This window comes from Eumetopias jubatus, unplaced genomic scaffold, assembly GCF_037043125.1.
Source record: "Eumetopias jubatus isolate StellerSeaLion01/CBP00866 unplaced genomic scaffold, mEumJub1_p1.0 scaffold_10, whole genome shotgun sequence".
NCBI lineage: Eukaryota > Metazoa > Chordata > Mammalia > Carnivora > Otariidae > Eumetopias > Eumetopias jubatus.
The window spans coordinates 49740298-49811914 of record NW_028274816.1 but is presented as its reverse complement, the minus strand read 5'-3'; the positions used below and the strand labels follow the sequence as shown (position 1 = coordinate 49811914).

Genomic DNA, 71617 nt, shown 5'->3' with positions numbered 1-71617 from the left:
TAAGTCTAGATGCTTGATCAGATTCAGTTGAGATTTTTTTTTTTGTCGTGAATATGTCACACATGGTGATATGTGATTCCATCAGGAGGCACATTATATCTGGTACTCTTTCTTTTTGTAATGTTATCCATCATTGGTGATTACTGTCTAGATTAGAGGTTGCAGAATGATATTTTAATTCTGTCATTCCTCCTTCATAGATTAGATGAAATACTCTTTGTTTGTTATTTTTATTTTTTTAAGATTTGATTTATTTGAGAGAGAGGGAGTGCTAGGGAGAGAGGCAGAGGGAGAGGGAGAAGCAGACTCCCCGCTGAGCAGGGAGCCCGATGTGGTGGGGCTCCATCCCAGGACCCTGGGATCATGACCTGAGTCAAAGGCAGACGCCTAATGGACAGCCACCCAGGCGCCCCTGAAATACTCTTTATAAAGTAAAACTTCTCATCAACTGTTTGGTTACCCTGAAAGATAGTCTGTCTAGGAAAGAATATTTGAATAATGAGTTGGTTTCTTAGAATCCTAAAAGGGTGACCAGTAGTATTTTATTCATTGCTGTTAGGAGCTCATGATTTAAACATTTTTTTGTCTATAGGTCCATTATACTGGATCCTCAAATTACACCATTTTTAGCCAATGAAAGGCTCTTCAAGTTGGTGCCTGGGTCCATGTAACATGATTCTAACAGTTTTTGATAGCTCCCTTGCTTTCTGATATAACAGAATGTTCAGTCTTATCCTGGCATTTCTGACTCAATCCTGAAATCATCTCTTTCCCCAAAAGATCTTGGTTCCTTTTATTTGAATATAATACTTAGGGACTACAATCTAGACACTAGGGGTGCTTATTTCTACTGGATGAATTATTATTTGTAGACCTTTTCAATAGGTAAAGTCAGGAACTTGTTTGTTTTCAATCTAAAATAAACTGATTAACCTTTTTGTTCTAGTTAACATACAATGTTATATTCGTTTCAGGTGTACAATATAGTGATTCAACAATTCCATATATTACTCAGTGCTCATCGAGATAAGTGTGCTCTTAATCCCCTTCATTTATTTCACCCATCCCCCCGACCACCTCCACTCTGGTAACCATCTGTTTCTCTATAGTTAAGAGTCTCTTTTTTTTTTTGGGTTTGTCTCTCTCTCTCTCTTTTTCCTTTGTTGGTTTGTTTTATTTTTTAAATTTGACATATGAGTGAAATTATATGGTATTTGTCTTTCTCTGACTTACTTATTTTGCTTAGCATTATACTCTCTAGATCCATCCATGTTGTTGCAGTGGCAAGATTTCATTCTTTTTATGGCTGAATAATATTCCATTGTCTGTATAAATACCACATCTTTATCCATTCACCTATCAGTGGACACTTAGGTTGCTTCTATAATTTGGGTATTGTAAATAATGCTGCTATATAAGCATAGGGGTACATGTATCCCTTTGAATTAGTATTCAGTAATGCAATTACTGGATCATAGGGTAGTTGTATTTTTAATTTTTTGAGGAACTTCCAAACTGTCTTCCACAGTGGCTGCACCGGTTTGCATTCCCACCAAGTGCAAGAACGTTCCTTGTTCTCCACATCCTCACCAACACCTGTTGTTTCTTGTGTTGTTCATTTTAGCCATTCTGACAGGTGTGAGGTGATATCTCATTGTGGTTTTGATTTGCATTTCCCTGATGATGAGTGATGTTGAACATCTTTTCTTGTGTCTGTTGGCCATCTGTATGTCTTCCTTGGAGGAATGTTCATGTTCATGTCTTTTGCCCATTTTTTAATTGGATTATTTGTTTTTGGGTGTTGAGTTGTATCAGTCCTTTATATATTTTGGAGACTAACCCTTTATCAGATATGTCATTTGTAAATATCTTCTCCCATTCAGTAGGTTGCCTTTTAATTTTGTTGATCGTTTCCTTTGCTGTGCAGAAACTTTTTATTTTGACATAGTCCCAATAGTTTATTTTTTCTTTTATTTCCCTGGTCTCAGGAGACATATCTAGAAAGATGATGTTATAGCCAATGTCAGAGAAGTTACTGCCTGTGATCTCTCCTAGGATTTTGATGGTTTTAGGTCTCACATTTAGGTCTTTAATTCATTTTGAATTTGTTTTTGTGTATCATGTAGGAAAGTGGTCCAGTTTCATTCTTCTGCAAGTAGCTGTTGAGTCTTCCCAACACCATTTATTGAAGAGACTATCTTTTCCCCATTGTATATTCTTTACTCTTTGTCAAAGATTAATTGGCCACATAATTGTGGGTTTATTTCTGGGCTTTCTGTTCTGTTCCGTTGATCTATGTGTCTATTTTTGTGTCCGTTCCATATTGTTTTATTACAGCTTTATAATTTAACTTGAAGTCTGGAATTGTGATACCTCCAGTTTTTTTTTCCTTTTCAAGATTGCTTTGGCTATTCTGAGCGTTTTGTGGTTCCATACAAACTTTAGGAATGTTTATTTTAGTTCTGTGAAAAATACTGTTGGTATTTTGATAGGGATTACATTAAATCTGTAGATTGCTTTGGATACTGTAGACATTTTTTTTAAAGATTTTATTTATGTATTTAACAGAGAGACAGCGAGAGAGGGAACACAAGCAGGGGGAATGGGAGAGGGAGAAGCAGGCCTCCCACTGAGCAGAGAGCCCGATGCAGGGCTTGATCCCAGGACCCTGGGATCATGACCTGAGCCGGAGGCAGCCACTTAACGACTGAGCCACCCAGGCGCCCCTGGATACTATAGACATTTTAACAGTATTTGTTCTTCCAGTCCATGAGCATGGAATGTCTCCATTTATTTATGTTGTCTGCAATTTCTTTCATCAGTGTTTTATAGTTTCCAGAGCATGGGTCTTTCACATCTTTGGTTAAGTTTATTCATAGATTTTAAGATTTTATTTTTGGGTGTAACCTCTATACCCAACATAGGGCTCAAACTTAAAACCCCGAGATCAAGGGTCCCCACATGCTCTACCAACTGAGCCAGCCAGGCGCCCTCTAGATATGTTATTATAAAATAAACTAATTACTCTTGCATCTATTTTTAAGATCCAAAGGTACTGATTCTGAGTGATACCAATAAGTCACTCATTTGCTTTACCCCATAATACAAGTGCCATAGTCTCTGAATTATTTCTTTTATTATACAAGTAATACATATGTTTATTGTTTCAGGGATCAATGGTGTTCAGTGATGTGTCTATAGACTTCTCACAGGAGGAGTGGGAGTGCCTGGACCCTGGTCAGAGGGACTTGTACAGAGATGTGATGTTGGAGAACTATAGCAATCTGCTGTCAATGGGTAAGGGCTTCTATACCAGTAATTTAGAGTTCTTCTCTGGAATGATTCTTCCACAGTGAATTTCCCAGCTGCTTTTCAAGTTACCGGCTGAATTTCTGCTCCCTATTCCCAAATAAGTGGTTTGAGCTGCAATGAAAAGGAAGAGTTGGAAATGGGCAACTCCAGTGACTGTGGCAGAAGCTTCGTCCTCTTTCTTTGGCTGTTCCTGTAGTGGCATCTCCTCTTTTGTCATCAAGGGACTGGATCTGATTTCTGGATCTGGTTTACCCACCGCATAACCATGTCCCATATCTTTTCTTGTGAGCAGGACTTTACATTCCTAAGCCTCAAGTTATCTCCTTATTGGAACAAGGAAAAGAGCCCTGGATGGTTGGCAGAGAGCTGACAAGAGGCCTGTGTTCAGGTGAGTGAGAAATGATTGGTCAGGAGCAAGGCACTACAGGTAAACTCAGCACCTTTGAGATGTTATCTAGGCTTGTTGGAAAAACCAAGTCCTCTTAGCATGAGTTTACAAATGACCTGTTTCATTCCTTCTCTCACTTACTACTCTTTCTGCTACTCTTCTCCAGCAACCCTCATAATTTCAAGTAGGGTGAGCCCTTCACTTCCCCTCCAATAAAACTCTTTTACCCGTATTTTAGATTCAGTTCCTAGTTGGCTTTTCTTCCTCTTCAATGTTTTCTGTGTGTGCATGCATGCGTGTGTATGCACAGCCCCTCCTCCAAGTACTGGTCTTCATCAATATTACTTGCCAGTGACTTGTTTAACCAGTTTGTTGTGCATTATTTCTTTACCCAGTGTTTTTCATTTACTGATTTGTGCAAGAGAGCCTGCCAGGTGCTGTCATTTGCTAATCATGTCACCTATTAAGAACTTGGGAGTCAGGGGTGCCTGGGTGGCTCAGTAATTAAGCGTCTACCTTCGGCTCAGGTCATGATCCCAAGGTCCTGGGATCGAGCCCAGCATCAGGCTCCCTGCTCCGTGGGGAGTCTGCTTCTCCCTCTCCCACTCCCCCTGCTTGTGTTCCTTCTCTCGCTTTGTCTCTCTCTGTCAAATGAATAAATAAAATCTTAAAAAAAACAAACAAACTTGGAAGTCAAAAAGTAGTGCTAAAATATATCCATGAATAATTTCTACAAAGTAGAATCTAGTAAAGAGAATCAGGGGGCTTAGCAGAAAGTCAGTGGCTAAATATGCAGAAGTGGAAAATCCATACTGAATAAATAGTTGGGAGTCTTGCAAGTGATTGCAGTCACCTCCTATGATGATAATGTTGGGGAAAATGAAAAGGCCTATAATGGAAAGGAAGAGGTGTCAGAGGAGGCGAGATTTAGGATAAAGTGTTTACCTTATCCTGAATGCTCCAGAAGAGCATTACTGTATAGTAAGTATTGGTCCCAGTGGGGCCAATGCTGGGAGTACAGCATTGAATAAAACATTCAGAGTTTTGCTCTTCTGGAGCCTGTGTTCTAGAAGGTGAGAGAGAAAAAAAGATATGTTTATAATGTCAGATGGTGGTAAGTGGTGTGAAGGGAGGTTAGAGAAGGCCTCTTTGATGAGGTGATAATTTAACCAAAACCTGAAGGAAGCGAGGGAACAAGTGTTGTAAATATCTGGTAGAAGAGATTCAGGCAGAAGGAAAAGGAAGAACAAAGTCCCTGAATTAGGGGCTTTTTGGCATCTACCACTGTGATTGGAACAGAAGAAGCAAAGAAGGACTTGTAGGAAAGGAGATCAGCAAAGTAGCAGGATGTATGTGTGTTTGTGTGTTTGTGTGCTAGGTGCACGTGAGAGGTGGGGTGTGCCTGCAGATGACTTGGGGTCTTGTGGGCCTTGGTATGGGCTTTGAATTCTATTCTGAATGAGATGATTTGAGCGGAAGAGTGACATCATGTTTTTAAGGAGGTTGCTAATTTTGGATTCTTTTGAATAAAATTTAGGGAGTCTTTGAGCTTGAAAGAGAAGAACAAAATACTTTATATTTAACTAACCTCGAATTGAAAATTGCATATCTTCCTACTGTAGTGTATGGAACAAACCATAGCAGTATTGTATAGTTCCTGTGACTTTGACATGGATGGAAATCACAGATATTTTCATATCATCTTACTGTTAATGTAGACATATTAAAAAATTATTTGTGCTCATCAATATTTCAGAATTGCTATAGTACTAGGTTCAGTATTAGGTCTTACTATTTAATGTATTAAGAAAACTCCAGGGTGCCTGGGTGGCTCAGTCAGTTGTGTCTGCCTTCAGCTCAGGTCATGAATCCAGGGTCCTGGGATCGAGGCCCACATCGGGCTCCCCACTCAGTGAAGGCTGCTTCTCCCTCTCCCTTTGCCCCCCCCCCACTTGTGCATGCTCTCTCTCTCTCTCAAATAAATAAATAAAATCTTAAAAAAAAAAAAAGAAAAGAAAACTCCAGGTGGAGGGAAGAACCCCTGCGAAAGCCCTTCTAGGAGGGGAAAGGTTGGTGTGTTTGAAGAACTGAAAGAAAGGGAGGGTTACTGGGCTGGTGAGCAAGCAAGCGTGGAGTGTGAGTCAGGATTGGAGATCAGTTGGTCTTTGCCAGTGAGTGTGAGGAGTTTCGTTTTGAGCAGTGGAAGGCCAGGCCACATTAATTTTGGCTGCTGAATAGATTAAAGAGTGTGAGAACTTGGTGGGGAGATGGGCCTGAGATGATTCTGGTTTGGAAGAGAGGCCATTGGCAGTGGACATAGAAGTGGATAGTTTTAAAAGTTACTTAGGAGCTTAACTCTATGGAAATTGCTGAAATATCCTATGGGGAGAGGAGAAAAAAGATTATGCTGGAAAGAATTTCTTGTTTCTGGCTTGAGTTGTTCCAGTAGGCTCCATTTTGATGTCTTCAAACCATTTAATTTGCCTAAAATCCCCATTTTTGGTAAGAAATTCTTTCGTAATAATAGCTATCAAATACTGAACACTTGACTCAAAGACATTTACAGGCATTATTCCTTTCCCTCCCAGGAATCATGAGGTAAAGATGATCTCCCTTTTGCAGATGAGGAAATGGGGACTTAGGTTAAATAATTGCCCAGGAACATATAGTGAGTAACTGTGAGTTGGAATTCCACTCTTATCAGCTTGCTTCCACTTGTCATTTTTCCATGACAGTACTTTCCACCGTGTCTTATTTTCTTCCTGTTTGCCTTAAACGTTAGCTGCCTCCTTTTCAGCCACTGCAGTGGTACATGAGTAAGTCTCTTCTCCCAAGATCAGCATCACAAAATTCCAAGGCAAACAGTATTTTTACTGAATCACCAGAACAGAACATATTCTGAGTCTTCCCTATCTACTGCTCACATCAATTTAGTTCAATACCTTAGACTGACTCCAGGCTCTGCCCCTTTGTGGCTAGCCCTCTGTAATCTCTTTCAAATTTTGGCCAATCTATCCTTACTTTGGAACCTCTTCAGTTTTCATCACAACTGGGAGTGCTGCAGTTCTGATCCTAACTGCCCAGAGTTAGCATAGACCCTACGGATTAATAGCAGAGCTGTACACAAGACTGCCCTCGCTTTATTTTATTTTACTTTTTTAAAGATTTTATGTATTTATTTGAGAGAGAGAGAGAGAGCAAGCACGAGTGGGGGAGAGGGAGAAGCAGACTCCCCACTGAGCTCGATCCCAGGACCCTGGGATCATGACCTGAGTCGAAGGCAGACGCTTCACCGACTGAGCCCCGCAGGCGCCCCTGCTCTCACTTTTAGATGCCAGCTGCAAGTCTCAGAGTTCTTAGACACTTAAACTTCTGAGCAACTGGCTATAAATTTGGGGATTTTCACAGCTCCTGCAAGGTTAATAATTTGCTAGAATGATTCACAGAACTCTAGAAAGCTTTATACTTATAATTGCAGTTTTACTCTGAAGGATACATTTTAGGGCAAGGTCTAGTAAGCTTCCCGATACAGAGGTTCCACGCCATCTCCCTGTGGAATCAAAGTGTGTCACCTACCTGGCACATCAAGTATGTTCACCAACCAGAAAGGTCCACTGAGCTTTGGTGTACAGAGTTTTTATTGGGATTTACTCACACTGGCATGATTGAGTGAGTCATTGGCCACTCAATCTCTGGCTCTTCTCTCCTCCCCAGAAGGCCAGTAGCTGAAGGTCCCAACCCTCTAATAACATGCTAGGTCTTTCTGGTGACCAGTCCCCCATCCTGCAGCTATCTAGGGATCTGCCGTGAGTCACCTCATTGGCCTAGCAAAAAACACTCCTATCACTCAGGAAGTTCCAAGGGTTTTTGAAGCTCTGTGTTAGAAACCAAGGACAAAGACCAAATTTATTCTTTATCATACTACAGAGCCCAGAAATCTTCCCCTATGTGCATTTGTTCCTCTCCAGAAACCTTTAATGGAGGTCAGCAAATTATCCACTTTTTGTGATACGTATAGTATGATGGTTTCTTACGTGTTCATACATGCATGCTTGTATAGATGTATATAGGACTTGTCATCTTTTCATATGCCCAGGTAGTGTATATTTATCTTCCTTTCCTTATGATTCTGAGCCACATCAATATTTGAGAATCATTGTGGTTTCCTTTTTCTGTAGTCTCCTCCCTCACATTTTGCATTATATCTCATTAATTTCAGTGCAGTTTTGGGGTCTATCTTCAGGTTAAACAGATATACTTGAGAACTATATGTCACTTACCACCAGATACTCTTTTCACTTTAATTTTTCCATTTCTATTATAAAAGTTTAAGTTTTCATAAATGGGTGGTGGGAGTGGGGTGGTAAGAATATTTAACATTTCATTTTCTTTCAGATCTGGAATCAATGTGTGAAACCAAGTTACTGTCTCTGAAGAAGGAAGTTTATGAAATAGAATCTTGCCAGAGGGAGATAATGGGGCTTACAAAGCATGGCCTTGAGTACTCCCGTTTTAGAGACATTGTGGAATATAGAAACCACTTTGAAAAACAACTGGGATATCAAAGTGGGCATTTCAGCCAAGAAATACTCACTCATGAATATATGCCCACATTTATTCAACAGACATTCTTTACTCTACAGCAAATAATTAATAATGAAGAGAAACCCTATGAATGTAAGAAATGTGGAAAGGTCTTTAGTCAGAATTCACAGTTTATTCAACATCAGAGAATTCATATTGGTGAAAAATCTTATGAATGTAAGGAGTGTGGGAAATTCTTTAGTTGTGGCTCCCATGTTACTCGACATCTGAAAATTCATACTGGTGAAAAACCATTTGAATGTAAGGAATGTGGCAAGGCTTTCAGTTGTAGCTCATACCTTTCTCAGCATCAGAGAATTCATACTGGTAAGAAGCCCTATGAATGTAAGGAATGTGGGAAGGCCTTTAGCTATTGCTCAAATCTTATTGACCATCAGAGAATTCACACTGGTGAGAAACCCTATGAATGTAAAGTATGTGGGAAAGCCTTTACTAAGAGCTCACAACTTTTTCAACATGTGAGAATTCATACTGGTGAGAAACCCTATGAATGTAAAGAATGTGGCAAAGCTTTTACTCAGAGCTCAAAGCTTGTTCAGCATCAGAGAATTCATACTGGTGAAAAACCGTATGAGTGCAAGGAATGTGGCAAAGCCTTTAGTAGTGGCTCAGCGCTTACTAATCATCAGAGAATTCACACTGGGGAGAAACCCTATGATTGTAAGGAATGTGGGAAAGCTTTTACTCAGAGCTCACAACTTCGTCAACATCAGAGAATTCATGCTGGTGAGAAACCCTTTGAATGTCTTGAATGTGGGAAGGCCTTTACTCAGAACTCACAACTTTTTCAACATCAGAGAATACATACAGATGAAAAACCGTATGAATGTAGTGAATGTGGAAAGGCCTTTAATAAATGTTCAAACCTTACACGACATCTGAGAATTCACACTGGTGAAAAGCCCTATAACTGTAAGGAATGCGGGAAGGCATTTAGTAGTGGCTCAGATCTCATTCGTCATCAGGGAATTCATACTGATGAGTAATAAAAGTTAAAGCACCTGTTACCTTCCTAATATTTTAAACAAAAAAAATTCACGTTTGATAGTTACACTTTCACTAGTTTTTGTTTTTAAATTTTATTTTATATTTCTTTTTAATTCAAATGTTTTTCACTCTAAGTTATGAATTAAGATTCTAAATTGACATTACCCATCCCTGTTCCCCAATCTTGTACTAAGGGCAGTTCAGTAATTCTTTTCTTGCCTATTATTTCATTCTACCTTCTTGGTGAGACATTATATTCTTGTTTATATTTGCTTGTATTTTTTTCTTCTCTGATCTATGTATTTGTGCTTACACCAATATCACACTGTTTAAAATTGTGAGATTTTGTAGTTTCTAATTGTAGAGTTATAACCTTGTTTTTGAAGTCAGTATTAATCTTGTGTTTCGTTTCACAAATTTGTATTTTCTTACACAAAACAGAAAATCAGAAAACCAGCAATTATGATTAACAGTAATCATAGCAACTATCAATGACTACTCGTAAGTTGATAGAGCAAACCTCCCAGACTTTATTTTTAAAGTCATGGTATGCATGCATGTTATCCCTTCACCTGTTTTGGTCATGCCAAAAAATATGGTTGCCATTTCAATAAATATAGATTTTTAAAATGAATTATATATACTTAATGACTTTTCAAAATGACTTTATTACTCATGTTCTGTTTGCATCTAAACATTTGCAGTTATGAAATATGCCCCGAATACTATGACCCCAAATTTATCTTTGAATGTTTGTTTCTTTCTTTTAAAACATCTATTTATTGCTGAAATTATACACATTTTCTCCCTTTAAACTGTTTTGTTCCTTTTTATCCACCCCCCTCTCATACTAGAGAGATAATGAACCACTATTATCAAAGTGTTGTTTATCCTTCTAGTTTTGTTTTGTTTTTACTTTTTACTTTTATATGTTAGTGGCAATTTATTTCTTACATATTATTAAGATAATCATGCTGTATGTATTTGTTTGTTGTGAGGATTCAATGAATTAATAAATGTAAAGTGCTTAGAACTATTCCTAGTAAATATTTACTATACCTAGTAAATGTTTAGTAAAAGTTGTCCACTATTATCATTGGTACTCATTTTCATAGTTATCTTCATTATTATTCATGGAAAGGATTTTTTTTTTAAGTTTATTTAAGTAATCTCTGTACCCAATGTGGGGCTTGAACTCATGACCCTGAAATCAAGAGACACACACTCTTCCGACTGAGCCAGCCAGGTGCTCCTATTTGTGGAAAGGATTTTAGCCATGTTGCTTACCTTTGTCTAAATCAAAGAATTCCTAATGAAAAAAAAGAGAGAAATGAACGTAATTAGTATAGGAAAGCTTTTTTTTTAAGATTTTTATTTTATTTGAGAGAGAGAGCACAAGCAGGGTGAGGGGCAGAGGGAGAAGCAGGCTCCCCGCTGAGCAGGGACCCCCCCCGATGTGGGGCTCAATCCTGGGACTCCAGGATCATGACCTGAGCCAAAGGCAACCTTTTTTAACCGACTGAGCCACCCAGGCGCCCCTAGGAAAGCTTTTCTCATCACTCATTATCCAGCATGGAATTTTAAAAGGAAGAAAAAGAATTTGTGAATAGTCTTTCTTCAGACTTCATCTTCTATGCTTGCACCAAAGATTAATGCCAGTCTGAAACCCTGTGCATATAATGATGAGTAGTTGAAATCACAGCTGTCAAAAAACAGGAAGAGATAAGGATATTTTTCCTAATAATTAGTTCCTCCTCCCCCCCCCAAAAAAAACAGAAAACATACAGGCCACAGTGTTTGACCAGAATGGAGAAAACAGTAACAATAGAATAGCCATCAAATATTTGAATTTTAACTCTGTGCTCCCTATTGATTAACATGGGTCAGGGAACTAAGTCCTTGATACACATATTATTTAAGTGTGAATGAAAATGAACACAATTGAAAAACCTGTGAATGGCAGGTTGTATTGGAAATTGTATAAACCAGTTTGCATGTATATATTAAAATACTAGACAGGTCATTAATAAACTCAATATGGAACTCAATGAGCTTAAATAAACAAAAATAAGCCTAAAATGTGGGTAGAGAAAGTCATTCTTATACAGAAATAAATGAAATAAGTAAACAAACTAAAATAGAAAATTTGATTATTTGACAGAAATAACAGTAGACACACCTTAGTCATTTGTGTGGGGAAGTAAGGATGATAGATGAATAGGATTGTGAAATTGAAACAACTACATATTTAATTAAAAGGACTTTGTCTTTTTGGTTAATGACAGTGTTCTGAGATTTGTGGTGTAGTTGGCACAACTTTGTGAATATGTACTAAAAACCACTGAAGAGTATACTTTAAAAGGGTGAATATAATAGTATATGAATTTTATCACAATTAAAAAACAAAAGTACTATAGGTATTTTTATCCATATCTGAAAGTCTGGACAAAGTATGAGATTTTTATTTTATTTTATTTACTTATTTATTTGACAGAGAGAGAGAGAGAGAGGGACACAGCGAGAGAGGGAACACAAGCGGGGGGAGTGGGAGAGGGAGAAGCAGGCTTCCCACGGAGCAGGGAGCCCGATGCGGGGCTCGATCCCAGGACTCTGGGATCATGACCTGAGCCGAAGGCAGACGCTTAACCATCTGAGCCACCCAGGCTCCCCAGAATTTCAACTTTGATTGCAATTAGAACAATATACTCTAGACGAATATGAAAAACATTCACTGCCATGACTGCAAGAAAAACCTTGACAATATAAAAATCCTACTTTTATATGGGACCATCTAAGAGTGGTGGAGACAAAGAAGCATTGAACTGAATTTCTGTTGGGAATAAGCCCCTTTTAAGTGAACAGATTGCTGTGTGACTTTCCATACCTAAGTGCAGTGCATGTTATAGGAATGAGGATGAAGGAATATAGATGAAGAGACCATGGAGATAAAGAGAAATGAGAGGGCGCCTGGGTGGCTCAGATGGTTAGGCGACTGCCTTCGGCTCGGGTCATGATCCTGGAGTCCCGGGATCGAGGCCCGCATCGGGCTCCCTGCTCAGCAGGGAGTCTGCTTCTCCTTCTGACCCTCCCCCCTCTCATGCTGTCTAGCTCTCATTCTCTCTCTCTCTCAAATAAATAAATAAAATCTTAAAAAAAAAAGAGAGCCTACAGTGATACTTAGGACTTTTCTGGATGGATTAAAACCTGAAAAGCCCTGAATGCAAAAGATTTAAACAATACTATCAACCAACTTTACCTACTTGATATTTATTTAGTGATAGTGTTTGTACAGTCTCTACCACAGAACATACTTGCTTTTCAATTATATAGGAAATACTACAATAGGAAATACTACAATGTTGAATCATAAAATAAGATTCAATTACTTTCAACAGACTTACATCATACAGATTATGTTCTTTAATGCAGAACTAAACGCAACTCAATGATTAAAGATTATATAGAAAATTCTGTTTTCTTCCAGATGCTTGATAGTCTTAGCTTTTAACTTAGGTATGTGATTCACCTAGAATTAATATTTGTGTATGGGATAAAGTTCAAGTGGGGTTTCTGTTTTGTTTCTTTGATTTTGTGTGTGTGTGTGTGTGTGTTTCCCCTCACATACTCAGTTGTTCCAGTACTTTTTGTTAAAGACTTTCTTCTCCGTTGAGGTGCTTTGGCACTTTTATAAAAAAAAAAAATCAATTGACCATGGGGTGCCTGGGTGGCTCAGTCGGTTAAGCATCTGCCTCTGGGTCAGGTCATGATCCCGGGGTCCTGGGTTCGAGGTCTGCATCTTTCTTCCTGTTTAGTGGGGAGTCTGCTTCTCCCTTTCCCTCTGCTGCTCTCTCTCCCTGTCAAATTAGTAAAATCTTTCAAAAAAAATCAATTGACCATAAAGAAAGCAACACTTTATATGAGCAATGTACAATTGTAAAATGAAACAAAAATACAGTTTATAATAATATCAAAGAATACAAAATACTTAGGAGTAGTGTAATAAAAGATATGAAAGACTTTTATATGGAAAACTACAAAACATTGCTGAGAGAAGTTAGACAAGATTTAAATAAATGGAGATACCATGGCTGTGGGTTGGAAACTCAGTATCTTTAATCAATTTTCCCCAAAGTATCTATAGATTCAGTGCCACCCCAGTCCAAATACCAGCATTTTTTTTTAATTGGTAAAATTGTTCTAAAATTTGTACTGTAGTCCTCCCCCGGCCCCACTGCCTTATCTGCAAGGGATATGGTTCCAAGACGCTCAGTGAATGCCTGAAACTGCAGCTAGTACAGAACTGGATTTTTCCAGCTTCTCCCTCTCCCACTCCCCCTGCTTGTGTTCCTGCTCTCGCACTCTCTCTGTCAAATAAATAAATAAAATCTTAAAACCAAACAAAAAAAAAGAACTGAATTTTTTTTCTTTTTTCTCCTTATTAAGTCAAGAACTTGCACCTTTTCACTTAAAGGAAGTACTTTACAGCTTCTCGTTGACATATCCAAATATTCAGCACCACTACTCTTGTGCTTTGGGGCTATTAGGTAAAATAAGGCCTACTTGACCACAGGTGCTGTGATACCATAACAGCTGATCCGAGAACCTAGACAGCTAAGTGACTAACAGGTGGGTGGCATAGACAGTGTGGATACACTAGACAAAGGGACACATCCTGGGTGGGACTTCATCACACTACCCAGAACGGCTCATGGGTTGAAACTTACGAAGTGTTTACTTCTGGAATTTTACATTTGCTATTTCTGGACTGTGGTTTGACCGTGGGTAACTGAAACCCAGAAAGGGAAGCCATGGATAAGGGGGGAGCTACTGTCTAGAAACCCAAAGACCTAGAATAGTTAATCAGTATTGAAAAGGAACAAATGGGAGGCCTTGTGGCATCTGAGGCAGGCCTCGGTATAAAGCTATGGTAGGCCGATAAGGACTGTAGTGTTTGTCTAAGGATAGACAAACAGGGCAATGCAGTAGAATAGTCCAGAAATAGAAAACAGTAAGGCTCAGAGTTCAACTTGTATATTCCAGTGTGTCACAAATTAATTTGACCGTGAAAACCGTTTTCCTCCTCATGGTCATTAACATTTGTGAGAAATAAACACATCTGGGACACAGTTACTTGACCAAAGTACATGAATAGAAGGATAAAGTTTAGGAGATTACTATAGATAGTTAGTCAAGTATCTGGGGTTAGGGCTTTTCCATGTCTCTAGTATTAGACCCTAGTTTGTCAGGGAAAGTTGTCCCACTCTGCAGAAGGAAATGTCCTTCACCAAAGATCTCATAAATCTTTCCTTCTTCTATAATTTCCTCTTCAGTCAGATCCTGTGAGAGAGATTTTCTCGAACACTGATTTATGGTAATTTTTACAGGAAAGAGTGATTCCAAACCTTTCTTTTCCACATATGCATACATTTTTAATGTATCTTTTATTATATTCCTCTACCAAAATTACAGCAGTAATATATTTTCACAACTAGGAAACAATGAGGTCATATAAATATCATGCCCCATCTCAATTCTTTCAGACATATCTATAATTTCAACAAAGCTTATTTATCTTTTCATAGCTTTCTCCCTGCTCATATCAACATCACACACGTCAATCTGATTTGTCCTTATTCAAGTTTTTAAATGGCACCAAGCTTGGGGCAACTGTCTGGCTCAGTTGGTGGAGCATCTGACTCTTGATCTCGGAGATCATGAGTTCGAGCCCCACATTAGGTGCAGAGATCACTTAAAAAATAAATGGCGGGTGCCTGCGTGGCTCAGTTGGTTAAGTGACTGCCTTCGGCTCAGGTCATGATCCTGGAGTCCCTGGATCGTGTCCCCCATTGGGCTCCCTGCCCACCAGGGAGTCTGCTTCTCCCTCTGACCCTCCCCCCTTCATGTGCTCTCTCTCTCTCTCTCTCTCGTTCTCGCTCTCTCAAATAAATAAATAAAATCTTTAAAAAATAAATAAATAAATGGCACCACGCTATGCATTGTTTTCTCTTTCTTTGCTCAAGCAACAGTCTATCTTGTACATCCCTTCAGATCAGTGGGTGTAATCTTATTCTTTCTAAAATCTGCATTATATTGTACATTATATTCCTGCTCCTGGTTATTTGTGCTTTTTCTTTTTCACTTAATTAGTTTTTGTAGTGGTTTATTGATCTTTTGAAAGAATGACTTCTCGCTTTCTTGGTAGTCTGTTGTGTGGCTCTTTTCTATTTTATGTATTTATTTTTCTGTTTTTATTACTTTCTTACTCAACTTTTGGTTTAATTTAATGCAATTTTTAAAATTTAGGTGAATTTTTGTTTCATTGATTTTTACCATTTCTTTTCTAATATGTATTTATGGCTATAAATTTCCCTGTAAGATTTACCTCATCCTGTTTCTTATGTTTTGTTTTGATTATCACTTAATTTAAATAATTTTCTAAGCTCAAGGTAATCATTTTCTTCAATCTATATTCATAGAGGGAGATCCCATGTACTCTGCACTCAGTTACCCTCAATGGTAATATTTTGCATAACTATAGTCCAATATCAAGATTTTACCAGTTTTATATGCACTTATTTCTGTATGTAACAATTCTGTAGAATTTTATCATGTGTCTAAGTTTCTTGTAGCCACCACAATATACAAAACTGTTTAATCACCACAAGGCTACCTTGATGCTACCCCTTTATAGCCATGCCCACCCCTTCCCACATCCTTAAGCCCTGCAACTATTAATCTGTTCACCATTTCACTAATTTTTTAAATTTCAAGAATGCTATATAAATGGAGTCATACAATATGTAGATCTTGTGACTGGCTTTTTTTTCTTTTCTTTTCTTTTTTTTTTTAGCATAATTGCCTTGAAATCCATCCAAGTTGTTGCATGTACCAATGGTTGAATAGTATTCCATGGTGTGAATATACCACAATTTTTTTGTTTATTTTGTTGTTGTTGTTTTTAATGTGCCACAATTTAAAAAACTATTCCTCCATTTAAGGATATCTGAATTATTTCCCAATTTGGGCTATAATGAATACAATTAATATGAACATTCGTGTAGAGATTTTGTGTGAACACAGTTTCCAGTTCTCTGGGATAAATGCATATGCATAAGAGTTCTATTGCTGAGTCATATGGTAAGTGCATTTGGGATTTTATAAGAAACTGTCCAACTATTTTCAAGAGTGGATGTACTATATATACTGCAATGTATGGGTGATCTAGTTCTCTACATCCTCACCCACATTTGCTGTTGTCACAATATTTTAGCCATTTTGATAGGTGTGTAGCTCTCCCAGAAATGGAATCTTAAACCAGTCATTCAGGAATTGCCTGATCAGCATTAATTAGGTAATCTGCTTAATGGACTCCTGCTAGCCCCTAAAGGAAAGTACCCTTGCAATAACAAATCTGATATTTATTTATTTATTTATTTATTTATTTATTTATGTATTGCCTAGTACAATTTCCTTGTTCCTGTTCCCTTCTGACTATAAAATCTCTTGCTTTGTATGGCTCTTTGGAACTCCTTTTTATCTGCTATATTGAATGCTACCCAATTAAGGAATGTTGAATAAAGCCAGGGAGATCTTTAAATTTTACCCAGTTGAATTTTAATAAAGCAGTGGTCTCTAGTTGCCTGGTATCTGGCTCTGAGATGATTTAGGGCAGAGGAAGTATTGACTTGAGGTAGATAAGGAGACGGTTGGGATATATAGACTCTGGTGGGGTTGATTTATATGTAAAAGACATGCTTCTTGCTAAGCCCCTTGCTATTTCTAAGAATTGGCTAGCCCTCGGAGGGAATCTCTCTCCAGATCTGTAAGGCTCCCACATGCCAGATCAAGAATACAGAAAATCAGAAAATAAGAAAATATACTTAATGCAATTGGCCCCGTGGTGAATAGATGCCAAACAAGACAAACACAGAATCTAAGAAAACACAGAACACATACACACAATAGAATAATACTCATCAATAAAATGGAGTTAGCTATTGATACATGCAACAACTTGGATGGAACTTAAGGGCATTATGCTTAATGAATAAAAGCCAATATCAAAAGGTACATTTTGTGTGATTCTATTCAACAGCTTCAAAATGACAAAACTATAGTAACAGTGAACAGATATTGGACAAGGAGAGTAAACAGAAAACAGCTTCATTTTTGTCTCTCATTGTCACTTTAAATATGTTTGGTGGAGCTAGATCTTCCCTGACCCTGCTGAAAATTTATTTAGAGATCATAATTTTTTTTATCACTCCTACCTACTACAAATGGTTTCAGCTCTGTAATAACAATGTCCAGTCTTCATGGCTGAGCAAAAATTAAGACTTTTTCCTCTGCTTCGATCTGTTTACAGTTTATGGCAAATTGTATTTTCCAAAAATGAGTGCAACTATATTTTTGGTCCCACATGGTCTTCCAGAACCTTGCCACTTTCCCATCAGGAAGTGGAGACAATTTCCCCTTTCCACTGAATCTGGATGGGCCTTTTAAATTGTGAGTACAGTGGAAATGATGCTATGTGATTCTGAGGCTAGATGTAAAACGTGATAGAGCTTCCATCTGGATCTTTCTTGGGACTCTTGCCTTTAGAACCCTGAACTGCAGTGTAAGATGTCTGAGGCTACCATGATGCTAAGAAGCCCAAATTAGCCCACACAAGGAGACCACATGGAGAAACCCTAAGATCACATGAAATAAGAGAGATGTCCCACCAGCTCGCGGTGGCTTGGGAACTCTGCACTCTTCCAGGTTCAGCTATCATGAAAAATTTGAGCCAAAACTGTCCATCCAGATTGTTCCAGAATTCCTGACCCAGAGAAACCATGAAAGATAGTTGTTTGAAACCATTAAACTTGACAGACTGGATATACAAACAGACAACAACAGATCATATATGACAACAGAATTCTGACCTACAAACTCTGCAGCAACCAACTAGTTTCCAATCAGGAAACCAAACTAAAACCTTGGCAGTGATCAGCCCACAACATTCAGGCTTTGGACAATGACTGCTAGCTCCCCCCACACTTTTTTTTTTTTCCTTCCCTCTGCTTCCAGTTCAGGACCAACCAGAGAAAGCCAAATTCGATCCCAAACCAGTCATATAATATGCACTGCTTCTCTTTAGCTCACCTCCAGCTTTTCTATGCCAATAATCTCCAATCACTGTATTCCTGAAGGCTTCCCTTTTTCACTATAAAGTTTTCCTACTCCCCTTCCTGCCTTTGAGCTCTGCCAAACACAGGTGATGGCAGTTGTAATTCCAGTAATTTGAAACAACCTAATGATAACAAGATAAGACAATTACATAAGTGGCATGTAGAATTTACAAAATATTATGGAAGAACACTTCGTGTTCAATATATATTTGATTTAAAAAGCAGGTTAGGGGCGGGTATGTGCTATGGTGAGCACTGTGAATTGTATAGGACTGTTGAATCACAGACCTGTAACTCTGAAACAAATAATACATTATATGTTTAAAAAAAAAAAAGCAGGAAGGGAAAAATGAAGGGGAAGAAGTTAGAGGGGGAGACGAACCATGAGAGACTACGGACTCTGAGAAACAAACTGAGGGTTCTAGAAGGGAGGGGGTGGGGGGATGGGTTAGCCTGGTGATGGGTATTAGGGCACATACTGCATGGAGCACTGGGTGTTATACGCAACAATGAATCATGGAACACTACATCAAAAACTAATGATGTAATGTAGAGTGATTAACATAATTTAAAAAAAAAAGCAGGTTAAGTTGACATAAATAGGGGCGCCTGGGTGGCTCAGTTGGTTAAGCGGCTGCCTTCAGCTCAGGTCATGATCCTGGAGTCCAAGAATTGAGTCCCACATCGGGCTCCCTGCTCAGCAGGGAGTCTGCTTCTCCCTCTGACTCTGCCTGCTCTGGGGCTCTCTCTCTCATTCTCGCTCTCTCTCAAATAAATAAATAAAAATCTTTTTAAAAAATGACGTAAATATTCACATAAAGGATATAAGCTTAAACACAGCTGCGTCTGAACAGACTAATTACAGGCACTTTTTACAACTGATTGTAGACCGCGGAGGCACGTGTCTGTTCTTGGGCGGGTGGGTCCAGCCCCCACGAGCGGGACCACCACGGCTTAGACTTTGGGTTCACCTACGCGGGCCTCGCCTCAGGGAGGGGTACCGAGCGCGCCCCCGGCCTGCGCGGGGGCTTCTGGGAGTTGTGGTCCAGCCGCCAGGCCCCCGCGCCGGGGCACCAGCTGCAGGGCCTTCTCGGTCTGCCGCGCGGGTGGGCTGGGCCGTTGCCGGGCACGCGGCCCATGAACGTCTCGTACTGGCCTCCCTGCCCAAGACCTCCCAGGCGGTCGCCCGGAGAGGTGAGTCCCCCAGTCTTACGGGCTGAGGGCGGCGGCAATAGGGAGAGTACGGGGTCGTGCGAAGGGGGACCAGGGAAAACCGAACGTCCGGGACTCGCGGGGTCTGGGGGGCGACATAAGGGGGTTCTTGGTTCTATTGAGATGCGACGGTTGGCTGCGACTGCGTGTTCCCAGGTTGGTGAGCTGTGATGCATCCTTGGGCTGGGGGGCGGGTGGGCAGAAGCTAGGGGCCCTTGGATAAATCTCGCCCGGGCATTTTGGTTTGGGGTGGCAGCTGGGCCATGGCAACCCCAGGTTGGTGGAGAGAGGACAGTGAGGTAGGGTACAGGGGTTTGGGGGGACCGTCTAGGGCTGCGTGTTCTTAGGTGTTGGTGGGAGTGGCTAGATCTGTGCATTCTCGGGTTTGGGCGATGAGGGAGGAGTTAGTAAGTGGATGCCCCGGCACAGATCTCTTCAACAGAGAATTCTCCATACTCTTGGCCAGAAAGGCTAGAGAGGTGTTGTTTTCACTTTGTTGTCCCAGTGGAAGTTATAGCCCCAGATGTTAAAAGTGGAGGTGCCCCAGTTGTGAATTTGGTATCCCAGGCCACCCCTGAATCACAGCCTGGCTGTATCTCTGCAAAGCCCCTCTGAGTGCAGAGATTGAAGGATTTGCGTGTTCTGCATTCTTCACGGTCTTGCAGGTGGACTTTGGTTCTTGACGCTTTTCAAGTTTTTAATTCCAGTTAGTTAACATACAGTGTTATATTAGTTTCAGGTGTACAATATAGTGATTAATACTTCCATATATCACCTTGTGCTCATTACAGGTGCGCTCGTTAATGCCCATCACCGATTTAATCCTTCCCCCATCCCCCTTCCCTCAGGTAACCATCAGTTTCTTCTCTATAATTGAGTTGGTTTCTTGATTTCTCTCTCTTATTGTTTCCCCTTTGCTTGTTTGTTTTCTTATTTCTACATGAGTGAAAGCATATGGTATTTCTTTTTCTCTGATTTATTTTGCTTAGCATTGTACTCTGTAGTTCCATCTATGTCGTTGCAAATGGCAAGATTTCATTCTTTTTATGGCTGAATAATATTCCATTGTGTGTGTATATATATACACTGCCTCTTCTTCATCCATTCATCAATTGATGGACACTTGGGCTGCTTCCATATCTTGCCTATTGTAAACAGTGCTACTATAAACATCAGGGTACCGGTGTGTCTTTGAATGAGTGTTCTTGTAGTCTTTGCATAAATACCCAGTAGTGTAACTGCTGGATCACAAGGTAGTTCTATTTTTAACTTTTTGAGGAACGTCCATACTGTTTTCCGCAGTGGCTACACCAGTTTGCATTCCCACCAACAGTGCAAAAGGGTTCCTTTTTCTCCACATCCTCACCAACGCTTGTTGTTTGTTGTGTTGTTGATTTTAGCCATTCTGACAAGTGTGAGGTGAGATCTCATTTTACTGTTGATTTGCATTTCCCTGATAATGAGTGATATTGAGCATCTTTTCATGTGTCTGTTGGCCATCTGTATGTCGTCTTTGGAAAAATATCTGTTCATGTCTTCTGCCCATTTGTTAATTGGATTATTTGTGTTTTGCTGTTGAATTTTATAAGTTCTTTATATATTTTGGATGCTAACCCTTTATTGGATATGTTATTTACAAATATCTTCTCCCACTCCATAAGTGTCTTTTGGTTTTGTTGATTGTTTCCTTTGCTGTGCAAAAGCTTTTTATTTTGATATAATCCCAATAGTTTATTTTTGCTTTTGTTTCCTTGCCTAAGGAGACATATCTAGATAGAACTTGCTATGGTCGATGCTAAAGAAGTTACTGCCTATGTTCTCTTCTAGGATTTTTATGGTTTCAGGTCTCCATTTAGATCTTTAATCCATTTTGAATTTATTTTTGTGTATGGTGTAAGAAAGTGGTCCAGTTTCATTCTTTTGTATGTTGCTGTCCAGTTTTCCCAGCACCATTTGTTGAAAAGACTGTCTTTTTCCCATTGGATAGTCTTTCCTGCTTCATTGAAGATTAATTGGCCATATAATTGTGGGTTTATTTCTGGATTTTGTATTGATGCTTTTATTTTCCTTTTAGGTGAGGGTGGATCTGCACAGACTGGGTATGAGGATTTCTGGCATGTGACTCAATCCTCATTTCTCCCAGCTCCCTATTCTGCTCTCTTTGGAATCTGCTGGCCCTGAGTGATCTGTGAAGAGAGGAGAAAATGGCCCCCAGGTTCCTGGCAGCAAGACCCTCAGTGAGTGGGATTTAACCTCTTTCGTGCAGTAATCCCTGTCCCCAGTTAGGTGACATGTTTGTTCACTTCCTTGCGGAGCCCACCAGGACTCTAAGAGAAACATGAAACATGGCACAGCTTTAGGATACTCCAGAGGAGAGCCCACTCTCCCTCCTCAATGCACTCCCCCTACGCCACCACCCTATCAGAGCCCTGGCACACCTTAACTTTTGCCCCTACTTTCCATTAATTTAGGTCACAAATGGTCCAGTATCTCTTCCACAAGCCCCAGTGTCTACCATGTACATTGAGAAGTACTGTCCTTTCTTTTTTTTTTTTAAAAGATTTTATTTATTTATTTGACAGAGAGAGACACAGCGAGAGAGGGAACACAAGCAAGGGGAGTGGGAGAGGGAGAAGCAGGCTTCCCGCTGAGCAGGGAGCCCGATGCGGGGCTCGATCCTAGGACCCCAGGATCATGACCTGAGCCGAAGGCAGATGCCTAAAGACTGAGCCACCCAGGTGCCCCGAGAAGTACTGTCCTTTCTTGAGGGCTTTGTAGGCCTTGTTAAGGTTTTTGTTTGGTTTTGTTTTTTGCTGCAATGGATTTTAAAATTTAAATGAGATCAAATTTACAGAATTGCAATAATAGTACAAAGAACACCAATATTGCCTTAACTCATATTCATCAATTGCCAGCTTTTTGTCACAGTTACTTTATCATTGCATCTCTGTGTATTTATCATTTTCTGAATCATTTGAGCCTAAGTTGTGGACATTATCTGTCTTTTACCTCTAATTACTTTGGCACGCATCTTCTATAAGCAAGAACAGCCCCTTAAATGACCATAGTATAATTTAGAAAATTTAACCTTGATACAATACTATTGTCTGATCTCCAACCCATAATTAAAATTTGCCAGTTGTCTTAATTACTTTCTTTATGGCCTTTTTCCCTTTGTTACCTCTCTTTAGTCTTCTTCAATCTGGAACACTTTCCTTTTATTTTTTTAAAGATTTTATTAATTTATTTGACAGAGAGACAGCGAGAGAGGGAACACAAGCAGAGGGAGTGGGGGAGGGAGAAGCAGGCTTCCCGCGGAGCAGGGAACCCGATGCAGGACTTGATCCCAGGACCCTGGGACCATGACCTGAGCTGAAGGCAGACGCTTAACAACTGAGCCACCCAGGCGCCCCAATCTGGAACACTTTCCTTAATGTTTCTCTGTCTTTCTTGATCATGACTTTTGATGAGTGCCGGCTAAGCTGTTTTGTAGAATGTTCCTCAGTTAAGATTTTTTTGACAGTTCTTCATGATTAGATTTAGGTTTTACACTTTTGGCAAGAAGTGATGCAGAAGTGATGTGTCCTCAGTGTGTCATATCAAATAGCACATAATATTGATTTGTTTCATTACTAGTGATATTAACTTTGGTGACTTAAATTAATGTAGGGTTGGGGTGCTTGGGTGGCAGTCAGTTAAGTGTTCAACTCTTGATTTTGGCTCAGGTCATGGTCTCAAGGTCCTGGGATCGAGCCCGTGTCAGGCTCCATGCTCAGTGCAGAGTCTCCTTGGGATTCTCTCTCTCCCTCTCTCTCTGCCCCTCTTCCTGCTTGCACTCTCTCTCTCTCTAAATAAAATAAAATCTTTAAAAAAATTAGTGTAGGGTCTCCCAGTTTTCTCCACTGTAAAGTTTCTATCTGGGGGTTGGAAAGGAAGAGGCAGACCTCTTAAGCCAGCTTGTCACTGTGATGTGGAAGGTATGTCAAAGCCTATGAGGACAGTGAAAAGCTCAGTGGTTACCAGGGTTGACAGGAAGTGGTGAGCAGGAAGAGTGCAGAGGATTTTTAGGGCAGTGAAAATACTCTGTATGATACCATAATAATGGATACATATCATTATACATTTGTCCAATCCCAAAGAATGTACAAAATCAAGAGTGTACTCTAATGTAAACTATGGACTTTGAATCTCAAGCTTATTCTCCTGATTCATACAATGTGGTGTGGGCAGCACCTCTGGAACTGTGTAGCTTTGGGTGTACTATGGTTGAAGTTTGAGTCTTCCCATCAAAGAAACTTTAAGGGCTGGAGAGCTTTAAATGTGTCTCATATGTCTTTTCCATCTTCTACAAAATATAATGTAAGCAGGGGCATGGATGTTTGCCAAAATCAGGACCCTAGAAACCATCAAGATTCACTGGTACTTGTCAACTGCATTCCTCTGTGGGAATGGGTATGTCTGTGTGTGACTATGTCTGTCATTTTAGCAGCTGGTGACATTCAAGGATGTGGCTGCAGACTTTGCCCAAGAGGAGTGGCTTCTCAGAGTCACCTGTACAGAGAAGTGATGTTGGAACTATGAGAAAATCTCATCTCCTTGGGTGAGCACAGCATCTTCCCGAACCCATTTGCTACTCTCACAGTGGGTTCAACCAAATGGATTAAATCCCCAGGGGATTAGCATTTGGGCACCCACATATTCCAGATCCCTTATGACAGAGGGTATCAGATTTGAGAGAGCAGAAAAATACCTGATCATTAGAAATGCCAGTTCCTGTCCAACTTAAAGAAGATTAAAGACACATTACAACTAAATTCAATGCTAAAAAATGTCCAGGAAGAGTGCCAAAAGGGACATATTGGCGTCGTTTGCAAATTAGCTGGATTACGTAAAATACTGTGTCAATGTTAAGTCCCCTGATTTTGATGACTGTGCTGTTGTTATGGGAGAGAATGTCCTTGTTCTTAGGAAATACCTACTAAGAATTGGGTCCTAGAGAGCCATGGGCCTGTAACTTTCTCTCACGTGGTTTTAGAAAAGAACTGTGTATGTGGAGAGAGAGAGAAAGTAATAAAGTAAACGGGCCAAACAATAACAACTGGTGAATATGGTTCAGGGTTCTGTGGGCGTTCTTCGTGTTACTCTTGCTACTTTTCTATAAAATACAAGGTTATGCAAAAAACCTACAATGCTACTTTTCTATAAAATACAAGGTTATGCAAAAAACCTACAACCCTGGCTTCCATCACCAGCACTACTGAATCAGTGGATTTGGGATGGAGTCTGCATTTTTGACAAGTTTCTTCAAATCATACTTGGGGCTGCACTTCCCTGGCCTCATCACTGCCTATTCAACCCATTGAGCATTATTACTGTTTTATATTGCAAATGGGTCTTTTCACTGAAGTTCCCAAGAATTCCTGGAACTTTTCTTGTTTAGGGAATATATATACATATTTGTAAGTGTATAAGTAAATGCAAAATGTGATATTAATATATAATAGGTTTATTCTCAGTCTTCAGAGGATCTTCACGGATACCAAGGCCTAGATTTGACTTGTGTGAGGGTCCTTAGTCACACTGCAGGGCCCTAATCCACATATCTTTCCCCTCAAGCAGGGCATCTGCTGTCCAAACTGGAAATGATTTTCCATTTTGAACAAGAAGATGGTGTATGGATGGAGGAAGAAATGCCAAGAAGCTCCTATTCAGGTGAGAACCAGTCAGCCAGGAGTAAATACCATCAGTAACCCATGAATCCATGAAGGGATGGGTAACAATTTTAAAAATGTATCTTGTTTGACTTTTTATGCCTTTCATTTAATTGAAAATATTCAAAGATTTTTTGATTGGAGACAAATACCTGCTCAGGCTCCGTACATGCTTAAGAACCAGCCTTACCATCTTATTGGTTCTTCATTAAAATTTTCGACAGATGTTCACTCCATATTTGGGGTGTGTGTGTGTGGGTGTGTGTGTGTGTGTGTGTGTGTGTGTGTGTGTGTGTGTGTGTGTGTGTGTGTGTGTGAAGTAAGCTCTACCCCCAACACACGGCTTGAATTCACAACCCTGAGATCAAGAGTTGCATGCCCTCCCAACTAAGCCAGCTAGGTGCCCCTGTTCACTTCATATTTGGGAAAGTTATCTTTTTAACTTTTGATAATTATACTTTAACAACACTAACACCTTTGTAGTTCACAGTTTAATCAAGTGTTTTAGTAACACTTCATTTCCTCACTAAGGAAACGGTTCTCCGTATGTTCCCTTTACCCCTGAAGCAAAAATGAAAAACCCAAGGTCAAAAGGACAAAGACCAGCAGCCCAACACTTCTCTACTTTGTGAAGCTTCTCGGCCTTACCAGCACTGCCTGAGAGTGTGTCCAGATGTGCTGTGCAGCCTTGGACAAAACCCCTGCTCACTTCATCATCTAATTTTTTTTGTCCCAGGTGTCAGGGATGAGAATGATGGGATTCTCCCTTGGCAGGCATCTCCAAGAGAAAAACCCTACAGCGGTCCCCAGTGTGGCCAAGACTTCAGGCAGCTCAGAAACCTTCTACTTCACCAGCAAACCCATACAGGAGAGAAGCCCTCTCCATACGATGGGCGTGGAAGAGCCTTCAGGGTAAGGACAGCAGACCTTAACTTTCCCAGGCTCCTTCCCAGAGAAAAGGCCTACCAAAGCATGGAGCGTTCCAGAGTATCCAACTCAGGATCCACTCTGAGAAGGCACAGGAAGGACCACATGGGAAAGAAACCTCACACGCGTGAGGAATGTGGGAAGGGCTTCAGCTGCAGTTCCAACCTGTCCATCCACTGGCGCGTCCACACGGGTGAGAGCCCTTCAGGTGCCAAGACTGCGACAAGGACTTCAGCTGCAGGGCAGCCCTGCAGACCCACCAGAACGTCCACATAGGAAGCCCCAGGCTTGTGAGGTATGTGGCCGGGGCTTCACTTTGCGCTCTGCGCTGGCACAACACTGGCAGACCATGCAGGAGACAAGGCCTATGTGTGTGACACATGTGGCTGGGGTTTCAGCCAGAGAGCCAACCTCTACCTGCACCAGCATGTCCATACTGGGGAGAGACCATTCCGGCGTGAGGCCTGTGGGAAGCAGTTCGGCCGGAGCAAGGATCTGGGCATCCACCAGAGGGTCCACACGGGAGAGCAGCCCTAGAGGTGTGGGGCTTGTGAGAGGAACTTCAGGCACCATTCAGCCCTTGGGAGACACCAGAGGGTGCACACAGGGGAGAAGCCCTGTCTCTGTGCCGTGTGTGAGAAGGGGGTTCAGTCAGAGTCCACCTGCAGACGCACCAGAAGGTGCACTGTAGGGAGAGGCTTTTGGGACTGGGCATCGCCCAGGCCGGTGCCTTCCAGAGCCCGGGGGAATGCCAGGGCGTGGGTGCTGAGATGCACTACATGGATCAGGCTTAACGGTATAGGGCATTTATTCCTGTTTAGATGGGAAAGATGTCATAAGTATGCAGGCTGGTAGATTTTCACAAAGTGAACACACCCATGTCCAGCACTTGAACTGGAGAAACCAAACATTTCCAGCTCTTTCTAGAGACGTCTGCTGCTCCCTTCTTCTTGCCCCCCTACAAAGGAAATCACTCTCTGGACTTCTAAAACCATATATTTTGCAAGTTCTAGAATATCATGTAAGTGGAATTATACAGCATGTAGTCTTTTATGTAGGACTTAATTCACTCAGTGTTTGCAGGAATCACCCATGTTGTTGCAGGTACTCCTAAGTTCATCTATTTTATTACTTAGTAGTATTCCATACAACACAACTGCAGTTTGTCCGTTCGCTTGTTGATGGACATTTACATTTGGGTTGTTTCCAGTTTTTGGCTTTATAAAATTGACATTATAAATAAAGCTGCTGTGAACATCTGGGTACACATATACTCTGTGTGGACATATACTTTAATTTCTTTTTTTTAAAGATTTTATTTATTTATTTGACAGAGCGAGACACAGCAAGAGAGGGAACACAAGCAGGGGGAGTGGGAGAGGGAGAAGCAGGCTTCCCGCTGAGCAGGGAGCCCAATGCGGGGCTCGATCCCAGGACCCCAGGATCATGACCTGAATCGAAGGCAGATGCTTAACGACTGAGCCACCCAGGCGCCCCTACTCTACTTTCTTTGGGGTATTTATAGGAGTAGAATTGATGAGTATTCTAAAACTTTTTAAAAAACTGAATTTATTGAAGTCTTTTTTTAAACATTTTTAAAAAATATTTTATTATTTATTTGAGAGAGTGAGAATGAGAAAGAGAGAGAGAGAGAGCACCTGAGAGGGGGTAGGGTCAGAGGGAGAAGCAGACTCCCCACCGAGCAGGGAACCCAATGCGGGACTCGATCCAGGGACTCCAGGATCATGACCTGAGCCGAAGGCAGTCGCTCAACCAACTGAGCCACCCAGGCGCCCATGAATTTATTGAAGTCTTAAAACACATGATTAACTTTTACTATATGTCAATAGACGGGAAATAATTATGCAATTTAACGATGTTATCTTGCACATTAGATTTTTACATGTACCTGGAAATTTTCAATCAAATATAGAAAAAGAACAGTGTAACAAACTCATGTCCCCATCATCTAGCTACTCATGATGAATTGTCTCCCTTATTCCATCCTCCTCCCTCACACACACAATCCTGGAGTATTTTAAAGCAAATCCTAGACTATGATATTGTTTCATCTTTAAATACTTTTGTATATATCTTCAAAAAATAAATATTTATTTAAAATTTTTTTCAAAGAATTATCCTTTGCTTTAAAGTTTTTTTTATTTTTATTTTTTTGAAGATTTTATTTATTTGACAGAGAGAGACACAGCGAGAGAGGGAACACAAGCAGGGGGAGTGGGAGAGGGAGAAGCAGGCTTCCCGCGGAGCAGGGAGCCCCATGCAGGGCTCGATCCCAGGACCCCGGGATCATGACCTGAGCCGAAGGCAGACGCTTAACGACTGAGCCACCCAGGAGCCCTAAAATTTTTTTATTGAGGTAAAATTCAGGTAACATAAAATTTACTATTTTAACCTTTCAAAGAGCACAGCTGAGTAGTTTTAGTACATTTACAAAGTTGTCTAACCATCACCACTGTCTACTTCCAGGGCATTTTCATCAGGCCGAAAAGAAAACCCTTTACTGTTAAGCAGTCCCTCCCCATTCTTCCCTCCCACCTACCTCTGGCAACCACTAACTTACTTTCTGTCCCTATAGATTTACCTATTCTGGGCATTCGATATAAATGGAATCACAAACTATGTGGCCTTTTATGGCTGCTTTCACTTTGCATAATATTTTCATGGTTCATCCATGTTGTAGCAGGTGTCAGTACTACATTCCTTCTTAGGGCTGAACAATATTCTGTTGTATGGATATAGCACATATTTTATCCATTCTTCAGTTGATGGACATTTGAGTTGTTTCCAGTTTGGAGCTATTATGAAAAATGTTATGATGAACATACATGTACAAGATTTTCACTGAGTATAGGCATTTAATTCTCTTGGATATATGTGGAAGAGTGGAATTCGTGGATCATATGATCATTCTATCTTTCGCTTTTTGAGGAGCTGCCAAATTGTTTCCCGTAGTGGTTACACCATCTTACTTTGTTGCCACTGGCAATGTATGAGGGTTCTGGTTCCTCCACATTTTCACCAATAATTGTCATTCCCTGTACCCCGCCCCCCTTTTTTTTAAATCCTAATCCCATTGGTAGCTGTGAAGTGGTATCTTATTGTGGTTTTGATTTACATTTCTGTAATTACTAATGATGTTGAGTTTCTTCTCATGTGTTTATTGGCCATTTGTATATCTTCTTTAGGGAAATGTCTATTCAAGTCCTTTGCCCATTTTAAAACTGGATTATCTTTGTTGTTGAACTATAAAAATTATTTGTATGTTACTATCATTTGCAAATATGGTCTCCAATTCTGTGCGTTGTATTTTCACTTTCTTGGTGGTTTCCTTTGATGCACAAGTTTTTAATTTTGATGAAGTCTAATTTATTTGCTTTTTTCTTGATATTTGTGCTTTTGATGTTCTATTTAAGAAATGGTTACCTAGAGGGGCGCCTGGGTGGCTCAGTTGGTTAAGCGACTGCCTTCGGCTCAGGTCATGATCCTGGAGTCCCGGGATCGAGTCCCATGTCGGGCTCCCTGCTCAGCGGGGAGTCTGCTTCTCCCTCTGACCCTCTTCCCTCTCATGCTCTCTGTCTCTCATTCTCTCTCTCTCAAATAAATAAAATCTTTAAAAATAAAAAAAAGAAATGTTTACCTAGGGACGTCTGGGTGGCTCAGTCAGTCAAGCATCTGCCTTCGGCTCGGGTCATGATCCCAGGGACCTGGGATCAAGTCCCGCATCAGGCTCCTTGCTCAGCGAGGACTCTGCTTCTCCCTCTGCCTGCCGCTCTCCCTGCTTGTGCTCTCTCTCTGATGAATAAATAAATAAAATATTTTAAAAAAAGAAAAGTAATGGTTACCTAATACAAAGTCACAAAATTTTATACCTATATTTCCTTTTAAGAGTTTCGTAGTTTTAGCTCTTACATTTATGTCCTTGATCATTTATAGTTTTTATATGGTGTAAGGTAGGGGTCCAAATTCCTCCTTTTACATGTTGATACCCAATTGTCCCAGCACCATTTGTTGAAAAGACTGTTCTTTCCCCACTGAATAGTCTTGCACATTTGTTGGAAATCAGTTGACCTTAGATGTATGGGTTTATCTCTAGCTTCCCAATTCACTTTCATTGATATATGTCTAGCCTTTGGTGTTTGATTCTGTAACATTGTAATAAGTTTTGAAAACAAGAAATGTGAGTCTTCCAATTTTCTTATTTTTCAAGATAATTTTGGCCATTCTGAGTCCTTTGCAATACCATATAAATTTTAGGATCAGCTTGTCCATTTCTGCAAGAGAAGGCCATTGGGATTTTGATAGGGATTGCATTGGATCTGCAGTAACTTTGGGGAATATTGCCATCTTAACAACATTAAGGCTTACAATCCATGAACACAGGATATCTTCTCATTTATTTAAGTCTTTAATTTCTTTCAACAGTGTTTTATATTTTTCGGTATACAAATCTTTCACCTTGTTAGGTAAAGTTAAGAATTTATTCTTGTTTTAAATTTCATTTTGGGATTGTTCATTACTAGTATATAGAAATACAACTGATTTTTGAACATTGATTTTTGTATCCTGCAGCTTTGCTGAACTCATTTATTAGTTCTAATAATTTTTAGTGGATTCTTTAGAGTTTTCTATATACAAGATCATATTATCTGTGAACAGAGATAGTTTTTGCTTTTTTCCTTTCCAATTTGGATGACTTTTACATCTTTTTCTTGCCCAGTTGCCTTGGCTAGAACTTCCAGTATGACGTTTAAGAGAAGTGGCAAGAGCAGACCTCCTTGTCTTGTTCCTTGTCTTAGAGGAGAAAGCTTTCACTATTAATTTTCATAGATGCCCTTTTCTCTTTGTTCTATTAATATGATATATTTCATTCATGGATTTTCCTATGTTGAACCAGCCTTACATTCCTGGGATACATCCCACTTGTTCATGGTGCATAATTTTTTTATATGCAACTTAATTCAATTTGCTAGTATTTTATTGAGGATTCTTACATTTCTATTCATAAAGAATATTGGTCTGTAGTTTTCTGTGATATATTTATCTGGCTTTGATATTAGGGTAATACTGGTCTCATAGAATGAATTTGGAAGTATTCCCTTCTTTCCTATTTTTTTGGAAGAGTTTCAGAAGTATTGGTGCTAATTCTTTAAATGTTCGGTAGAATTCACCAGTGAAACCACATGATTCTTTTATTTGTTAGAAGTTTTCTTAGTCATTTTGGGGTGCTATAATAAAATAACCATAGATTATGTAGCCTAAACAACAAACATTTATTTCTCACAGTTCTGGAACCTGGGGAGTCCAAGGTCAAGGTCCCACCAGATTCATCATCTGGTGAGGACCTTCTTTCTGATTTGCAGACAGCTGCCTGCTTGCTGTATCCTCATATGGCAGAGGGAGAGAGAGAGAGCACACCCTCTGGTTTCTTCTTATAAGGGCACTAGTCCCATCGTGGCAACCCTGCCCTCATGACTTCATCTAAGCCTAATTATCTCTCAAAGGCTCCAACTTGAAATATCTTCATGTGGGAGGTTAGGACTTCAACATATGAATTTTGAGAGGAACACAAACATTCATTCCATTAACAGTATTTACTTGCTTTCAGATTCAATCTCCTTATTGTCATAGAAAGACTGTTACATACTCCTCTTGAATAGGTTATGGTAGTTTGTGTGTTTCCAGGAACTTGTCCATTTCATCTGAGTCATCTGATTTGTTTATAAAATTGTTCATAATATTCTCTTATATTTTTTTATGTCTGTAAGGTCAGTAGTAATGTCCCAACTTTCATTCCAGATATTAGTAACTAGAATCTTCTATTTTTCTTAGTCTATCTATTGGTGCATCAATTTTGTCAATCTTTTCAAGGAACCAATTTTTTATTTTGTTGATTATCTGTTGTTTTTCTATTTCCTATTTTATTTATATCCTTTCTAATCTTTACCATTTCCTTCCTTCTGCTTACTTTGTGTTTATTTGCTCTTCTTTTTCTAGTTCCTTAAGGTGGAAAGTCAGGTTATTGATTTGAGATCTTTCTTGTTTTTTTTTTTAAGATTTTATTTATTTATTTGAGAAAGAGAGAATGAGAGAGAGCACGAGAGGGAAGAGGGTCAGAGGGAGAAGCAGACTCCCTGCTGAGCAGGGAGCCCGATGTGGGACTGGATCCTGGGACCCTGGGATCATGACCTGAGCCAAAGGCAGTCGCTTAACCAACTGAGCCACCCAGGCGCCCGAGATCTTTCTTGTTTTTAATGTAGCCATTTATAGCTATGAATTTCCCTCTCAGTACTGTGTTAGCTGCAGCCTTGAAGTTTTGATATGTTTGTTTTCATTCATCTCAAAGTATTGTCTAAATTCTGTTGTGATTTTTTTCATTGATCCACTGGTTGTTTGAAACTGTGTTTAATTTTCATGTAGTTGTGAATAGTCGATTTCCTTCTCTATTGATTTCTAATTTCATTCCATTTGGTCAGGGAAGATACATTATATGGTTTTGATGCTTATAAATTTACTGAGTTGTGTGGTGTGTGTGTGTGGCTTAATGTATGGTCTGGAACCATACACTAAAGAGTGTTCCATGTACACTTGAGAATAATGTTTATTCTGGTGTTTTATTATATGTCTGTTAGTTCTAGTTGGTTTACAGTGTTGTTCAAGTCCTCTATTTCCTTGTTGATCTATCTAGTTGTGTGTCTATTATGAATATGGGGTCTTGAAGTCTTCAGCTATTATTGTTGAATTGTCTATTTCTTCATTCAATCCTATCAGGTTTTGCTTTATATATTATAGGGCTCTGTTTATGACTGTTATATCTTCTGAAGACTGACACTTTAATTAATATATAATTCATTGTCTCTTGTAACCTTTTCTCATTTAAAGTCTACTTTTTTATGCTATTATAGCCATCTCAGGTCTCTTTGAGTTACCAATTGCCTAAATGTAATTTTCTATTACTTCACTTTGAAGCTATATGTGTCTTTGGGTCTAAAGTGAGTCTTTATTATTTATTATTTATTTTATTTCTTTGCCACCCAGGCGCACTTATTTAATTAATTAATTTATTTATTAAAGATTTTATTTATTTGACAGAGAGAGACACAGTGAGAGAGGAAACACAAACAGGGGGAGTGGGAGAGAGAGAAGCAGGCTTCCCGCTGAGCAGGGAGCCCGATGTGGGGCTCGATCCCATGACCCTGGAATCATGACCTGAGCCGAAGGCAGACGCTTAATAACTGAGCCGCCCAGGCGCCCCATTATTTATTTTTTTTAAAGTGAGTCTTTAAAGTGAGTCTTCTTAAATTCCACATGTGAATGGAATCATATGGTATTTTTTTTTCTTTGACTGACTTATTTCACAGCATTATACTCTGCAGCTCCATCCATGTGGTTGCATATGGCAATATTTCATTCTTTTTTATGGCTGAATAATATTCTATTGTATATATACACCACAACTTCTTTTTTTTTAAAGATTTATTTATTTATTTGACAGAGACACAGCGAGAGAGGGAACACAAGCAGGGAGAGTGGGAGAGGGAGAAGCAGGCTTCCCATGGAGCAGGGAATCCGATGCGGGGCTCGATCCCAGGACCCCGGGATCATGACCTGAGCCGAAGGCAGTTACTGAACGACTGAGTCACCCAGGCGCACCTGTACACCACAACTTCTTTATCCATTCATCAGTGAATGGACACTTGGGCTGCTTCCATATCTTGGCTATTGTAAATAATGTTGCTATAAACAAAGGGATGCAAGTATCCCTTTGAATTAGTGTTTTCATATTCTTCAGGAAAATACCCAATAGTGTGTTTGCTGAATCATCATCCCACTCAGCAGGAAGCCTGCTTCTCCCTCTCCCACTCGCCTTGCTTGTGTTCCTTCTCTCGCTTTGTCTCTCTCTCTGTCAAACAAATAAAATCTTTTAAAAATAATAATAAAAAGAAGGGACTAATTCCAATTCAGGCCAAGGGAGCAGAGACTGGGGACTAACATCCCCTCCCCCCCCCCAGGGGAGAGAGGCGCCTGGTAGAGACAGAGAAACGTGATTAGGCAAAGGTATGGTGTAAAATAAAGAGAAAAATCATAGGGTAGTTCTATTTTTTTAAAAAAGATTTTATTTATTCATTTGAGAGAGAGAGCACATGTTTAGGGGCAAGGGACATAGGAAAAAGCAGACTCCCCACCGAGCAAGGGAGCCCTGATGAGGGGCTCATTCCCAGAACCCCAGGATCATGACCTGAGCTGAAGGCAGCTGCTTAACTGACTGAACCACCCAGGTGCCCAGGTAGTTCCATTTTTAATTTTTTGAGGAACCTCCATACTGTTTTCCACAGTAGCTGCACCAGTTTGCATTCCCACCAACAGTGCAAGAGGGTTCCTTTTTCTCCACATCCTTGCCAACACTATTTCTTATGTTGTTGATTTTAGCCATTCCGACAGGTATGAGGTGATCTCTTATTGTAGTTTTGATTGCATTTTCCTGATGATGAGTGATGATGAGCATCTTTTCCTGTGTCTTTTGGTGATCTGTATGTCTTCTTTGGAGAAATATCCATCCGGGGGAAAAAATGGTTACATCTCTACCTCACACCTTGCTCCCTTCAGCAGCACATATACTAAAATTGGAATGATACAGAGAAGATTAGCATGGCCGCTACACAAGGATGACATGCAAATTCATCTCTACCTCCCACCGTACCCCCAAAATCAACTCCAAAGAAAATGTAAAAATCAGAAACTATTACTGAATTAGAAGAAAATAAAGAAGGGTTTTTTTTTAATTGCAGGATAAGAATACTTTTGCATGTAAGAAACAAAATTCAGTATACATAAAGGAAGAGAGCGATAAATATAACTTAGCGAAAATTGAATATTTTAAAAGTCCAACGACGCCATCCCTTCCAGCCAAGATATGTACACTGAAACTGAAAGCTCTGGGACTGGGGCGCCTGGGTGGCTCAGTCGTTAAGCGTTTGCCTTCGGCTCAGGTCATGATCCCAGACCAGAGTCCTGGGATGGAGCGCGGCATGGAGCCCCGCATCGGGCTCCCTGCTCAGCGGGAAGCCTGCTTCTCCCTCTCCCACTCCCCCTGCTTGTGTTCCTTCTCTCACTTTGTCTCTGTCAAATAAATAAATATAATCTTTTTAAATAATAATAAAAAAGAAGGGACTAATTCCAATTCAGGCCAAGGGAGAAGAGACTGGGGACTAACATCCTCTCAACCGCCCCCCCCCACCCCAGGGGAGAGGGGTGCCTGGTAGAGACAGAGAAACGTGATTAGGCAAAGGTATGGTGTAAAATAAAGATTAAAATACTGGAATAAAGTAATAAAGATACCGCCTTAGTTGATGCATCTCCCACCTTTCCCATCTCCTCCTTCCCCCAGCTTGTATCATGCTGCAATTCTGCCCTCTTCCCAAGTGTCTCAATTTAAAACCTTGCGGAAAAGGTAAGGATTCTCCTGTCAGAGCCTTGGGGAACCTGAGTGGAGGAGCCCGTCTCCCCTTCTCTCCCACCCCGCCACGGGTACCCTGCACCTGCTCCCTCTTCCAAAATCCCAACTGCCCTCTCAGTAGCCGGCGAGAGAGCAGGTCTAGCAGGGACAAGAGCCAGCACGCGACAAATGTTTGGGGTAATCAGGAGCAGAGGAGTGAGATTAGCGCAGTGATTTAGGAAACAGCCCCGAGACTAGAGAAAACTCTGCCGCGAGAGACGGCACACTGAGGCCTCATAGGGTTATAAGAACCAGTTAGAAAAAGAAAAAATTGTGGGAGAAAGGAGTTAATCAAGACCTGGAAGACCCTAAGTTCCCATAGTAACGCCTCAGCGTCCCTTGGTATGCAGGATTCTTTCCTAGGGGCCTTTTGTTGTTAGAGGAGGGCTGGCCCCCGCCAGTCACAGCGGGATTGGCCCAGCCTCGCAGGCCTCCCACTAGCTCCTTTGTTGTTGGAAGGTCCCGCCCCCGCCAGTCATTTACAGCCGTGCTGTACCTCCCACTAGGCCGCCATTTGGCCCCTGGGGCGTTAGGGAGGCTCTTCTTCCATCTGTGACCAATCCAGCCTTAGGAACGCACTTCTGTTAGTCACGGTCTGTTTCTTACCCTCCCTTCACTGAAAACCACGGTCAACACGCACAGCACTGTCTGGACGTCAACGCGACAGCCTAGATCAGAACCAGAGAGCCAGTCTGCAATAATACTGTTTCCTCTATTTGGAAGACACTCGCGCAGTACAAGAATGTGGCTCTGAATTCCGTGGGTGGAGATTGGAGTCGAGGGGCCCGCGGACCCCAGGGGATGCCAAGAAACACACACACACACACACACACAAACACACGAGAGCCGTGGATCCCTTCGAAATAGAAATTTTAAAATGTTACCCCACAGACAGTTCCAGATACGCACATAAAGAGGAATTTGCTGAAATTAAAGCCGTTGGTCGCGGTTGCTTGTAAGAGAAGCGCTGCTCCCAGAACTGAGGTAAACTGTAGAACATTGAAATGGCTGCAAACTCTGGGACTTTACTGACAAATTATATGAATCAAATGCAAAGCTCTGCTGCCTGCCCCCTCTGTACTCTGATTGCTGGTTAGAAACGTATTGGATTTGGTTTTGCCCCTGGATTTGGTTTTGCAAAGAAGAGGCCCTGCACCGCAAGTGTCTGCTTGATTTTATTCATTAATGTCTTCACTGTCCATTTCCTTTATTTTATTATTTATTAGCCCATTGATAATGAGACCTGCTGTGTGCAAAGTCAGGTCTCGGAGTTCAGGGGTCGTAACACCTGGACGAGGACAGGGGGTCTCCAGCGCCGAGTGCAAATCTCCTAGACGATTCAGCCAACAGCGCGAAAGATGATTGCAAAGTCAGGGTGAAGCGCCCAGAGGAAGCGTTCTTGCCTGGACTTCCGCAAGAAACCTTTGTTATTCTTTGTAGGCGGGTCGGCCGTAAACACTTTTTATTGGTCAACGAGAGGCGAGCCCTTTTTTGCACATCCATTGGCTAAGGGCTCTGACTATATTTGAGATACCTGCATTCTTCCTTTCTTCCTCGGTGTTGCTTTGAGTCCAGTGTATTTAATCGTGTTTCCCATTGGCCACTGTTTCCGGAAGCCCGCCCCCACGCGAAGGCACAGGCAAGCGCGAGGCCGGAAGAAGCTGTGAAGGCAGATGGGGCTGAACATGGTTCCAGATCCTTAGCTGGGCTGGGAGGAGACCGCTGGACGTGGGACGTTCGGGTCCGCCCTGCGTGCCTGGGAATTCGGCTGTCGCGACGGCGCGAGTCGGGACTCGGGCTGGAAACCCAAGCGGTTAAACCTCCAGCTCTTTCTGGTTTCCAGCCGGACTGGGGGGGCGCCCGCGCAGAGGCTGATCCACAGGGTTTCTGACGTCCGACTGGCAGGGTCTTGGTATTAAAGGTAAAAAGCAGGCATTTTCCACCCCCCCTGGGTAAAACTCCCTTTTATTTTTTGGTAGGGTTTTTTTTTTTTTTTTTTTTAAGGTTTTACTTATTTATTTGACAGAGAGCCCGCACAAAGAGGGGGAGCGGCAGGCACAGGGAGAAAGAGAAGCAGCCCCCCGACTGAGCGGAGAGCCCGTTGTGGGGCTCAATCCCAGGACCCAGAGATCATGACCTGAGCCAAAGGCAGATGCTTAACCGATTGAGCCACCCAGGCGCCCGTTGGCAGGTGTTTTTTGCAGCACCTTCCGCGGGGAGGGTTGGCCAATGGATTCAGGTTTAGTAAATGAGTAAATTCCTGGTTAAGAGTGTATTTATACTATAGGGCCCCAGCCTTTTAAAAATCCCATTCTTGTTAGCTGTATTATTTAGTGGAATGTCTGTGATAAGGACAATCAGTTACAGTGGCTTTGGGGATTTTATGTTGTTAATAAAACCAACTTTTGTTTTGATTGTCCTAGGCTTCATAAAAATTTATTTTGAGAAATTGCTGTGAAAGGCATAGCAAGTTACTTTGGTTTTTTTTTTTTTAAGATTTTATTTATTTATTTGACAGAGACACCGCGAGAGAGGAAACACAAGCAGGGGGAGTGGGAGAGGGAGAAAGCAGGCTTCCCGCAGAGCAGGGAGCCGGATACCGGGCTCAATCCCAGGACCCTGGGATCATGACCTGAGCTGAAGGCAGCTGCTTAAGGACTGAGCCACCCAGGCGCCCCGGGATTTTTTTTCTCTTAAGGGAAAATGTGTTCCTAACTTTGGTACCTTACTATTAGTAATAATTCCCCAATTTCTTTATTTTTTTGACAGACGTACGTGGTTCTTGTAAAAGGAACAGCCAGTTAAGGAGGTTTAGGAATTTTTGTTTTGTTTAAAAACTATAACCCTGGTTTGACTCTTTTAGTCATAGATAATAGCGCTACCTTCCCAGATCCTTTAAAATGTTACTCAGTGAGTGGATCTCTTATTTTTGTAAGATTTATTTCATAGCTTTGGATGAGAGGCTTCATACAGGCTTAGGTCCCTATGCCAAATGCAATTTTATCCTTGGGTATGTTGCATTTTCTTCTTTGACCATGCATCAGTTTAGAAGTGTGTTTACTTTCCTGAGTTTTCATTTTCTCCCTTTTCTTCTGCCTTGTCTAGCTCACAGAACAAATACTAACAGAAAAGAATAACTTGAGGGATTTGGAGAGATACTTTGTACTTTAAAAAAAAAAAGTTTTTATTTATATGACAGAGAGCCAGAGAGGAACACAAGCAGGGGGAGTGGCAGAGGGAGAAGCAGGCTTCCTGCAGAGCAGGGAGCCTGATGCAGGACTCAATCCCAGGACCTTGGGGTCATGACCTGAGCCAAAGGCAGCCGCTTAACGATTGAGCCACCCAGGCGCCCCACTTGTACTTATCACTAAGTGAGATTGATTTTTAGTCATTGAGCATCAGGAACAGGCCTGGGAGGCCAACAGCCTCATTCAGATCCCAGATGGCAGCCTTTATTAGCTCTCTGACCTTGAACCCACCAATGAGACTCACTGTGGCTTTGATTCGTCATGGGGAAAATGGTAGTATCCAGAGTGGCTTGCTGCCAGGTTCACATTGATGATCCAGAGGAAGTGCCTGGCCTCCATCTCTCCTTGCTGCTCCAAACTTTGCCTTGTTAATTGAAGAAATACTACTATAAACACATGCTGGAGGTGTGTCTGGCATTTACCCTCCTAACGGTTTATGGAGAAACCTTCACATTTTCAATTGTTTCCTTTGCTTTCTGTCATTCCTAACCCACCTGACTCTATCTGATGTGATCTTAATTGTGTGTGTTTGCATAGATAGAATTTTGGCTTACCTTTCTCTTCAGAGTCTGATTGCCTGCACCCTACCTCTACCAGGATGTAGAGTTTATCAGGACTCACTCCCAGCCCATCCCTAGAGTCCTGTACTATTTCCCGTCCCTCCCCGTCACTGCAGCTTTATTGCTTAAACATTTCATGATGGGCATCCCTTCCTGACTTTGTATTATGTTAAATTATATTGAGTTATTGATCTCTGTGTGTCGGTCCTGTGTTACAGTTCGTGGAGGCAGGTGGGCCTAGGTAAGAATTTGCCTTCTGCTCCTGAAGGAGAGGTCACAAGGAGTTGTTGAGCAGAGATGGAGAGACACTGGGCTGATGTTTCTTTAAGGGTTCCCCTAAGAAGGGGGAGGCTGAACTTTCTCAAGCAAACTTGTTTTTATTCTTTTAAGTCTGAATTTTGGGCAAATCTTGTAGAGATTAAAGAGGTAAGTCTAAACTCTCAACATTCACGCTGAGGAGATGAGTTGGGCTACAGTTTGGGGTGGCAAAATGGTAGACAGGCGGACAGCAAGAAAATACAACCCAGAGGGAGAAGAGAAAATACCCCTCAGAAATCAGGGCAAAATCCCAAAGTGTCTCTTTCCCCATGGTATCACCGGATGTGGATTCCCCTCCTAGTTCCACCCCTGCAGTGCCAGTGAAGGACAGCGGAGCTGTGCGGATGAGAGTTTGAGCACTCCATTCAAATGCACACCCAGATACATGTGTGGCACCTCCTGGCATGCTGCCCCCTGGATAAGTTCAGTGCTTCTCCATGCACAGCATATATCTATTTCAGATGAGACATCCAGTCTATATGGCATGTGCTGATTTGATTTTTTGATCTCATGTCATGGTGATAATCAAGACAGTGACGCTTAACAGTTTAAAATTCTTCAGCTTGCGGGTCTGTGATTGGGATAGTTTTTTTTAAGATTTTATTTATTTATTTGACAGAGAGAGACAGCGAGAAAGGGAACACAAGCAGAGAGAGTGGGAGAGGGAGAAGCAGGCTCCCTGCGGAGCAGGGAGCCCGATGCGGGGCTCGATCCCAGGACCCTGGGATCACGACCTGAGCGGAAAGCAGATGCTTAACCGACTGAGCCACCAGGCGCCGCTGGAGTGTATTTTCTATCTACACCATTTCTCAGTTCAAACTAGCCATGTTTCTAGTGCTCAGTAGCCACATGTGATGAGTGGCTGCGTCATTGGACAGCACAGCTCTAGGGAATGATTTTATGTACACACTCCACCTCTCTTCCTGCCTCCTTCATTCTCATGGACCTCCCCACCCCTGGAGTCGGTGACTTTTGCCTCTTGTCTTTCCTCTTGCTGTTTGTTGTGTTCCTTTTCCGATATGGAGACTCATTTCCAATTCCTTAATATTCTGGCCTGATCTCTTCTGTCTTATTTTCCTTTGAGGGTCACAGTATTTTCCTCTATCCCCCATTTCAGCCTTTCCCCAGAAGAGGTGCCATGGTTTTTTGTCTTGGTTAGGTATTTATTTGCAGTTACTTACCAATGATTATTTTCTTTGTCCCATCAGTTGAGTTAGACACTTTCCCCATTTTTTTCATGACAGATCTTGATTAATTTTAGAGTTAAACTGGAAAATTGGAATGCATAAATTTAGAGGTATGTAGCACCCCTTTTGTTTCTGCCTTGATTTTTAAAATAGCATAGATAGCTATATATGTATTTTAGGATATAAGATCTCTTAAGTATTGCTTTGCCTCGTTGACTATTTTTATCATTATTTTTATATCTTTTCTATGTATTTTAGGGTTTCCATTAAACTGATGTAAAATTTTGTGCTCTTTTATATGAAAAATAAACATTTATTTTAAAAAAATTTCTACTCGAGTGGTTATTTTTATCTAGGAAAGTCCATAAAAGTGGGCATATCAGTGACATTCCTTCCTGTGCTATAATGGAATGTTATCAGGAAACAGGGTGTCAGATCTCAGTGAGGGAGGGTAGAAAGTAGGGGTTCTCAGAGTGCCGGGGTCCCAGGTTTTCTGGAAGGTTTACATGGGTCCAGTGGTTGGGCCTGTCACTACCTGGCCAAGCACTTCCTGAGTGGTACCTTTTATTTGGAGACATGATGCTGTCGATGTTCTTGCAACATCTTGGAGGTTTTTATGTTTGAGGAGTTTCCAGAGAAGCCTCTACAGGCAGGTTTCAAGTCCCTTCTGCTGCTGCTTTGCTCTTTAGTACCTGCCCCTGACCTGGTGTTAGAGTAGAGCCTAGTGTGCTCCTTGGATGAGCAGCATCACTGTTACCTGGAAACATATTAGAAATGCACATACCCAGGCGCCACACAGGCACTGAATTAGAAACTCAGGGTGAGGCCCAGCAATCTGTGTTTACTAAGCCCCCCAGGTGGGTCTGTTGCAGCAGCTTTTGAGAAGCATTGTATCAGACGATGTTTGAGTTCATGCTAACTTAGTCACAGACACCTGGGTCTGCTCACTGCCTGGCCTTTGTGCAGGCATCTGGATCCTCTCTGGAATCCCTCTCCTGGACTTTCTAATCCCTCCTACTTGAAGTCCGTTTTCCACAGCCTCTGCACTTCCTGGCTTTTGTTTCTAGTGAGTTTTGTGGTATGTACTTCCATGTCTCTGACACTGTGAGAGAAGTGGCCAGGGCTAGAATTGCCACCTGCTGCAGGCAGTAGCGGTGTTCAGAAGGGAGGCGAGGAGCTGTGTTTGTGTGTGTCTCACAAGACAGACTGATACTCGGGGCGCCTGGGTGGCTCAGTCGTTGGGCGTCTGCCTTCAGCTCAGGTCATGATCTCCGGGTCCTGGGATCGAGCCCTGCATCGGCTCCCTGCTCGGCGGGGAGCCTGCTTCTCCCTCTCCCACTCCCCCTGCTGGTGTTCTCTCTCTCGCTATGTCTCTCTCTCTCAAATAAATAAATAACATCTTAAAAAAAACAGACTGATACTCGATAACTGCTTTGTTTTTACTTCATCTCCTCTTGACTTCACAACGTGAGTGCAGTCTGTGTAAACATCTCTACTGAATGATGCACAAATACAAGTATTTACGTGAACATATGAAGTCTGCATATGTGGATAAACTCCCTTACATATCATTTATCTGTTATTACATCTCTGTGGTGTCTATCTGATTCCTCTACCTTATTATCTGTCACTGTACCCATCTCTACTTGAATGTATATGAAATATTTTATTATAAAAATATACAGATACTATGTTTACTTTGTGTTTTTCTCTCACTGTGGAACCTCCTCCCTTCTGGAGCTTCAGTGTGGGACCTTGTGGGACACAGAACACCACGGCGACCACTGGTGCATGTTCATTCAGACTCCGAAATCTCTGAGAAAACTCGAGATTATGAGGTTAAATAGCCTGGAAGGATCAGAGCGAATTTGCCCTAAGGACGTGCGTGGTTTGTTCCAATGTACACAGTAAAAGTTATTTTGCTAAAAGGAAGCCAGCTGTGAAAAGCCCGCTGTGCACTCCCCTTCCTGTTTTTGCATTTTATACGCTGTTCACATATCCTGCTTCAGAAATCATACATAGTACATTGAGCACCCTGTCCTCACATCTTGCCTTAGAGATCATACGTAATAACACTGCGCATTGTGTGCTGGTATCTTGCCTGAAAGATTCTCAATAACCTAAGTCATTGCTGTAAATCATTATTGATCTGTACTGTTGTATTGTTAAAAATCATTATAGATCTGTATCGCTGTAGAAGGTATATAAGATGATGGAAAATAAACCTCGGCACCTCGGGCTGATTGCTCGGGGTCCCCTGTACCTCGCTTTACTGTCGTGTCTTTTCTCCGTTCCTTCGCCGCCCCAGGTCCACGACTATCAGAGGTCGACAGGACCTGCTCTGCCTTCTGTGGCCAACTCTTGGAGCAAGAAGGCGTTGCCCACCACCCTGTGGCTGCAGGTGACATAGCAGAGGTGTGGGCAGCCATCTCTTACCCTTGAACCTGAGTTTCCACATGAGATTTAACTGCTGTGTGTCTTTCTGAGGATAGGATTGTGCTTATTTTCCTCATCTCCCTCTTGAGGGGCTATTTGCTGTGCTTATTTACTCCACATTTGTCTACTCCCCATTTGCACATCACCTACTGATGTTATCCATGCTCTCCTCCCATCTGTGCACAGGATGGGAAAGTCTCTACACTTGACTCTCGTTTTTTATTCAGTGTCAACCCCTGAATATACCTTTCGGGATATCTGTCATCTTCCAATCTAGCCACGATCCTTGTGCACACACCTCTCCAAAGACTGTCTCTCTGTAATGATTTTATGCACAAACTGCACTTCTTCCTGCCTCCTGCATCCCCATAAGTGCCCCAACCCCACCCTCATGATTATTTCTTCCCTTTCTCATATCCTACTTTTATGTTAGTTTTCTTACCTGAAATGTGATTAATAGGTCCTTTGTTTTCTGCCTTAATTTCTAATTCATAGATTACTTTCAGGCTAAATTGTCACAGAATTTAGAGAAATATTTTACTTACCAGATTACCATTTTATTATAGAAGGATAATATAGGAACAGCCACATGGAAGAGATGCATAGGGCAAGGTATGGGGAAGGGTCACAGAGCTTTCATGCTGAGCGCACCACTCTCCCCGAGTCTTCATCAACCTGGAAGCTCTCCAAACTCCCATCTTTTTGTTTTTTTATGGAGGCTTCGTTACACAGGCATGAACAAGTGATTGATTGATTCAATCTCCAGCCCCTTTTCCTTCCCTGAAGGAAAAAAAGGGGAGTAAGTTCGCTGAGTCACATCATCACCTGACCTGTTGTTATATTATGTTTCACTTATTACAGGTAATCTATCAGCTTGGGTCTCTCTTCACTGACTGTGTCAACATGTCTACACATAGGGATCTGGATTATCTCAGGATCCCACCTCCCACCCCCTGCACCCCAATCCCTTCTCTAAAGCTTTCAGTCCTTCCATTTCATGTGTGCTCTTCATAGCCCCAAAGGCCTCTTTCTGGCTACTTAATAAGCCCAGAAGCCGAGCCCTCACTTCCTATCAAGACTACAGGCCAATAGGTGCCAATGAAGTTCATATAGTGTAAGATCTCTTCATGCCTTTCCCTATAGCCGGCACTCTGGGGGCAAAATATAAGGGGGCACCATAAAAACTCAGTAATCAAGATAAATATTTTAAGGTGGTATCTTTGAAAATCAAAATTAATGCAAAAAAATTCATTATGAACAAAACTGTCAAGTTCTGCTTCCTCTTCACACCCCATACCCCCACCTCCCAACCACAACTCCGGTAAATTTCCCCTAAGTGGCACCTAGCTTCCAATAAAAAACCCAGGGATTTCTAGATCAAGCCACGGTTCCTCACCACACGACTACTTCTACCACCAGGGGGCCTTTTGCTCTTGGTCTCAAGTCCCGCCTCCCCACCCACCAATATCCCAGGGACACAGGACTAGAGCCATCCACCAATACCCCGGGAGTTAGCCCAAGCCAATCCCGCTCTCCTAGAAAATAGCCTTGGCGTTCCCTGTGCGGATTGGCGCACCAAGGCCGGTGTCGCTCCTATCCCGGAGTCCCAACAGAGCGTCACTCCACTGCTTCGTTCCGCAAGATCTTTGCCCTGAGCTGCGCCCACTCGCCCCATTCCGGACCCTGGTTTCTGCTCCTGGAAGGGCACACAGTGCGGAGCCTTGGCGTGGGTTACCCCAACTCACCCGTGCCGCTGAAGGTCAGCGCGCACCGTCTGTCCACCTGCCTCCGTAACACCGGCGGGGCGCCAGGACCACATTTTCTAGAATCTTCGGGCATTTCTGCGACTCTCTCGTGGTCCGCGGGATCTCACTGGCCCTCGGAGAAGAAACATGTGCACCTTGCGGTCTGGGCATCTTAACGTGAGCTCCTAAACTTCGTTGCATGAGAGGTGCAGATGTCAGAGTCACCCGGCGGTTGGCGAAGCCTGCTCGCCCACCACCTCTCCATCCCAAAGACTACACTCTCCAGAGGCCCGCGCTGCCACTTCCGCTGTCCCTGGCGTTCTCCTTGCTGAGGAGTTTACGTAGCCGGAGCACTTCCGGTTGGTGGGTCCCGCCCACTCGCTGGTAGGCGGCGGGGTAGGCCTCCCTATTCGGTCGTTCCCAGACTTCTGTGCTTGGTTCCCGAGCCTCAGCCTCAGGATTGGCAACGTGCACTCCGCGTCACGTGAGTGCCCTGTAGTCATTGCCTCGTCCAGTCAGCACGTCCCTCTGCTTGTCCCTGTTTTACTCGTCGGGACACAGGCTACCTCTGAACTCGGGCGCTCTTCCATAGGCATTCCAGGCCGTTATCTTTTCATTCCAGCCCAGAGAGTTAGAGGGAGACACTTACTCCTTTGCAGGGGGACATGGGCTCCACTCCGTGGCCAGAGCTTAGGGCTGAATTTGAGGGTGCTCGGTCACTTTGAACCCTTTTCCCAGGGCTCTGGATGGGAATTGGGTTGTGCTGGTGATTTCTGTAACACTGAACCCCCAGGTGTGGGGCTCCGGAGCCGACCCCGCCTTGACTGGTGGAGAGGGGCTTTTCCATCTAGGCACGCTCTCGTTTCTTTTCACAACCCCAGGTCTATCTTCTGAGACCTTCCCCTTCTCCAAGGACAGCATTCAGGAGACCAGGAAAATGGCCACGGGGCTCCTGAAAGCCAAAAAAGAGGTGAGAATTTTCATCAAATTACATGTTGGCTGCCAACAGGATGGATCTGTTCCTTTTTCTTGCGCTGCAGGCTGCCTTGTTGGTATTGGGCAAAGTTCACGCCTGTTCCTGGAGGAGTGGTATATAATTACATATATATTAACATAATGAGTAGTGAAGAAAATACACACAAAATATTAATTAACTACATATTTCAGGGGGTCTGGGTAGACTATCCAGGTACTCTGATATGCATGACATCTGAATTATACAAACCAATTTAAACAAATACACAGTTCTATATTAGGTCACTGGCAGGGACCTTTGCCTGAGAGAATAGAGTAAAATTTGTAACAAATGAGATGGGCTGGCAGGCACATGATGTTACTAATCCTTAGCATTTTTTCACTGACTCCATTGAACAAATTTGCTGTCTGCTGTATAAAGAATACTTGATGGATGACAGTCAGTAATGTGTAAAGGCACAGCCTGCACACTTACAGGTCTTCCATTTTATTTTGGGATTCTGTTACCATTGGGATTTTGTTTCATTTTACACTCACGCACACACACACACACACTCACACACATTTTGACAGAGCTTAATGATAAAATCAGTATTTTTTTTTTTTGAAAAGCACTTGTTAGCATTTAATGAACGCCCTCAAATGTGGCTTCAAGCTACTAGAACGCAGGCGCCCCCGACACCCTTAATCTTCTCCTCTGCTCTTCTACTGAAGAATTTGGCCTTCACGATGACAGGCTGTTTTGGGAGTTTTCCCTTTCCCAAAACTTTGTAGTAGCCCGATCGCACCACATCAATGATAGGAGCAGCTCCAGTCTTGTTTTTGGCAGCATTTACCCGTGTCTGCTCACTGACCAAGGTCCACAGTTTATCAAGGTTGACAGTTGGGCAGAAGCTCTGGTTCCTCTTTAAGTGGTAATGTCTCATACCAACTTTTCCAAAGTATCCTGGGTGATATTTGTCGAAGTTGATCCTGTGGTAATGCATGCCACCAGCATTACCCCGGCCTCCTGGGTGCTTCCGGTGCTTGCCGATGCGGCCGTGGCTCACGTGGCCCCGAAGTTTCCGGGTCTTCCTCAGTCTGGATGGCATGTCGGCAGCTCAGACGGAAAAGGCGATAAAATCAGTATATTAAAGATCGTGCCAGTGTATCTACCCAGACCCATATTTTATAGGTGGAGAAATAGCCAACACTTAACCCACTGGAAGTGATTTCTACAATATTGCATGAAATGGATGAACCCATCCACTACTTTCCACTTTGGAGGGGATCATTTTTATTATTTTTTTAATTGCAGTGTAGTTAACATACGGTGTTGTATTAATTTCAGGTGTGCAATATAGAGATTCAACACTTCCATACATCACCCAGTGCTCATCACAAGCGCACTCCTTAATCTCTTCAATCCCCATCACCTATTTCACCCATTCCCTGCCCCCACACCTCCCCTCTGGTAATCATCAGTTTGTTCTCTATAATTAAGAGTCTGTTTCTTGGTTTGTCTCTCTCTCTTTTTTCTTTTGCTCATTTGTTTTGTTTCTTAATTTCCAAACTTGAGTGAAATCATATAGTATTTATCTTTCTCTGATTGACTTATTTTGCTTAGCATTATACTCCCTAGTTCTATTCGTGTTGTTGCAAATGGCAGCATTTCATTCTTTTTTATGGCTGAATAATATTTCATTATATATATATATCACATCTTCTTTATCCATTCATCTGTTGATGGACACTTGGGCTGCTTCCGTAATTTGGCTATTGTAAATAATGCTGCTATAAACATAGTATCCCTTTGAATTGGTATTTTTGTATTGTTGGCTAAATACCCAGTAGTGTGATTGCTGGATCATAGGGTAGTTCTATTTTTAACTTTTTTTTTTTTTTAATTTGAGAGAGAGCAGGAGTGGGGGGAGAGGCAGAGGGAGAAGCAAACCCCCCACCGAGCAGGGAGCCCAGTGTGGGGCTCAGTCCCAGGACCCTGGGATCATGACCTGAGCTGAAGGCAGACTCTTAACAGACTGAGCCACCCAGGCACCCCTATTTTTAACTTTTTGAGGAACCTCCATAGTGTCTTCCACAGTGGTTGCACCAGCTTGCATTCCCACCAACAGTACAAGAGGGTCCCTTCCAATTTGGGGGAGCATTTAACTTAGTCCCAGTATTTTAATTATTGTAAATTTTGCTTCTGTGATCAGTTTTGTGCATGAAATTCTTTTATAGGTTTGTATTTATTCTCACAACAAAAATATGGTAAGGTGAGTTGAAATGACCATTTCAAAGCAGTGGGGACTCACACCAGTTGGAGCTTTGGAACTCTGCCTGTTCTAAAACATTTGATCGCTTTGATTATTTCTTCTGTTTTTGAGGCCCCCTTCTTCCATCATGATGTCTGCTTTATGTTTTTCAGTTTTCTTGTTTTGTTTTTATTGTTATACTGTGCAGTTTTACATCCCCAGGGTAGACCTGCCAGTGCAGATCTTTTTCTTTTCTCACATGAATGTTTACAATAGTGTCCTGGTTGGTTTCTACGTGTTGATATGGTCCTTTGCTACGCAGCATGTTTCTGTCATCCTCATTTTCCCCAAATATTACAGTAACATCACTCTTCTGTTCAGAAGTCCTCCTTCAGTGGCTCACAACAGTGTCTTAGGTATTCAGAACACTCCTCATTTCAGATTTATTTATTAGAGAGAGAGAGAGAGAGCATGCGAAGGGGGAGGAGCAGAGAGAGAGAATCTTCAAGCAGACTCCCTGCTGAGTGTGGAGCTGAACTAGGGGCTCGATCTCATGACCCTGAGATCATACCTGAGCCGAAACCAAGAGTTGGATGCTTAACCGACTGACCCACCCAGGCACCCCAGGACACTCCTCATTTCAAATGTGTTGTCCTGTTTCTGACATGTTCTGACTATTAATTCTGAACGTGTGTTTATTACCAACACAGTGGAGTCATCTCATATACACCTTTAACTTACATTAATTCATTTTTTAGGAGGTTGGCTGGAGGAAGGAAGAAAAATAAGTGTTTTATTAGTCATTCAGAGGAATCTATCCTTTTTTCAGGCTCAGGAGTGAGAGAAAGATGGGAGGACTGACTCTAATGCTTGCCAAATCTAAGGAGTTTCTTTTTTTTTTTTTTAAACTGAGCCACCCAGGTGCCCCCAAACCTAAGGAGTTTCTGTCAGCATGAGCATCCTAGCAAGTCAAGGATGATATTAGCTGTAAAGTAATTTTCATCTAACATGACATTCCTTTATCAGTATATCAGTTAGCCCTTGCTGCATAACAAACCATCCCAAAGCTTATTGACTTAAAACAAAGTAATTTATTAGCACACAGTTTGAGAGGTCAGGATTTTGAGCCAGGCATAGATGGGTGTTTGGGAGGCTTCACCTGGGCTTGCTCATGTCGCTGTAGTCTGCTGGCAGTTTGACTGGGACGGGATGACCATCCGTGCATGACAATAACAAGCTAGTTGGTTAAGGTTTTTTTTTCCCCATGTGTCTCTATTTCCCCTAAATGATGCTTACAAACTGCTCAGTTGCTTCTTTAGCTCTTCTCTTTTTTAAAAAAATATTTTAGGGCGCCTGAGTGGCTCAGTTGGTTGGGCGACTGCCTTCGGCTCAGGTCATGATCCTGGAGTCCTGGGATCGAGTCCCGCATCGGACTCCCTGCTCAGCAGGGAGTCTGCTTCTCCCTCGGACCCTCCCCCCTCTCATGCTCTCTCTCTATCTCATTCTCTCTCTCAAATAAATAAATAAAAATCTTAAAAAAAATAAAAATAAAAATAAATATTTATTAATTTGAGAGAGAGTGAGTGAGAGAGAGATCACGAGCAGGGGGGAAGGGTAGAGGGAGCCGGATGCAGGACTCCATCCTAGGACTCTGGGATCATGACCTGAGCTGAAGGCAGACACACTCAACCAGCTGAGCCACCCAGGCGCCTTAGCTTTTCTCTTTCTATAAGTTCTCATATGTGGCTAGAGGCATCCAACTGAAGCCTTTAACAGGGTTCCTGGAGATCTCGTTAGCCAGATCTGAAATCATTCGGTATTTTTTTCTGTTTTCCAAGTTGAGTACAGGCGACAGTGTTGCTAGCACGTAAAAGGCATGGCCTTTCTCAGGCTGCCCTAGTGGTTTCCTTAACCGCTTTTCTAGCCCCCACTAACAGTTTGTCTACTACTTTTCCCACTGGTGCTGATAACCTCCACTGTTCCTGTTCCCACAGCTAATGCCACGTGTTTTGGGTAATTGTGATGGCACTTCATTTCTGTCTACCAGTTCGGCTTAAAACACAATCATTTATTCGTTCACAATTCTGTGGGTCAGCAGTTAGGCTTGGCACAGCAGAGTGGTTCTTCTCTTGATTTACCAGGGCTCACTTTTTGGCTGTAGTCCGCTAGCTGCTCAGCTGGAGCTGGATGGCCTTACATATCTGGTGGTTGACAGGCTGGTTGGCTCTGAGGTACCTCAGTTCTTGGTTCTCTGTGTGGCCTCGTCAGCAGGCAAGCTCAATTTATTTACATGGCAGCCTCAAGGTTGACTGCACAGAAAGAAACAAGGCCAGCCCCAAACCCAAATGCCTTCCAAACCTTTGCTTGCATCATGTTTGCCGATGTCCCATTGGCTAAAGTATGTCCCACGGCCAAGCCTAGCATTAGTATAGGAGGAAAATGCATAAAGGGTAGAAAAAGAGAAGCATGATTCATGGCGGAGGGGGCGGGGGATTGCTACAAGATAGGATACCTTTTGGCTGCAGGCAACAGGAAGCCCCACTTGGGCTGTTCTAAACAATAACTGAGCCCACATGAAAGAAAGTCCAGAGCCAGGATACACTATGGGGTTGGTCCTCTCCCTTCATAAGCTTATCAAAGACTGGGGTTCTTTGATTCCTCCACTTGACGCTGTTGACAGTGTGAGCCTCATCAGGCTAGTTCCCCTCACAGCCGTAGGATGTTGCTTATTAGCAACTTTAAGTCTCACGACAACCCTAAAAGGTAAGTCATATTATAATACCCATTTTTAGAAAATTGAGACACAGAAATGTCAAGTTACTGATGCCAAGTTGTGGGAGAAGGAGGGCTCTTATTTGAACACAGTCTGTCTCCAGAGTGTGCTTTTAGCCCCTGAGCATTTCTCAGACTTTTCTGTCAATCAGAATCACTGAGAAGCCTTGTTAAAACAGATTGCTGGGTCCCGCATGCTGATTCAGTGGTTCTGGGCTAGGGCGTGAGAATTTGTATTTCTAACAAGTTCCTAAGGGATGCTCTTGCTGTAGGTTCAGGGACCACACTTAAAGCCAGTGCACTGAACTCTGCTGCCTCTTTTGGGTGATTTGTGCCCATGTTTATGAACTTTAGGCAAAGTATTGGTTCCGCATTACTCCATCTTAAAAATGTAGAAGTCTTCTGCTAGGATCCAGCAGCAGGCTACTGTGTCTTGTTGGTTCTCATCAGCCACCAATCCATTCTTCAGCTGACAAAGGGATAGGTTACTTTTTTGCCAGTCATGCCTCCCCTTGAGTTGGATTTAGTGCCCCCAGCTGCTAGCTGAGTTGCTCCTCAGTGAGAGAGGTTTCGAATGGGTCATAGAGAGTCATCCATTTAGTGTTTCCATACCCCCCTACATGTGTGGCTCTCAGACAAAGAAACCATGAATTTTTCCAGGGCTGTAGGAATACCAGTTGTGTTAAACTTCTTGAAAGAATGTAGGTTGGTCTGCAGTGTAGCTTCTTTGTCAGAGATTTTCTAGGTATTTGTGTGTGTGTGTTTGTGTGTGTGTTCATTCTAAGAAGGGGTTTTAAAAATCAAATCACTGCCGGGGCTAGGCAGATATCTGAATGAATGAATAGTCTTTTCAATATTTAATTATGAAAAGTTTCAAATCTACAGAAAAAAATATACCTTAACATTGACTCACATACCCACCACCTAGATTTAACAATGAATATTTTGCTACACGTGCGTTACCACCTGTCTATCCACATGTATACTCATCTACTCATCATGTACACTCGTGTACTCATCGAGGGTATTACTCATATATTACCTTCAATGCACAGTAGAGGATAGGATTTTATATTCCTTTGGCCTTTCGAACCCTCTGTAGTCTGCTATGACCGGCCTGCTCTCTTTTCCAGCTAGCCACTTTTCATTCCTTATTCCCTCCCATCCCAGATGTCTTATCTGGAGGGCCCACCCCTGTTATTTCTCCTTAATCCTTCAAAATCCTCCCTGCCCTTTACGACCAAGATCATACCTTCCTTTCATAAAACCTGCTGTGATCTCTCCATCCTACAGTGACCTCTCCCTCTTGAGATTCCTCTGACCTACTGATTTTAAACCATGACTATACTTAGGAGCCTTTAAAAGTATAAAAGCCCTATCCCCAGAGAGTCTGATTTTATCCATTTGTGGAGAGACCCAGGAGTCCATACTTTAAAACACCACAGTTAGTTCTAAAGTACAGCTAGAGATGAGGGGTAAGAACCATAGTTCTCACTCATCCTGGCTGTGCTTTATATTTAATTAATTACTTTGATGGAGGGCTGGCTTCTGGGATTGCTATTACGAAAGGTGGGGGGGCAGGGGGGTCCTGTTTTCAGGCCATTCCACAGCCAGTGCGGAACAGTTGTGCTGATAGGGAACAGAAAATTTAGGGGAGCGTCCCCTGAGAGGGCACGGCATAGAATTAGTTTGGGAGACACAGTGTCATCCCTTAAGGGGGATGGTGTTCTGAGAAGGGATGCAAAATCAAATCACCAAAGGGACCAAGCAGGGAGCTAAATGAAACAAGTAAGGTAGGAGTTGTAGCAATCTGCCAATAATATGGGTAGGCTAATGGACCCATAGTGTGGGTCACCTTCAGCCATCTGTGGCCCTGCAGCAATGCAAAGCCCAGAGTGGTCAGATTTATGGATTTTTTCAACAGGACTCATAAGTTGATATTTTCATGTGGAATCATCCAACATATAAGTGATATAAAGAAAATGTTGTGTATGGCTCAAACTAACCCTATCTATGGACTGCAGAATGTGTCCTCTTTTAAAATCTTAAAAAAAAAAAAAAAGGTTATTTATTTTAGAGAGAGGGAGAATGTGCAAGGGGAGGAGGGGCAGAGGGAGAGAGAGAGAGTCCCAAGTAGACTCCCCACCAAGCACAGAACCTGATGTGGGGCTTGACGTGGGGCCTGATCTCACAACCCTGAGATCATGACCTGAGCCAAAACCAAGAGCTGGACACTCAACTGATTGAGCCATCCAGGCGCCCCAGATTATGTTCTCTTTTAAAAGACAAAAAAACTGATGGGCTAGGAAGAATCCCCGAACTGGATCCTAGGCTCCTTGGGGCTTGGTTTCTGCACACCTCCACACCAAGACACCTCACCAAAACTTTCATCCAAGGACGATTTTATATTCCCACTCTCCAAAGTATAGCTTTCGAGGTAGCAGAAGGGCATTTGAAACTTTGTTAGGGGAATAATAATAATAGTAAGTGCACATTCAGTCATCTAAAAATATTTGACTGCTTAGTGTTTGCAGGCTCTGCTTTGGGCACCAGGGCAATAGCAGTGAACAAGGCATATAGAACTTTCAGCCTAGTAGGCAGTCAGAAAATAAAAATGAGTAACACATTATCTAGAGTTAAGGGGGTACATTAAAGCAGCAGAGGGGAAAAAGAACCTGAGTGAAAATAAGGATTCTAGAACAGCTAGGGAAGTCCTCCCTGAGCACTTACTGTGTGCAACAGTCCTTTGTCTTGAATCCTTACATTTACCAACTTCTCTGATCCTCAGCACAGTCCTGTGAGATAAATGCTGTGTTTTCTTGGTTCACAGAAGAAACAGAAATGCTGAGAGTTAGCTAATTTGCTGAAGGGTACTCTAGTTGGGGATAGTGTGATTTGAGTCCATAGTCTTTCCAACCACACACTTGCACTCTTCAGGCAGGATCACGGCAGCTGGAGTGTGAGCAGGGGGAGGAATGGGTCCTGCTACAAAGTATACATATTGGTGGGTACTTACCCCCCAGAGACTCAGTGGCTTCAAGTAGGTAGAGCATAAATGCTTAGACCAATTAGTCTCTGTTCTTCAAGCTCAGTAAGACGATTTTTTTTTTACTGTTTAACTTCATGTGTGTGATGTCTTCCTCTTCTCCGTGCCAAGATTTAAAGCTTCCAATGTGAAGGGACTTGTGTTTTGCTTTCATCCCTGGTAGCAGCTAGCCTAGAATGTAATAGGTGCATAAATGATGCTAGCTGGTTAAAGGAGAATAATGGTCTTTGAATGCTTGGCGCTAAGGTCATGTAGGGGAAGAAAAAAAATTCATTTTTCCTCTACCTATTTTGGGTTCATTGGCTGGGGCCTTATAAATTAGACCAACAAAAGACAGAAAAGCAAACAAGTTTATTAACACAGATACACATGGGAGCACTCAGTGATGAATAACTCAAAGGGGTGGTTAGAACTTGGGCTCATACAGCATCTTAACAAAAGGACAATAACTTTTTAGAGAAGTGACAAGACAAAGGAAAAACATTTTGAGTTTTGAGGACAACAAATTGTGGTGGAAGATAAGGGGTAGTTAGTAAGGTTAGTTGTGTGAATTCCTTTGGTGCCATCTCCTGGCTGATAAGGGTCTAGAGTTTCCAGAGATTGACTTCTGTTCTTCCCGGTAGAGCCGGGAGGGGAGATACTTTCACAAATTTATGTTCTGCTCTTAGGCAGATGGGGGGAGAGCAGAGAACTTTTCTTGTGTCTGCTTCTTCTCAATGCCTTCAGCCCAAAATAATCCCTATGCCAAAATGGCATAAATTGGAGTGGCATATTCTGCTACCCTTCATTCACAATCCAAAGTAGGGTTTAGAAATATCTACCTCCCACAGGGAAGCCTTTTGATTGCTTATCCTGAGCTGCGAGCAAGGCCACTCCCAGATGAACAGTGGTGTGTTTTGTGTTAAAGGCATTCGTGGCATTCAGGGATGTGGCTGTGGACTTCACCCAGGAGGAGTGGAGGTTGCTGAGCCCAGCTCAGAGGACTCTGCACAGGGAAGTGATGCTGGAGACCTACAATCACCTGGTCTCACTAGGTAAGGATGGTTTCCCTTAGCACTTAAAATCTGCCCCACAGAGTGTTTTCTACATATCACGAGGAAAGGCTACCCATGAAGCAGCTTTGTTCTAGGGTTGGGCTTAGAAACCATAATCCCCCCCTCCCTCAGCGGAAATCTGGATTTAGTGGAATTGAAAACAGGTAGATTTACTCATGTTGCCTTTAGCATTGCATTTCCACGCCTCTTTCTCAAGGCTGGGGCTCTCTTTTTGCTTTATCTTGTTTGAAACCTAGGTGATTTTCCTTCACCAAGTGTTAATATGCTGTTTTCCTGACCGGAGTCACCTTTGCTTACTCAGCTCTTCTGAGGAGAGTTCACAATTATGGGTCCTGTATCGCCCTTTGAGTTTCCCTACGCATTTTGGCTCTGAGTTAAGAAATGGCCCCTTGAGCCCATAACCAAGAATCTCCTTCTTGTTGTTGTTGTTTTTCCCCATGAGCAGAAATTCCATTTTCCAGACCAAAACTCATTTCTCAGCTGGAGCAAGGGGAAGAGCCCTGGATAGAGGAGAGACAGCATCCACTGGGCCTCTGTCCAGGTGAGTGTGACGCAGGGTAGATGGGACCGTCCACAGCTTGGAAGATAGGGAAGGAGGAGGCATCTCTCGGGTACGGGGAAGAAGCTCTTCTCAGGCCTTCTAGGTCACTGGTAAGTTTGCCTGGCATGACCTCCCTTCCAGAATAGCATTTTCAGTTGGGGTGAGGGCTTTCTTGGTTTCCTTGTTTCTTTCCTCCACCAGGAAGCCTCCCTTCCTTTTACTTGGCTTGCCTTCTTCATCATGTTCAGTCTTTCCTCATTCATGGGCTTCTTTCTCTTCTCTTGATCTTAAAAACTACGTCTGTCCTATGGACATTAAGTCTGCCACCCTTCAGATACTTTCTAGTTTCCCGTAGGTGAGATGTAATTGATTAATTCTACCTTTCCAATTCCCATAACTTAAAAAATATGTTACTCAGTAATTAAGATTACAGCAAGCTATGAATAATGAAAAAATATGTCCTCATGAGCCAACATCCCAGCTTAAGAAATAAGGCATTACCTAAACAATTGAAGTTCCTATTTCCCCTACCTCCCCACACCATGCCCAAAGGGAACTGTTTTTTCAAAATTAGGGATTTATAAATCTTATGCTTGGCCTTTTGCTTTACTTCATATATGTGAATCCCTCAACCATCTACAGTATTGTTTGACATTTTTAAACTTTCATTAATGTCATCATATTATGTATATCCTCCTGTAGTTTGCTCTCTCCACTGACACTGAGTTTGTGAGATTAACCCATGTTGATATATGTTGTTCTGGTTCATTTATTTTCACTACTATATAGTATTTATTGTATTATACGTGTAATTACAATTCATTTATCCATTTTATTTTGTTGGAAGTCTATGTTTTTACCAATTTTGGCTATTAAAGAATGCACTATAGGGGCACCTGCGTGGCTTGGTTGGTTAAGCGTCTGCCTTCGGCTCAGGTCATGATCCCAGGGTCCTGGGATTGAGCCCCGTGCCAGGCTTCCTGCTCAGCAGGGAGTCTGCTTCTCACTCTCCCTCTGCCCCTTTCCCTGCTTGTGTGCACTCTCTCTCTCTGAAATAAATAAAATCTTAAAAAAATTATAACTATAAACATTCTAATACATGTGTCCTTGGGCATATAAGCCCTCGTTTCTCTAAGATAGATGCGTAGGAGTAGAGTAGCTGAATCAAAGAGCGTGCACTTGTTCATCCTGCCTAGGTAATGCCAAATTGCTCTCAACAGTTGTTTCATTAGTTTGCAAGGCTGCCATAACAAAGAGTTATGTTTCTAACCATCCTTTGGGTATGAAATGGCTTCTCACACTAGTTTTAATGTAATCAGCATTGAGTTTGAGCATCTTTTCCTATGTTCCTAGGTTGATTAGCATTGATGTTTCCTCTTCTGCAAATTTCCTCTTCAGATCTCTAGCCTGCTTTTCTTTTTCTTGTTCATTTGTAGAAGTATTTAAATAAATCCTGGAAATGATTCCTTTGTCCATTAAATGTATTATGTTTATCTTCTTCCAATCTGTGGACTGCCTACCTGCTTTATAAAAAGCTGTTTAGGGGCGCCTGGGTGGCTCAGGTGGCTAAGTGTCTGCCTTTGGCTCAGGTCATGATCTCAGGGTCTGGGATTGAGCCCCATGTTGGGCTCCCTGCTCAGCGGGGAACCTGCTTCTCCCCCACCTCCCCACTTTGCTCTCTCTTGATATCTCTGTCACTATCTCTCAAATAAATAAAATCTTTTAAAAAATAAATAAAAAATTGTTTAATTTTGAAATAATTTAAGTCTCAGTTTGTAAAAATAATACAGCAAGTTCCCATCTATTCTTTACCCAGCTTTCTCCAATTTCAAAACCAGGAAGTTGACATTGGTACAATACTATTATATCTACAGACCTTAATCAGATTCAGATTTCATCAGTTTTTACATGTACTCTTTTGTTGTTGTTGCATAGTACTGTGAAATTTTGTCACTTACATAGATTGATGTAAGTGCCGCCACAGTAAGGATACAGAACGTTCCACCACTAGAAAGAAACTCCTTCATGCTGCCCTCCACCTTTAACCTCTGGCAACCTCTGATCTGTTTCCCATTACTTTCATTTCAAGAGTGTTATGAAATTTACCCCATGTTTTAATGGCCTTTAATAATAATTTCATAAATTTTAATGTGTTTGGATTTGTCAGATTTTTTTGTGTTGTCTGTATGTGTGTCTGTCTGATTTAAGAATTCCTTCCCTCTGTCAAGATCATAAAGACATTATTTAGATTTTCTTCTTTAAATCAAAAAATATTTTTGCTTTTTACAACTTAGGTCTTTAATCTGTCTGGAATTGATTTTGTGTGTCTTGAGAGATGTGGGTCTATTTTTATAGATTTCTAAACACGTCACCATCAGACTGGGCCCCATTGAATAATTCATCATTTTCCCCAATTTTTAATGCCACCTCTCATATTTTGAATTTCAGTATATGCCTGGATCAGTGTCTGAACTCTTTTTATTCCATTGCTGTATCTGCTTATGCCTGCACCAATATCACACTGTTTTAATTTCCTATAGCTTTATAATAAGTCTTAGTGTCTGGTAGGGTAAGTCTTCCTGTCTTATTCTGTCTCTGTAGCTTCAGCCCAGTGGGCTTTTATTATCAGCTTGTCATATTTCATAAAGTCTCCTGTCAGGATTTTGTTGTAGTTGCATTGCATTTATATATTCAATAATATACATATATTAATATATTCATTAATTTAGAGAGAATTGACATCTTTTAGAATATTAAGTCTTTCTCTTAGTGTGGTGTCTTCTTTTACTTATTTGTTAATATATCCTTATCACTACCTCTTGCAAGGTTTTATAATTTATAATGTAAATATACATCTTTCTTTAAATTTATACATAGGCTTATTTTTTTGTTGTTTTGAGAGTTACTTTTTTTTGATAGTTAACGTTTTTAAAAACTAAATTTTTATAATTTTTTGTTAAAATGTAGAACTAAAATTCATTTGATCATAATGAGCATATACCAGCAGCCTTGCTGAGTGGTTTAATTAATTCCGTAATTTGTCCTGTGTATATTCTTTGGAGTTTCATATAAAGACAACTGTTTCATCTGTTTATTTTGCCTTTTTTTGTTTGTTTGTTCATCATGTCTATTGTATGAATTATGTTTGAACTTCTATTATTTTCTTTCTATTTTTGGGGGTTATTTTACTATTTTTTCCCCAGGTTTTTAAGATGGATGCTTAACATTGTTACTTTTCAGGTTTCTTTCTTTTCTAATATAAGGATTTGAGACTGTACATTTCCTTCTATTCTCCTTTTTTTAAGATTTTATTTTTAAGTAATCTCCACACCCAAACATGGGGCTCGAACTTACAACCCCAGGACTAAGAGTCATGTGCTCCACCGACTGAGCCAGCCAGGCGCCCCATTTCCTTCTATTCTTAACACGTATTTGGAGCTTCTGTTCCTTCTCTGAATCCTAACCCGTGGCACCTTGAGCCCATAAGGCTGTGGTATTTCTCCATTGCTGTAGTTGTGTGTGTTGGGAGTGCTTTGTAGCAAGAAAATTCTTACCCCTCCCTTTTTATCGCAGTTTTTTTAGTGTGAACCCTTTACTCCAGCCAGCTTCTAGTCACTTCTGGGTGTTTTCCAGTGACTTGAAGTAATTATTTATTGTATTTTTTTCCAGTTTTATCATTGTTTTCTGCAGGGGTTCTTGTGACTAATTCAGTCTGCTGCCATTTTCAGAAGTCGGCTTCATCCTGTATGTTTTTGACTTGACATTTGGAAATTACTTCAAAATTACAGAAAATTTGCAAAAATAAAAATAGTACAAAGGACACCTTTTTATCCTTTTCATACATATGTATGTGGAAAAATATATGGCATATATGTTATTATAAAATGGCATCAGGGGCATCTAGTTGGCTCAGTCAGTAAAGCATGCAACTCTTTTTTTTTAAGATTTTTTTTTTTAATTTATTTATTTGACACAGAGAGAGAGACAGCTAGAGAGGGAACACAAGCAGGGGGAGTGGGAGAGGGAGAAGCAGGCTCCTGGCCAAGCAGGGAGCCCGATGTGGGGCTTGATCCCGGGACCCTGGGATCATGACCTGAACCGAAGGCAGACGCTTAATGACTGAGCCACCCAGGTGCCCCAAAGCATGCAACTCTTTGGGGCTGTGAGTTCAAGCCCCATGTTGGGTGTACTGATTACATAAAAATAAAATCTTTAGGGGCGCCTGGGTGGCTCAGTCGTTAACTGTCTGCCTTCAGCTCAGGTAATGATTCCAGGGTTCTGGGATTGAGCCCTGCATGGGGCTCCCTGCTCAGCAGGAAGCCTGCTTCTCCCTCTCCCACTCCCCCTGCTTGTGTTCCCTCTCTCGCTGTGTCTCCCTCTGTCAAATAGATAAATAAAATCTTAAAAAAAAAAAAAAATCTTTAGGGGCTCCTGGGTGGCTAGGTCGGTTAAGTTTCTGCCTTTGGTTCAGGTCATGATCCCAGGGTCCTGGGATCGAGCCCTGCATCAGGCTCCTTGCTCAGCAGGGAGTCTGCTTCTCCCTCTCCCTCTGCCTACTGCTCTGCCTACTTGTGCTCTCTCTCTCTCTCTGTCAAGTAAATAAATAAAACCTTAAAAAAAAAGAAAAATCATTAAAAAAAGTAAAATGGCATCATTTTACTATTTTACATTTTACTATTAATATTTTATATTTGTGTACTATCTTATATGCATGTTCTCCCTTCTTCCCCCTTCAATATATATGTATATATATTTATGTATACATATATATGTGTGTGTGTGTGTGTGTGTGTGTATATTCATATGTGTATGTTTGTTAAAAGGTTTTCTAAGGAGGATAGTAATCTCATATAACCATAGTAGTTATCAACCTCAGTAAATTTAACTTTGATACAGTAATTTTTATCTAATATCTCCTTATCATATTATAATTTTGTCAGTAGATGCAATAATATCTTTTTTTACTCTCCAGAAAACGATTCAGTCCAGGTTTCAGTAGTGCATTTACATGTCAGGTCTATTTAATTTCCCTTAATATAGATCATTTCAGTAACCTTTCTTTGTCTTTTATGACACTGACATCTTAGAAATATAGTCTTACTTTTAACAACTTCATTGAGATAAAATTCATATACCATAAAATCTAGTTATTGTAAATATACAGTTACATTAGTTTTGGTAAACATTTATTGTATGATCATTACTTCCATTTAACTTTAGAATATTCTGTCATTCCAAAAAACTCCCTTATGCCCATTTGCATCTATCCTTCCTCCCATCTGAGCTCTGGGGAACCACTGATAACGCTGTCTCTATAGATTTGCTGTTTCTGGACATACTCTATAAATGGTATCATAAAATATATGGTCTTTTGTATCTGGCATAATATTTTTGAGGTTCATCCAGGTTGTGGCATGTATCAGTAATCCATTTCTTTATTTTCTTTTTTTTTAATTTTTAAAATTAATTTATTTTTTATTATGTTATGTTAATCACCACACATTACCTCATTAGTTTTTGATGTAGTGTTCCATGATTCATTGTTTGTGTATAACACCCAGTGCTCCATTCAGTACGTGCCCTCTTTAATACCCGTCACCAGGCTAACCCATCCGCCCATCCCCCTCCCCTCTAGAACCCTCAGTTTGTCTCTCAGAGTCCATAGTCTCTCATGGTTCGCCTCCCCCTCCGATTCCCCCCTTTCATTTTTCCCTTCCTACTATCTTCTTTTTTTTTTTTTAACATATAATGTATTATTTGTTTCAGAGGTACAGGTCTGTGATTCAACAGTCTTACACAATTCACAGCACTCACCATAGCACATACCCTCCCCAATGTCTATCACCCAGCCACCCCATCCCTCCCACCCCCACCAATCCAGCAACACTCAGTTTGTTTCCTGAGATTAAGAATTCCTCATATTGGGGCGCCTGGGTGGCTCAGTCGTTAAGTGTCTGCCTTCGGCTCAGGTCATGATCCCAGGGTCCTGGGATCGAGCCCTACATCGGGCTCCCTGCTCCACAGGAAGCCTGCATCTCCCTCTCCCACCCCTGCTGCTTGTGTTCCTTCTCTTGCCGTGTCTCTCTCTGTCAAATAAATAAATAAAATCTTAAAAAAAAAAAAAAGAATTCCTCATATCAGTGAGATCATATGATATATGTCTTTGATTGACTTATTTTGCTTAGCATAATACCCTCTAGTTCCATCCACATTGTTGCAATGGCAAGATTTCGGTTTTTTTGATGACTGCATAATATTCCATTGTGTATATGCACCACATCTTCTTTATCCATTCATCTGTTGATGGACATCTTGGCTCTTTCCATAGTTTGGCTATTGTGGACATTGGTGCTATAAACATCGGGGTGCATGTACCCCTTCGGATCGCTACAATTGTATCTTTGGGGTAAATACCCAGTAGTGCAATTGCTGGGTCATACGGTAGCTCTGTTTTCAACTGTTTGAGGAACCTCCATACTGTTTTCCAGAGTGGCTGCACCAGCTTGCATTCCCACCAACAGTGTAGGAGGGTTCCCCTTTCTCCGCATCCCCGCCAACATCTGTCGTTTCCTGACTTGTTAATTTTAGCCGTTGTGACTGGTGTGAGGTAGTATCTCATTGAGGTTTTGATTTGGATTTCCCTGATGCTGAGCGATGTTGAGCACTTTTTCGTGTGTCTTTTGGCCATTTGGATGTTTTCTTTGGAAAAATGTCTGTTCATGTCTTCTGCCTATTTCTTGATTGGATTATTTTTTGAGTGTGCACATGTATTGGAGGGGAGGGAGAGGGAGAGAGAGAATCCCAAGCAGGCTCCGTGCTCAGCACAGAGCCAGAGGCAGGGCCGATCCCACGACCTTGAGATCATGACCAGAGCTGAAATCAAGAGTGGGAAGCTTAACCGACAGAGCCACCTAGGTGGCCTAGTAATCCATTCCTTTTTATTGCCATATAATATTCCATTGTATGGACATAACACATTTTGTTTACCCATTTACAGACTGATGGATATATGGGTTGTATCTACTTTTTGGCTATTGTGAATAGTGCTGCTAAGAACAATCATGTACCAGTCTTATTGTGGGCATACATTTTCATTGGGGGGTTGATAAGTAGGTGTAAAATTTCTGGATTGTATGACATGTTTATATTTAACTTTTTAAGAAACTGCAAAATTATTTTCCAAAGTGGCTGTACATTTTTATTAGTATTTCTATTTTTCATTTCTGTTTTCTATTTCTACATTTTCTATTAGCAGTGTGTTTCTCTACTTCCTTGTTAGCACTTAGAATTGTCTCTAATTTTGATTACAGACATTCTACTGGGTGTGTAGTGGTATTTCATTGTGGTTTTAATTTGCATTTCCCTAGTGACTGATGATGTTGATCTTTTTCTTTTTTAAAGATTTTATTTATTTATTAGAGAGAGAGAGAGAGCATGAGCAGGAGGAGGGGCAGAGGGAGAAGCAGACTCTCTGCTGAGCAGGGATCCCTATGCGGAACTCAATCCCAGGACCCCGAGATCATGACCTGAGCTGAAGGCAGACACTTAACCAACTGAGCCACCCAGGCGCCCTATGTTGATCTTTTCATATGCTTAGTAACCCTTTGCGTATCTTCTTTAACAAAATAGCTATTCAGTTCTTTTGTCCATTTTTAAATTGGATTGTTTTGTCTTCTTTTTGAGTTATAAGAGTTTTTCATATACTCTAGACACAGTCCTATATCAGATATACGGTTTTCACATACTTTCAACTCTATAAAGTCAAGTCAGAAAAAAGACAAGTCTGCGGCTTGTCTTTTCATTCTCTTCATGGTGTCTTTTCAAGCATAAAAGTTTTAAACTTTGGTGATGTCCAACTTAACAAAATTTTAAATGGATTGTGCTTTTGGTGGTGTAACTAAGAACTTTTTGTCTTTTGTTTAGAATGTTTGGTTTGCTCATATTTAATATAATTATTGATATGGTTTAAGTCTGCCATTTTGCTACTTATTTTTTATGTGCTTCATGTTTTTTATTCCCCTGCCTTTTGGGTGTGTGTGTATATAATAATAATAATTATTATTTATTATATATATTATATATAATTTTTGTAGTTATTTTCTTAATTCAGCTCTAGGCATTAAAAATGCATCTAATTTAACATAATCTAATTAATACTAACTTCATTCCAGTAAAAAATATATATAATAAAGCTCATAATATGGTGTTAGAGTTATTACCTTTTATAATAATCTTACGCATTTCAGAGAAATTAAGAGAAGAAAGGAGAAAAATATACATGTGTAGTCTTTTATATTTACCCACATACTTACCAGTTTTGGTGGTCCTCATTTCTTCCTGTGGATTTGAGTTAATGTCTGGTGTCATTTCTTTTCAGCCTGACAGGCTTATTTAGTATTTCCTATAAGGCCTGTTTGCTAACAACAGATACTCTCTGAGTACTTGTTAATCTGTGAATATCTGTATCAATTTCATTTCTGAAGGATAATTTCTTGAGAATAGAATTCTTCCTTAGTAGCCTTTTCACCTGTATTTCAGCACCTTGAATAAATCATTCCATACTCCATTGTCTGTGATGAGAAGTTAGCACTAATCATATTGTTTCCTCCTGTGCATGTTGAATCATTTTCCTTTTGCTGCTGTCAAGATGTTCTCTTTTGTCTTTTTTTCTGATAGTCAAGAATTTGGCTATGATGTATCTCTCTGGGGCTTTCTTTATGTTTTTCTTTCTTTCTTTTTTTTTTTTAAAGATTTTATTTGAGAGAGAGAGAGAGAGCACAAGAGGGGGGAGGGGCAGAAAGAGAGGGAGAAGCAGACTCCCCACTAGGCAGGGAGCCTGATGTGGGGCTCCATTCCAGGACACCTGGATCATGACCTGAGCTGAAGGCAAACGCTCAACCAACTGAGCCACCCAGGTGCCCCTGGAGTATTTTTTCTAAAGATTTAAAAATTTTTTTAAAAATATTTTATTTATTTGAGAGAAAGAGTGCACTGTGCGCAAGCACAAGTGGTGAGGGAAGCAGAGGGAGAGGGAGAAGCAGACTCCCCGCTGAGCAGGGTGCCTGATGTGGGACTCGATCCCAAGACCCTGGGTTCATGACCTGAGCCGGAGGCAGATGCTTAACCAGCTGAGCCACCCAGGCACCCTCTTTATGTTTTATGTTTTCTTGCAGTTTGTTGAGCTTCTTGGATTTATAGACTAATGTTTTTCAACAGATTTCAGACTTTTTAGTTATTATTTCTTCAGACATTTTTTTCCTGCTCTTTTCTCTCTGTCTTCTCTTTCGTGCGTTCCCATTATGCATAGATTGATTTATCTGATGGTGTCCCACAGGTTTCTGGGGCTCTTTGCTTTTCTTCAATCTTTCTTTCACCTGGTTTTTCAGTTTAGGTAATTTCTATTGATTTATCTTCAACTTCATTGTTTCTGTTGCAAGCCCAAATATGCTGTTGTATCTTCCTAGTAATTTTGTTATTTCAGTTAATTTACTTTTTAATTCCAGAGTTTCCTTTTATTTCTTTTTAATAGTTTTTTTCTTTATTGAGATTTTTCTATTTCTTAAGTTACCATACTTCCCTTTAAGTTTTTACATGTTGTTTTCCTTTAGTTCTTTAAATATATTCATAACATCAGCTTTGAACACTTTCTTTCCTCCTGTAAATCAACATCTGGGCCACCCAGCAACAGTTTCTATTGTCTGCATTTTTTCCTCAGTATGGGTCACTCTTTCCTGTTTCTTTGGAAACTGGATATTTTAGATACTATCTTTTAGCCCCCCTGAGAGCTGATGGTGTTTCCTGCCTAGATATTGTTGTTGCCAGTTTTAGTAACTTTTCTAGACTAAATATGTGGAAAAAGTTTTCTCTGTGAAGGTGATGTTTCCGCTTGATTTGTTATTGTATTCTTGTGTTTATTTTTAATCCTGGCTTCCTGATTTAAGCCTTGTGTCTGCAGGGCTTAGTGATCTGCAACAGTTGGCAATAGGTTGTGTTCAAAGACTTTGAGCCAGTAAGGCTCCCTACTTCTGCCAATGGATAAATAGGTGCATTGGGGAGCTCATTCAAAGTTCAGATAGTTTCCAAGTCTTGTCTGGCTTTTTACTTTCCACTGATCCCTCTAATTTTTCCTCCGTACCTGGTTATAGTCTCTGTCAGGCAGGCTTATGTGCATAGCTTGGGCCCCAGCCATCTCCCCTGCTTTTGCAAACAGCTTTCCAGTCAGCCAGGGCTGTGTGGAGAGTTTATCAAACCTCTCCCTGGCTCTCTCACTTTCAGGTTTTCCCCTGCTGCATTTCTGGATGGTCTACCAGTCTTTCTTCTTCTTCTTTTGGTCCCAACCAAGAAAGACTGCAATCTCAGATAGCAGTCACTGGTGGCCTTCCCTGTTCACTTACCACCTAGATCACATTTACTGACAGTTCCACCCAGCACTGGTTTCTCACCTTCCACTCAAATCAGGTGACTGTCCCTGTAGCAGCAACAGAACTGATGGTTTTATGACCTGTCCTAGTCTAACTACCATAACACCCAAGCTGGAGGATCGGACGGATGAGAGCAACTCCAGGCAGTCATGCTTCAGACTCCTGCTTTTCTTATCCGGAGTTCAGTGTTTTTCATGAATAAATACTTCTCAATATATTGTATGTGTTGGTTGATTTCTGGAAGTAAACTATTTACTCTGTCAAGTATTGTGAAAGTAAGTTTTTGGTATGAGTTTTCTACATTTTTTTTTTAAGACTTCATCTATTTATTTGACAGAGAGAGACACAGCAAGAGAGGGAACACAAGCAGGGGGAGGGGGAGAGGGAGAAGCAGGCTCCCTGCTGATGCAGGGCTCGATCCCAGGGCCCTGGGATCATGACCTGAGCCGAAGGCAGGTGCTTAACAACTGAGCCACCCAGGTGCCCCAGAGTTTTCTACATTGCAGTAGGACAAGGGGCCAAAAACTTTTTCTGTAAGGGGCCACCCAGTAAATATTTTAAGCTTCCCAGGTCACATGCAGTCTAGTGCCTCATTGGTTTATTTGTTTGTTTGCTTATTTATTTATTTCTCTTTCTTTCTTTGAATCCTTAGAAAGGTAAAATCCATTTTTAGCTGGTGGGCCATACAAAAACAAGTTGCAGGCTGAATTTGGCCTACCTGACAAGTTTGCTAACTCCTGTGATTAAAAATGTAGTGTATAAAGTAAAATGAAAAGTAGCTCTTCTTATAGATGCAAGGATGTCTGAGTGGGAGACAGGTTGTGATATAAACATATTACAAACGACCAATGGGCAAAGCAAAATGGCCCCGGCCACCCTACCCGTGGCTACTCTGACTCAAAATATTCTTTCTTCAGCAGGATCAAAGCTAAACATTCAACCTTGTCCCCACTACCCACTGGCATTCGCTAGTCAGCAAGGCCTCAGCCAGCATGTGTGGTTCAGTCACCTTCCTCAGCTCTTCTCAAGTTTATGTGCAGGAAACCATCTCCCCCTGGGGAAGCACTATCCAGAAGATCAAAACCAGCAGCAGAAGCAACTCTTTGGTCAAACTTGCTGGGGTGACAAAGCAGAAATTCAAGAGACAGAAGAAGACTCCAAGTCCTTGTTGGGGAGAGTAAGCAAAAGAGGCACTTCAGAGGCGTTGTCCAGCCCACGGCAAGAACAGCCAGTAAGGTCCAAGCAAGACAACACAGCGATGGATACAGGGCCCAGCCAAGACCAGAGGACAGTCCTTGGGGGAACAGACAAAGTGTTGCATGGTGTAGAAGTCTCAGGATTTGGAGCAATCAAATATGGGGAGTTTGGCCTGGGCTTTATGAGGGAGTCAAACCTGCTCAGCCTCCAGAAGATGCACATAGGGGAGACACCTTACGTGTACTCTGAGTGGGGACAGAGCTTTAGCAATATGTCAACCCTCATCAAAAACCAGAGGACATCCTCTGGGGACAAGCCTTATGTGTGCAAGGAATGTGGACGAGGCTTTACCTGGAAGTCAAACCTCATCACACACCAGAGGACACACTCAGGGGAGAAACCTTATGTGTGCAAGGAGTGTGGACGAGGCTTTACTTGGAAGTCAAACCTCTTCACACACCAGAGGACACATTCAGGGGTCAAGCCGTATGTGTGCAAGGAATGTGGGCAGAGCTTTAGCCTGAAGTCAAACCTTATCACACACCAGAGGGCACACTCGGGGGAGAAGCCTTATGTTTGCAGGGAGTGTGGGCATGGCTTTCGCCAGCATTCACATCTCATCAGACATAAGAGGACACATTCGGGAGAGAAGCCGTATGTGTGCAGGGAGTGTGAGCAAAGCTTTAGCCAGAAGTCACACCTCATTAGGCACTTAAGGACACACACAGGAGAGAAGCCTTATTTATGCACAGAATGTGGGCGCCATTTTAGCTGGAAATCAAACCTCAAGACACACCAGAGGACACACTCAGGGGTTAAACCTTATGTATGCCTGGAGTGTGGGCAGTGCTTTAGCCTGAAGTCAAATCTCAGCAAACACCAGAGGTCACACACAGGGGAGAAGCCATTTGTGTGCAGGGAATGTGGGCGGGGCTTTACCAGGAAATCAACCCTTATCACACACCAGAGGACACACTCAGGGGAAAAGCCATTTGTATGCAGGGAGTGTGGGCGAGGCTTTAATGATAAGTCAACCCTCATTTCACACCAGAGAACACATTCAGGGGAAAAGCCTTTCATATGCAGGGAGTGTGGTAAAAGGTTTAGCCAGAAGCCAAACCTCTTTAGGCACAGGAGGGCACACTCAGGTAGCATACCCTTTGTGTGCAGGGAGTGTGGGCAAAGCTTTTGTGATAAGTTAACTCTCATCACACACCAGAAGGCACACTCAGGGGGGAAGCCTCACGTGTGCAGGGAGTGTGGGCAAGGCTTTGGCCGGCAGTCACACCTTATTAGACATCAGAGGATACATTCAGGAGAGAAGCCTTATATTTGTAGGAAGTGTGGGCGAGGCTTTAGTCGGAAATCAAACCTCATCAGACATCAGAGGACACACTCAGGATAGAAACCTTGTATGTACGAGTGTAGTGAAATCTTTAACCAAGACTCATACCTCGTGAGATGCCAGAAGTCACACCTAGGGCTGTGGCTTTAGTAGTAAGTCAACCATTGCCAGACACCAAAGTGGAGACATCTTATGTGTGACAGCAGTGTTCACGAGCCTCATGGTAAGAGTCAACATCTCCAGGCCACATGAAGGAGAACTGCTGGCTCATTTTCAGGAGCTCTGGCATGCCCTGGTGGGGGTGGTGGGTTGTGGAAGATCTGTCAGGTAACGTGATGGAAGGGGTACTTTTAAGTAGGTTGAAATTAGGGAATGGAGGCTCTTCTAATGTCATTTCCCAAGAATACTTGGACACTCCTTATACAGTAGCCTGGATGTTAGAGAAACAGCGACACTAGAGCTCATCTCTTAATGTCTGCCTTACCTTCTGAGAACAAGAGACTTGACAGAAACCATGGCTGACTTAATCTTGGTTTCCCAGAGCATGACCCAGCAGAGTCAGCTTCAGGGAGAGTTTGGGAAATGGTGAATTCATGGGATCAGAGATGGTGCATGGGTAGAAGAAGGTTTTATCATGCAAAGAGCTGACTGGTGAGAAAGACTGTGACTATCCTGGTTTTGGGAAGAAGTAACCGTTTTTGCTTGTTTCCTGGGGCCCTCTCTGGTTTCCAAGTTGAATCCATTTTGAAGATATTTTTATTTACTGGTGTATTTAGATTAGAAATGTATCCTATGCTTTCATGAAGAAAACACCCATATATGGGAATAGAAAATGAAATTACTTCCTATTCTTCTTTGAATTACCATACTACATCCCACAGGTAATTCTTTGGTTTAAATCTTTCCAACCATTGTAAAATATATGATTTCTCTGGTTGGGAATACTCTCTTTTTGAGAACAGCGGTGTCCCACAGATTCACGTATAATTCGGAGCCAAGGCCCAATTTTTTTTCACAGAAGTTGACTAAATGATTCTGAGTTTTATTTGGAAAGTAAAATTTTGAGGAATGGCGGGATATTAAGAACAGTGTAATAACATGTCTTTTTATCTGTGGACAGATACCTAGAATAGAACCATATAAAAATAGGAAAACAAACTCACTTGTATATTAATATTTAGAAAGTGAGGAAGCAGGATTTCAAGTTATTATGAAAATAGCAAGTACAAGATTCAGTGTTTGGGTCATTGGCTCTCAACTGAGGGAAAAAATAAACATAGGTTCCAAAATCTCACTATCCAAAGTTAGAGTTAGGAAATCACTAGCTCAGATAATATGACGTGCAGAGGTCTTTTTAATTGAATTGAATTTTTTATTTTAAGTAGGCTCCATGCCCAGCATGGGGCTTGAGCTCACAACCCTGAGATTATGAGTCACATGCGCTAGTGACTGAGCCAGCCAGGCATCCCAAGGTGTAGGACTCTTAATTTTCGTTCAAAATCTAAGTTTCAGTGGAGTGAGAAGAACCTGGTGAAGAATTATGAAATATTATCCTAGATGGAGCTGCTGGTGTGGCTTGCCCTTCTCATTCCTTCCCATGGTAAATCCTGGCCTACTGCTATTTCTCCGTCTCAATAGAAAAATACTTTGAGAGTTTTAATCTCTTTGCATCTTAGAATTGAATCACTCTTTTCCATAAAATGATGTCACAAAAATAAGGATTCCAAAAGCAAACATGTATCTTTTACTGTTTTTTTTTTAACTTTAAGAAGAAATATTTCAGGTTTTTTTTTTTAAAGATTTGATTTATTTATTTGACAGAGAGACACAGCGAGAGAGGGAACACAAGCAGGGGGAGTGGGAGAGGGAGAAGCAGGCTTCCTGCTGGGCAGGGAGCCCGATGTGGGACTCGATCCCAGCACCCTGGGATCATGACCTGAGCCGAAGGCAGACGCTTAACGACTGAGCCTTCCAGGCACCTGAAATATTTCAGTTTTCAATGTAACCGGTCCATAAATCCAAAAGATCTTGCCTTAAATTATTTAAAATTCTCAACAACAATAAGCACTGCTGGTATCTGAAAATTCAAACAGATTTCAAAGACTCAAACCCGGGGAGGCATTTATATAGAACAGCAACCAGAGACTGGAAATGGTAGAAAGACGCCCTACACTTCGGACCTACCCAGTCCCCACCTGTACTAATTCTTAAATCTGCATTAGATCCTCTGCTTAGAACTTCTCAGAAGACAGAATTGGAACAGGCCACCTGAGTTCTCCACCTCGGCCTAGCATTAAAACCTGTGTGCAAGTCTGGAAGCTGATTAGGAGGCAAGCACCGGATGGTGTTCATATATGTGAATCTTCAAAATCTTGTGGTTTTATTTTTCTTTTTCCAGTCTGTCTGGACTGGTTATCTACCAGTGCCCCATATTTCATATCCTGAGATAGATAACAGCTCTAGATGTTTAAAACAAACAGAAAAAGTGCCCGAGCTCAACCACTGCCCATCCTACCACTCCTATGGTTAAGTAATAGACTATACTGCATGAAGAAAAATTTGGAGAAAAGATGATGAACAGTATGAAATAATATCACTTCAAATCCATAAGCCTGTTATGGCCACCACTGAAATCTGTTTCAAAAGGGGGTGACAGGAGCACCCGGCCGGCTCAGTCAGGTAGAGCATGAGACTCTTGATCTTGAGATCGT

General features: G+C 41.6%; 2 protein-coding genes, 1 non-coding gene and 2 pseudogenes across 5 annotated transcripts in view; 4 read left to right on the top strand and 1 right to left on the bottom strand.

Annotated features, from left to right (window-relative positions):
* The window catches only part of ZNF383 (zinc finger protein 383), a 24654-nt gene extending 14511 nt beyond the window's left edge, over window positions 1–10143 (top strand). For both annotated transcript variants that reach the window (XM_088028471.1, XM_088028472.1), the window contains exons 3-5: window positions 3171–3297; window positions 3605–3700; window positions 8096–10143. In XM_088028471.1, the coding sequence (XP_087884597.1) occupies window positions 3171–3297; window positions 3605–3700; window positions 8096–9291 (1419 nt within the window). In that variant the 3' untranslated portion in view covers window positions 9292–10143. The remainder of the gene's footprint in view (window positions 1–3170; window positions 3298–3604; window positions 3701–8095) is intronic.
* A 9923-nt stretch (window positions 10144–20066) lies between these two features.
* Window positions 20067–27581, top strand: LOC114198984 (uncharacterized; annotated as a pseudogene). The gene is made up of 4 exons (XR_015769079.1): window positions 20067–20081; window positions 24161–24274; window positions 25291–25386; window positions 26122–27581. The product of XR_015769079.1 is annotated as an uncharacterized LOC114198984 (transcript).
* Window positions 27582–34924: 7343 nt separating this feature from the next.
* Window positions 34925–35031, top strand: LOC114199009 (U6 spliceosomal RNA). The gene has a single exon (XR_003607223.1). It is a non-coding gene; the product is annotated as a U6 spliceosomal RNA (small nuclear RNA).
* Window positions 35032–45661: 10630 nt separating this feature from the next.
* On the top strand, window positions 45662–70632 carry ZNF875 (zinc finger protein 875). The gene is made up of 5 exons (XM_088028434.1): window positions 45662–45804; window positions 46202–46290; window positions 55255–55381; window positions 55848–55943; window positions 67285–70632. Exons 2-5 carry the CDS (start codon window positions 46258–46260, stop codon window positions 68964–68966), a joined length of 1938 nt encoding a protein of 645 aa, XP_087884560.1. The 5' UTR covers window positions 45662–45804; window positions 46202–46257; the 3' UTR covers window positions 68967–70632.
* LOC114198985 (large ribosomal subunit protein uL15 pseudogene) lies at window positions 46896–47393 on the bottom strand (annotated as a pseudogene).
* Window positions 70633–71617: the final 985 nt, after the last annotated feature.

Excerpts from the sequence above, each read along its gene's own strand:
- ZNF875 (XM_088028434.1), top strand. The coding sequence starts at position 46,258 with ATGGCCACGGGGCTCCTGAAAGCCAAAAAAGAG. Across the intron at positions 55,382-55,847 it reads CAATCACCTGGTCTCACTAG|AAATTCCATTTTCCAGACCA; the intron begins GTAAGGATGGTT and ends CCCCATGAGCAG. Across the intron at positions 55,944-67,284 it reads TCCACTGGGCCTCTGTCCAG|GATCAAAGCTAAACATTCAA; the intron begins GTGAGTGTGACG and ends TTTCTTCAGCAG.